Source organism: Phoca vitulina, unplaced genomic scaffold (genome assembly GCF_004348235.1).
Source record: "Phoca vitulina isolate PV1807 unplaced genomic scaffold, GSC_HSeal_1.0 scaffold2, whole genome shotgun sequence".
NCBI classification, from domain to species: domain Eukaryota; kingdom Metazoa; phylum Chordata; class Mammalia; order Carnivora; family Phocidae; genus Phoca; species Phoca vitulina.
The window spans coordinates 85,081,822-85,150,179 of record NW_022589705.1 but is presented as its reverse complement, the minus strand read 5'-3'; the positions used below and the strand labels follow the sequence as shown (position 1 = coordinate 85,150,179).

The following is a 68,358-nucleotide window of genomic DNA, read 5'->3' as shown; positions in this document are numbered from 1 at the left end:
CGGACCGCAGGCGCCGCAAGCCCGAGCCCGAGCCGGCAGCGCAGCCAACTGGGCCTTTGTCTGGGTCCCCCCAACCCCCTCGGCGCGGGCCGCGGCCCAGCCCGGCTCCCCGCCAAACCCGGCCTGGAGTGTGGGATGGGACGGGACCGGGGCCCTGCGCGCGGGCCCCCGCCGCCCCTCCCGGCACACGCGACCCCCGCACAAGCCCCTCCCCGTCCAAGCGACCCGCGCACGGACCCACACTTGCTCACACCCCCTTTCTCACTTGGGCCGCGAGAGCTCCCCACGCTCTCACACACAAGGCCTGCACACGCGCACCTGGGACGCTCACACACACACACGCGCGCCACGCTGGTCTCCCCACGACCTTTCACACTTGCGCCCTCACCCCCAACCAGCGCACACCAACAGACTTCACCCACTCAGGCACACACTTGATCAGTCTTCCAAAGTGTCACCCTGCAGGTGACACAGCCGGCACGACTTTCACACACTCAGCGGCTCATGTTCCTATTCGCATTTTTACACAGACTCACAAGTATGAAGCCCCAGACCCGAAGCGTCAGGACGTGTTTTCACACACAAATTCCGCACAGGCGCTTCCCGTTCACACACAGGGGGACATAATTCGCTCCCCCACATGCTGGCCTGTCTTTTTTACATTTTCTCCCGCACTAACCACAGCGCCTTACAGTGGGCACTCCAGAGTGAACTGAACTGGCCCTCACACGCACCATTTTCCCTGTAAACCACCACAAACCAACTTGGATGGACATAAATCACAGCCCGGGTGCCAGAGACACACAGCTCGCACACGCAGGCCCAGACACAGACCCCACGAAAGCCCCGGTCACAGATGCTTGGGTGGGAAATCCCAGTCCCTGATGATCCACCTCGACACAGACCCACAGACCGCACACTTGGCCATGCCACTGGGCCTCTCCGCCTGCGCTCAGGTCTCCATTCTGCCTGAAAATTTCCAGGGCAACCCAGGCTGATGGGTGGAGAGAAAACTGGCGTGTGTGTGCGGGTGTGCATGTAGCTTAGAGGAAAACCTTTTGAGTAATGATAGAGGGAGGAGAAAAAAACCTGAAGTTTCCATTGTTTCTTGTGAGAGTTGCTAGGTTCCAGAGACTCAGGGCTGGGTTTGAGGCCAGGAGTGAGGTGAGCTGTGGACAGAAGGAAATGCCCAGCTAACTGGGCGGCACCAGGCCGGGCTCCGGAAGGCATGTTCCCTGTGATAGGGGCCTGCAGGCTCCTGGGCACTCTGTGGCCTCCCAGGCACAGGGGGGAATTGAGAGACTGCTGGCATCCTGACCCCCATCCCAGATAGATGCTCCATCCCCAAAAGATTGGGTTCTTCACCCCATGGGGCATATTTCTGGGGGACCAGCTCAGAGCTCTAATGGGTAACTCCCTGTCCCCAACCCAGATGCCAGGCATAACACCGAGTAAGGGCTGTTACTGCTCCAAACAGGGAGATATTGGTAGACAGAAGAGGGATGTCTGATCTTGGCCCTGAGTGAACCCCTAATCTGGTGGGAGGCAAGGGGCAGGATATAGTCCCTATCCTCACGTTGTTCTCAGTCTGATGGAGAATCCTGCCTCTACCACCTCGCTGTGCAACCTTGAACAAATTAGTCAACCTTTTGATGCCTCAGTCTCATCATCTAGAAAATAGGAAAAGGAGAATAATACTAAGACCTCTCTCACAGTGTTGTTGAGGACTAAAATGAATTAATATGTTTATTTTTTTTTTTAAAGAACAGTTTCAGGCACATAGGAAGCACTCGATAAAGGGTACCATTTCTCCTACTGCTGTCTCTGGGTGAGTTCCCAATCTGAAGAGGGGGACACTTGTGTCCTCAGGGGGCTCTAGTCTGTTGGAGGAGCAGTTTCTGCACCTAATGTGTTGCTCCTAATCTGAAGGCAAGATGCAGCCTTCACCCCACGGACCTCCAGTCTGGTGGGTGAGTGCAGCCTGGCGCTGGGGAAACTCCCTCTCTGATGAAGAAGGCTACAAAACTCCACTGACTTCAGAGTTGGCAGGTGGCTAGCCTCGGTGGCAGGATTTTTCCAAGGCCTTGCCTGTCTGTGGAGGGTCAGCATCCGTGACAAATCACATTTTGTGAGCTGCCTCAGTGTCTTTTCCCCACCTCGGGCCCTTTAAGTCCCAGAGCTTTGGCTTCTTGGCCGATTTGCTCATGAGCAAAGGGAAAAGGGGAACAAGCAGCCCTTTGTAGATGTCTGGTCAAGACTAAACCCGAGCTATAAGTCTTGCTTACTAAAAGAGGTTGGGGAGAGAGATGGTAAAGCTGAGTGGAAGGAGCTGGGCTGACACAGAGGGCAGAAAAATATGGCCTGTCTAGAAAGTCTTCCAGAGTAACTCCACCCACCCTGAGGATTTGGCCAGCTCTGTTTTCTTTTGCAGTCCTTGATATCTTTAGTAAATGTTCTCAAGTTGCTTTGTCTAGGGCCTGGCTATCTCCTCATATGGCTTCGAAGAGAAGCAGAGGCAGGGCTTTTGGGCTTTGCTGAGTCTTGGAGGCGCCTGTAATCACGCTGTACGTACTCATAGCTCAGGGTGCTCGTCATCCTCTTGGAGAGAAACAATTCAAGTCTTGCACAAGTTGCCTTAGATAAGGAGAGACAACAAGAGTTTGGATAGGTAAGAGCAGCCAAACAATCTGGCTTCTACGAAACAGGAGTTGGGTGCCTTCTGGAATCAGTGGCCAGAGTTTGTGGGTCATCTTGTTTGCCACTCCAAAATTGACAGGACTCAGCTTTTCCTGGCTTCCACTTCCACTCCAAATCTTTTCTCTGCCTCAGAGCTTCTCACTTGTTTCACATTCCTTCCTTCCTTCCTTCTTTCCTTCCTTCCTTCCTTCCTTCCTTCCTTCCTTCCTTCCTTCCTTCCTTCCTTCCTTCCAAGCTGCAGTGAATGGTTGGGTAGGTTGTTCACTGAACAAAAGTATGCAGACAAGTGGGCCCGGCTTTGGGACTATATCTGCCCCGAGGGGGGACCTTTTGCTCCTTTGAGCAAAGGCACCGTATGGGCTCACTGTGGACTTTCACTCAATTATGAAATTAATTAATTTCATTATGAAATTATGAAATTAATTAATTTCATTATGAAATTATGAAATTAATTAATTTCATTCAATTATGAAATAAACACCTACTTTGTACAAAGGTTCCAATGCCTGTGTGGGCAAACAGATGCTGGCAGGGTAAGGATATGTCCTTGGGTGAGAATGTGGAACAGGAAAATTGGTACTGAAAGGGGGTGGAGATGGAAGAGAGGAAACTTGGAGGTGATGTGAAGAAGAGGAGGACACAGGCCTAAGCAAGCAGTAAAAGTTCCTATGGAGAGGGAGAGGACCCTCCAGGCCTGGCAAGATATAGTCCTGCCCATTTCTCGAGCCACATCCCTCCCCCAACCTGGTCTCTACGCATCCTTTTCCTTCTCCTCGAGTGCTTTACCCACCCAATACCCAGCCTCCTTCATCCTGCTATCTTCTAGCATTTAGCTAGATCATGCTACCATAGGAGACTTCCCTGCCCTCCCAGGCTCGGTCATGTCCCCTGCTGTACTTTCCCACAACCTGCCTCCCCCAAACTTCTCTCTCAACGTTTTTATAATTGCAATAATTTGGAAGATCATTTAATATTATGAGGCCTACGGGGCGCCTGGGTGGCTCAGTCGGTGAAGCGTCTGCCTTTGGCTCAGGTCATGATCCCAGGGTCCTGGGATCAAGTCCCATATCGGGCTCCTTGCTCCACCCGGAGACTGCTTTCCCTCTCCCTCAGCCCCTCCCCTCGCGCTCACTCTCTCTCTCAGATAAGTAAACAAAATCTTTTTTTTTAAATATTTTATTATTTATTTGAGAGAGAGAATGAGAGAGAGAGAGAGCACATGGGGGGAGGCGGTCAGATGGAGAAGCAGACTCCCTGCTGAGCAGGGAGCCCGCTGCAGGGCTCGATCCTGGGACTCCAGGATCATGACCTGAGCCGAAGGCAGTCGCTTAACCAACTGAGCCACCCAGGCGCCCCTAAACCAAATCTTTTAAAAAATATATTAGGAGGCATAATAAAGGCAGGGAGCGTGATGATCTGGCTTCTGTCTTGTTCCCAATTACATCCTCTGTGAAGGGCACAGTGACTGGCAGGGTGCTGACATTTGAATAATTTCACTTGAATGAAAGACCAAGATGGTTGAAGCATGGCGTAAAATGTAAATGTCCCCTTTCTGGTTTGTACTCGGGCAGATAAATTCCCCTTGCTGTTGGATGAACACTGAATCTCCTTTGATTATACCACAGTTCTGGGGAGTTGGCAAGTGAGAGTATTTTGTTACTGCCCTTTTCAAGACAAGAAAATTGAGGCCCCAGAGCGTGACGTGGCTGGCCTTAGATCACACGCAGGCAGTAGGAGGTAGAGCCACGATTCATATCCATGTCTGTCTGACTCTAGAACCCACGTTCTCGACCACATCCACATCCACACTTGGTCGAGAGTGGGTTCTCCACTCTGCCCAAGCAGAAGTGTGACTTATCTGAAAATAGCCTTGGATTTGGTCCCTCTGCCCCCTCCAGATATCTCCCCACCACCCCCGGTCATTATCAATCACTTTCTTGCTGAGCTCCCACCCTGGGGCCCAGGCCCGGCGCAGGGTTCCCACCGTGTGCCTCATGGACCACCTGCCCTCTGAGATGCTCCTTCAAAAAGGGGTTCCCTGCTCAAGGAGTTTGGGAACTCTGTGCTCTTTCTTACACTTTGGCCATCTCAAGGGACACCAACACAGGGAAGTTCCTGAGAGTTCCTCCAGTAAAGTCACCCGCCCAACTCTATTTCATCCAGCATTCCTCAAGATACTTGAGAAAGGAGCCCATTTGTTTTTACAAAAAAAATCTTTTAACATCTCATAAGACTGGTGTTTCTCATAACACACTTCGCAAATACTGCCGCCCGAGCTCGCTCCTGAGCTGACCATAAATGGTCTCTATAATTTGAATTTGTCACTCATGCTCCCCTCCTCCAGCCAGGCTGGAATTCTTATGGCCTCCATACACCCCCCTCACATTCCTGCCCACGCACTCTTGTTTTCAGCTATAGAAAGAAGACTTCTGTGCAGGGCCCACAGCTGGTGCTCCATAAATGTTCATTTCCCTTCCTTTGTTACTGTACACACGTGCATTTTACCTTGTGGGATCACTGTCATGGGCACCAGTTCATGGCTTGCTTCTCCTGCCTAACATTCTTTCCAGAAACACGGTTCTATGTGTCAGGAAAGACCAGGCTACTTACAAATGTCTCTGTGGCTCCGGGCCAGTGCCCAAACTGTTTATTAGCAGTCCCAGATGCGATAAGAAACTTGCGTAGGGTGTAAATCAACTGTATGGGTAAGCACTCCGTTTCACTCAGCTGACAACTTTTTTCTTGCCATACGGGCTCCGTATTAGAAGCAGCGCACAGACTTACTGGCTACACACTCTCGTTGCAGATGGGAACTGTTAGCAACTTGTGGGCCAGCTCCCTTGCACTCATATTGACTTTGCTCACCATAGTTCTAATAATTATTTTGTATTGTGGCTCCTCAACACACCAGCGTTCATCAACCCTATCCTGTTGTTGGGTATTTGGGCTCTTTCCAGGTCGTGGTGACGAATAAAGCATTGCTGTGAACGGATATGTATGCATCCATGTGTTTTCTTCTGTGGTTCCCTCAGTTCCTAAGGACCACAGATCTGAGGCCAGAAAGGTGGAGGGTCATGAGTGGCACAGAGGAGGGCCTCCCACCCTGGCCTCCTGACCCGCGGCCGCTTGTTCCTTCCTCCAGCCCAAAGGGCCCTTCCTCCTGGGCAGGTTTTCCATCCCTTTCATGCTTTTCTTTGCTAGGTTATGAGGTTTCTGCAGTGTTCCCACATGTTGTCTTTGGGAGCTTGAGAGAAATCCTTTTGGAATGTCCTGTGCCTTCTCCCTCGAGTTCCCGGCTTTGTTCAATTGTTCACCATAAATTCCTGCCCTGTTGGGAGGGGCCCAGGAGGCTGTTAAGTTTGCCAAAAATGGTGGTACCAACTCAGGCTCGGCACACGTCTGAGGCTCTTTGCTTCTACTGAGATTTCACCTTAAAAAAGGGCAATGTGGATGCAGTTTCGGGAGGGAGAGGGGATCCCCCCCTTCTAGTTTTCTGCTTCCCATGTAGAGTCAGCGGAACCAGTCAGGGGCAGACAGAAAAGACAGTGAGGGGTAAGGTGGGCCTGGGGAATGAGCAGCGGGTGGGGAGGGTTAGGGGGTGGAGGGCAAGGTTCTTAAGTCTCAGAGATGGGGAAAGGTAGGTGCGGGAGTGAGGGTTGAGAGGAGGACGGTGTGTTGCTCCAACATGCACCTTGGCAATACGCTTGTATTTTCTGGAATCATAGAATGGTGGTATCAGATTATCTGTTTGAAAAGGGTTACGTCAGATTTTTTTTAACCATACAAAAATAATTCTAATATCACACACCTATCCCCAAAGTAACCCAACGATGCAGGGACCAGTGGATTGGGCAATGGAGACCACAGGTGACCTTTGAGGAAATTTCTCCCTTTGTTTCTGATTTCCCAGAGAGCATATTCCAGGTTAACACTACCCTGTTCAGAACACTGGTGTTGAGGGGCAGCCCAAACCCCTGGAGTTAAACACCACCCTTGCTTTGTCTAATTTACTGTGTACTTTGGATACCAAGATTTACCCCTCTTTCTCTTGGAGTCCATTCAATAAATACTAAGAGAAAAAGCAATCTGGATGGAAAAAGCATTGGCTGAGGGTCAGAGCCCTGGGTTAGAATCCCAGCTCTGCTACGTGCCCACTGGAGGAGCTTGGGCATGTCACTTTTTCTTTCTGAGCCTCAGTTTCCCCCTCTGCAAAATGGGGTACTAAAACTTAGCCTTGCAGGGAGCAGAGAGGGCTGAGAGCGTATATTTCAGGCCTTGGTGGCCTGCCTGGAACATAGCGTGGGAGCTCAAGAAATGATGAGGTACTCGTGCAGGCGTGAAGGACTTTCCCCGGCCACCCTCAGCTGTGGGGACACCTAGCTTCTTCTGTATACAAGCTGGACAGCACACTAGGGCCGTGGCATTGTTCTGTCACCAGCATGCTGCTTCCTGTTTACACAGACCTTGTAGATGCATGGCTTGAACAGTGGACATGGAGGACTTCCTGTGGCCTCTGCGTGGCCACGTGGAACAGAGAGCCTTCTCCAGCTAAGAGCCTTACTTTCTCGGGACTTGGGCTGAGTGATTGCTGAAAGGGATTTGTGAGTCGTGAGTATCCAAGTAAATAAATACTGAGCAAAAAAGCAATTTTGGGGGCCAAACACAGAGCTCCTGTCCCTTGCACATACAATCTAACCCCCCACCGATGGTCAAACTTCATTTGAGCACCAACTGTGTATTGGGCTCTGTAATGATATTTACCATCCACTGTGTATATTCGCAGAGCACCTGCTACTTACAAGATGCTATAATCATGACGTTAATTATTGAGCACCTACTGTGCACGTAATACTCTAGAATGACCCTGCCATCCAGTTTTAGAAGAGCCACTGTGTTGGATGCACTGTAATCATCTTTATCCTCAACATTTATGCCTGACCTCTTTGTGCCTCAGCTTTCTCATCCATACAATAGGGACAATAATATCTTCCTTGAAGGATTAATGTGGGGATTAATTGAGTTAATATGTAGAAAGCACTTAAAACAATGCCTGGTGTATAGTTAAGAGCTTAATAAATGTTGGCCACCACCATGAATTGTTATTAAACATCCATCGTGTGCAAGACACTTTAACTATCCTCTAGACAATAGTAGTTACCATTGCTGAGCACCTATTGGGCACACGGCCCTATAATCAATATTAGTAACTGAGCCCCTATTGTGAGCCAGAATTGGACCAGACACTGGAGACCTTAAGAGCAGTGTCCTAGACAAGGATCTTACACTCCAGTTACAGGAAATTAAACTCTTTTGGAGGTGGGCATCTCCAGGAGAGTCAGGGACAAATCTTACGTAAATATGGACCTAGAGCAGGAAGGGGATGGCTTTGAGTGGCCAGACAGAGGATTTGAGAATCAGGACACCCTCTCTTGAGTGGGGCCAAAGTGGATTCTGATAAGCTGTATTCCTACAAATGTTCATGTGGGGAATGGGTCACTGGAGAACTGAGGACCCACTAGACAAAGGCCAAAGTCTTCTCCCTCGGGAGGGAAGGGATGCAAGAGACAAGGAAAGGAATGTGCTACATGCTGAGCTTTGGACCCAGGGAGGATATCTCTTGTTCTCCAGAGATGAAATAAAAGTGGGGGTGAATTCAGCAAACTAAGGGTCCCATGCCCCCTTCCTTCCTCCTCTCCTGAGACCGCCATGGTGACCTCATGGTAGGGATATTCAGGCTTGCCACTTTCTCTGTTTGGCCACAGAGCTGGGCCAGAGCAGGCCACTCCCTCCAAGAGTCATGGAATCTTGTGGAACTGCAGGTTCTGCATTATTTCAAGGTGAGCCCCATTCCACACTCTGACCTGCCATTGGCCCTCATATTTCCAAGGAGACAGGAAAGCTCCGGCAAGAAGGGCCTGGGCCTGAAGTTCAGAGCCACACAGAAATGGCCCTGATGCCTGAAATGTGAAGCTGCCTCAGGACTCAGAAGGCCTGAGTTCTGGAGAGTCAAGGGGTTGGTGGGGGCACTCTTGATTCTCAGCCCAGGCCTGGCTTGGGTCTAGGAGGACAGACTCAGAACTATCAGCGTCTGGGCCCCTTAAACCCATCAAAACTACCCTACTCATTTACCGAAGGGGAAACAGGCCTGGGGAGAGAAAGTGATGTACCCAAGGTCCCACGATAGGCTAGTGGTAGAACCAGCTGGAATCCCAGTCTCCATGGTCCCTCACGCAGCAGGATGGTGGAGAGCTGGACGCCTTGTAGAGTCTGACTTCTCAGCACAAATCAGTTCAGTCTCTGAAGGTTTGGAGCCCCCCTTTGTGGCCCAGGGAACATTTTCTCAGACATTTGCAGTGAGAAACTCAGGACCTCCTCGTTCTGACCCTCCAGGCCTCCTCTGGCCTGGACAGAACCACTCTTCAGAGATTTCCCAGGAAGGGCAGGCCCTTCAGTGGCAACCATCCCTGGTTGCCTCTCCTACTTGCCATCCTAGAGTTTTTCCTCTACATCCATCCTAAGCCTTGGTCACTAAAACCACATCCTTCAAAGAATATATATAAAGTACTTAGAACAGTGCCTGCCACATAGTCAGTGCTCTAGGAATTTCTGCTATTACTATCATCATCATCGTCATCATCATTATTTCTGCTCACATTGGGCAGTACTGAAATCTACATCAATGACAATCCTGAAACCACAAGAGGAGGAATAGGGATTGGGAATGGATAGCTAGTCTATTTCTTCCCATGGGGAAACTCCCCAGTGACCCATTCAATATATAAACCAGGGATTCTAAACTGAGGCCTGTGGGCCTCACATTCCACCTGCAAGTATTTTTCTTCGGCCCACAGAGCACTATGACATTTTTGAATTTGTTGTTCGCATATAAAAATGAGATTCCTGGCTTCTCTTGAAAAAGCAACAACCCGTTGGAGAGCTGGGTTTAGACCAAGTATTTCCTCTCCACCTAGCCCAGTTCACCCGTTAACTTCCACCCTCCCGGCCCTATAGGTCATTGAGTTTATAACCCCCAATCTAAATGGCTGTCCCCCCCCCACCCCCCTCAACAGAGCCTTGGAAGGAGCATTTTGCCACAGACAATTTATTTTCTACAACTGCAGCCTGATGGACACGTACCCATTTCCTGGTCGATGTCACCACCAGCTACAGGGTTTGGAGATGGGCTCGGGGGCTCTGCAGCCCGAGCAGATTGCCTCCCAGAGCTTGGGCAGATGGCCTGAGGAAAAGATCCCGTTGCCGAACAAGGGGAGCTCAGGCAGCTTCATCCCTGGCCTCTGCGGCAGCTCAGGCGTGAGTCTCCGGCTTTGAAGCCGGCGTGAGTAACTGGCGTTGGCAGACTCATCCACACATTGCAGGGTGCTGACACCCCTGGTGGACGGCACCATGCACGTGTTGGCGGAGTTGTCAAAGGCAGCCATGCTGGCGCTGGGGTTGGAGTAACTGCGGGGGAACGAGTGGTCTGGGTGGTCCGGGTGGATGGAGTTGGCAGCGCTTCCCAGGTAGTTGGCGGCAAGCCTCGGCAGCCTCAGGGATGATTTGGGGCAGTTGGTATAGAAGGCAGTGGTGGATCTGTCAAGGTAGTTGATGCCTTTGATGAGTTGGTCCAGGAAGGTGGGGCTACAGAGGCCCGAGGGACGATCCGTACAGAGCAGGCGGTGGGGGCTGCCGCGGCAAGTGGGCCTCCTGGACACCTTGGGGTGGTTTGCGAGGTGGCTGGTCTCTACACACTTGGAGTTGTAGGGGCGGCCCATGCAGATTTTCCTCACTGGAAGTCTGGGGGAGCTGGGGCTGTCGGACTGCTCGGAGGGGCTGCTGCAGGTACTGAACTCTGCCGAGCCACTCGGGGTGTGGGGGCGCTTGAGACTTTTGGCCCGGGTCACGCTGGGGCCATGGGGCCAGCCTGGAGTCTGGGCTAAGGACACATTGTTGGCATGGTTCAAGTGGCTAGAAGTGTTGGACCGGCTCACCAGACGTCCAGACATCATCCCTGCTGGGCAGATGAGCTTCGTGGCACTGACCTACTGTGAGCTCACCTGGAGGCTGGCTACCTGGGCCTGGTGAAGACAGCTGAGTCAGGTCTACTTGGCTCCATGCCCCCCTCCCTGCACGTTTCTCCGCATGTGTTCCCTCTGCCTCCCCAACATCACCCTTCTCCCACTCCTCATCCTCCTCCTGGGCCCAGGGATTTTCAAACTGGAAAACAGACATCTTATTCTTCGGAAAGCAAGAGATGGGGAGGAAGGCAAGACCTCAGGAACAACCGAGGTCAGAGGACCCTTAGGGAAATGTGGGGCAGTCTCCTTGTTCCTTTAGCTCTTGCCCATATTCTGAAATTCCCATTTGCCTTTTAAGCAAGGACTCCGGAAGACCACAAAAGCCAAGGACTGAATCTCTAATGGGGAAATTCCAAGCACTGAGAGAGAGACCTTCTTTCCAGGTAATATTAAATAGCTAATCATCAACAACACAATGCACCTGATACTAAAAGAAAATGTATCTGGGAAGTGATGTAATACTATATGTACTCTCTCCTCGCCTGGCCCTTTGGTTGTGTCTTGCATATACTTGTTGCTACGAATCAAGGAGGTGGGCATTATTCTATTCCTGGTTGACAGATGGGGAAACTCAGTCTCAGAGAGATTACGTGACTTGCCTCAGATTCCAAGCTTGTAAGTGGTGGGGCCAAGGTACAATCTTGGGTGTGTCTGATGACCCCTGAAAGACAATGCTATGTCGGGGTGACTTTGGCCCCCTTCACAGTCTCTTAAGGAAGAGTTCTCCCCACACCTGCTCTGCCTGCTGGATGGGGGTCCTAATGGGGAGAACCAGATGGACAGGGGTGTTTGCTAAACCTCATAGTTAAGTTGATCCTGACTTTAGGAATCCCAAATGAGAGGGGCAGAGGTAGTACGACAAGTCTACCAACGGGGCTGCCCTTGTAAGGTCACAGCCTTCCAGGATATCTGGTCTTGATATCTGGGGTCTCTTCATCCACTCCACAAGAGGAGGGGGCATTGGGATTCCTACTCCTTGTGGTCTGAATGTGGGTGCTTCACTGAGACTAAGGCCTGCCCAGGCCAAGAAGATGCTCAGTCCATTTAACCCCATCTCCTCCTTGTGGAGGAGGGCAGTGGAGTCCCCTCCTTGTCCCCATTGTCCCCTGGTTCCCCAATACTCCCCTACCCCCAACCAGAGGGAAGGCCCGATTTCTCTCCCCCAGTACTGCCAGCTTGAGCTCATTTTCCAATTCTGCCTAGTGAGAACAGAGCAGTATTTGAGCCTGTCCCACCCAGAAAACAGCTGTCTGCTCCTCTTCCAGCCCACGGCCCTCAGCTGCCCTTGTCCTTTGGGTCTGAACCGAGTGGAATGTACAAACCCTTGACTCTTTCCTTCCAGGTCCAACCCCACCCTGTCTCCTCCTCCGGAAATGCAGGAGGTGACTGAGGGCTGACCCCCACAGTGCCCCACCCTTCCCTTCCTGGCTGGCTGGGCCCCATATGCCATCAGGGCCCTCTCCCATGCTCACGCTGTCTTTAGGAGGTAGATGACTTAGCCCTCCTGTTGCTCTCCGCGGGGGATACCTTCATGCTGCCACTCCAGACTGCTGGCCATGTCATAGAATCATGGAATCCTAGAGCTGGGAGGGGCCTCCAGAGGTCATCCTGGCCAGGCCCCTGCCTCCAGGCCCGCGCCACACTAAGCCCTCCAGGACAGATGGGCCCTATTTTTACAACGAGACTGGGGTGGATGTTTTCCAGTGTTCCTTGTTGTTTTTCTGGTGTTTAATTATGCAGAGAGTCAGGAAGTTCTATACTGGTCCTGATATAGCTCCCATCGGCCGTGGTCAGCATCAGTCACTTCTCTTTTCTCACTGGCTCAGCAAACACATATTGAGTCTCCCCAGAGTGCTGTCGCTTCAAGTAACCCATTCTTGAGCATAACTGCATGGTCTCTCCTTCCTCACCGAGGTCAGCGACCTGGCGTAGAGTATCTCCTACACGCGGGGCTCTGGCCAGAGCCTGAGGACTCTTCAGCCAGCAAATCTCAGAAGCTCCATGCCCTCTACCCAGCCCTGGTCCCTAGGGGGCACTCAGGACATATTTGCCAAGAAAAGCCTCCCTCCGTCATGTCCTTCTCTCAAATATTAAAAATACAGTTTTACTTTTTATTTTGAAAAATTTTCAAACTTCCTGAAAACTTATGACAATGAACTCTCACGTAGTGCTCATCCAAATCCACGAATTATTAATGCTCTTGCCACATTTATCACTACACACGCACACACACATACACACACACATTATTATTATTTTGAGAGGAAGTTACAGACAACAGCATCTTTTAGCCCTGAACACTTGGGGGTGTATCTCCTACATGCCGAACGAACAGAGACATTTTCTTTTTTCTTTTTTTTTTTCAAGTTTTAGATATTTATTAATCCGTGTAAACCCCAACACGATGCACCAACATGATTTCATGCATTTAGAGGGGAAATATTTCCTGGATGAGCGGAAAGTTGTGCGGATGGTTTCTGGAAGACCTTCATTCTAAGCAGCTTTTTAGTAAAACATTTCATTTAGAAGTCTGGACCTTCTTCCGTTTGCTGTAATCTACATTCACTGAGTAGAACTTGTACTGATCACGGGAACCCCGTTCGTTCCAGGGTTCTGGGTTATGCTTCCTACCCCAACTGACATCTGGATCGAATAATACCAAGCACAAGACATACAGCTCTGCTCCCGTACCCCCTTCTCCAATAAAGACGAAGAGGAGGATGGAGCTCGGATGCTTCGTGGCCTGACCCAGGATCTGGCAGAACACGATTGGGTCCGGGAGAAGAACAGATCACATCTGTGAGGCCCAGCATGAAATAGTCCCCACACCAAGGACGAAGGGACATCCCGGACATCTCACACCTCCACACTACAATGACCAAATACAGGACGTTGGGCTGTGGGAGAGTATGATCATCTACTATACGGTCCACATCCACATTTTGCTGATTGCCCTTCTGACGTTCTTCATGGCAACTCTTCTTCCCATGCAAGATCCAAGCCAGGAGCACGCGTGGCCTTCGTTCTCAGGTGTCTTTGGTTTCCTTCAACCTGGAGCTGTTCTTCAGCCGTTTTTTGTCTTCCGTGACCTGGACGTGTTTGAAGAGCATGGGCACATCGTTCTGGAGAGGGTTCTCCAGTCTGGGTTTAATCCAATGTTTCTGAATGACCAGACCCAGGATCATCAAGTGCTGTAACATGGAAACCTCTGCGTGGGCCCTCCCCAGCCCACAGCCAGTGAGCCTTTTGGTCCTGGGGTGGGGTGGTTATCGTTGCTGAAATGGGGAGCCAAGAGGAGAGATCAGAGGGCCCCCAAGAAGGAGGAAGAAAGGTGTGGGGGAACTCAGTGGACCAGGGAAGTGGTGTTAAGAGTTCCCTTGTGGGGCCTCAGCCTGGCCTGGATCTGCTCTGGGCTGGGGGCCAGGCAGGCAGCCAGCGAGAGGGCAGGGCCTCTGTCCCATTTGTCCTGAAGGTACCCAGGCATCGGGATCACTAGCCATTTCTGGCCTGGGCGCTAAGAGCCTCTGGAAATAACTCCAGGACAATTATTTTAGGAGGAATGTGCTGTTCCTCCATCTTCCCAGAAAGCCAGGCTGCGTCCCAGAAGATCAAGAATGTCCCTCTCTGGCCTCCCTAACTCCAGGGGATCTCTAAGTACTCTGGGGGCTGCAGAGGTCTTTAGGGCCAGAAGTGGGGTCAAGGAGACTGAAAGCCCTTTCCCCGGGTGGGGAGGGGAGGTTCTGTCCTTAGATCCTGGGCTTTCAGGGTCCAGTCTTGAGTCAGGCCGGCTGGTTAGGGTCCAGCTGACTCCAAGCATGAGGACACATGAGGAGGAGGGTATGGGGAAGCTGCCTGCCCCTACCTCTTGCCCAGCCCCAGCCCCAAGAGACTGACATGGGTGGAGCACCCGCTAGGCACCAGGACCTTCCACCCTCTCATTTAATCCTCACAGCACCCCTGAGAGGTAGGTATTTGGTTTTCCCGATGAGGTAATTGAAACACAGAAAGGGCAAGAGACTTACCCAAGCTCACCCGCAATCAGAATTAGAATCTGGTGTTCTGGCTCTATCCAGAGGGGGCCACTCCTCTCACTCGGTGAGGACACAGTAAGTGACCCTGGGAACTGGGCGGAGCTGGGAGGGGTCCAACCTGGAGACGCAGGCTGGTGGGCAGCTGAAGCCCTGTCCCCCACCAAACCCCATCCCCCACCACTCAGCAAGCCTGGCGGCCTCTTCCCTCCCTAGCACTGCAGGGATGAATGTCAGGGTCTCAGAATGTCCTGGGTGGGTGCCCCGTACAGTCCCCAGCCACAGCAGCCCCCACCCTTGCCCCACCGGGTCCAGCTCCAACCTTGGCTCCTTAGCTCCATTACCAAACCAGCTGGGCTTTCCATCATCCCTTGCCCCTCCCCCCCATCCCCCTATCTCCCACCCCAGCAGTTCTACCTATCCCCTCTTGTGTCCCACCACATCCATCAGGGGCCCTTTCTCTACCCCAGGCATGAGGAGTTTGAGGGCATCTCATTCCTCTGGGCTACCCCAGAATGGAGGGAACATCCTCCTTCTCCAGAGACCTGAGGACGCTGCCCCATTAGCACATATGCTGCTTATTAACCACCCCCCGCACCTGCCACTCAGCAGTTACCCTTCTCCCCTGGGGCCTGAGGTGGTGGGACAGGTGTTCCCATGTCCTTTCAGTTGCCTGGCTCCTGGAAGCATCAAAGATAAGGAGCAAGCGGAGCTTGGCAACCCCGAGTGTGAGCTCAGCAGCTGCTGGCTTGAGACACCCACGTTAGTCCAGGGGACAGCGAGAGCCAAGAGCCATGAAACTTTCTTGGCTGTCCCACCCTGACTGGAGGACATCTGTGCCCAGCCTCAGGCCACTGTTAGCAGTGTGACTCACCTGAGCCCTTACCTGGCATGGGGCCAGCTTGCTTGTGGGGCTGAAAAGTCTCTCCTGGGCCGGGTCCTGGCCCTCCCATTAGCTACAGCCTTTCACCCACCCAAGCACAGTGAGTCACACACCCCCATCCCCCAGCAAACTCAAGCATAAAGGCCCTCTGCTCACCAGCTGCCAAAACAGCCTTCCCCAAGCCCACATGTGGCAGGTACAAGCCGGGACGGATTTGAGCTCAGAAGCATCGGGGCAGGTGTGGCTTGGCAGGAACCCCAGCCAACAAGAACTTCCCTCCTGCCAAGCCACGTTAGGGATTTGGGGGTAGAGCAGCCAAGGTGGGAGAGGACAGGGCTCCTGTCTTCATGGGGCCTGGGAAATTCCCTCTAAGGGAGGTGGGGACCATGGTCATATGTAGGTTTATCGACCACCTTGCAGGGAGAAGACGTAGGAAGGTAGGACGGCAAGTAACTGGCTCATGCTGTGACCTTGGGTAAGTGCTTGAACTTCTCCAAACCTCCATCTGCTGTTCTGTAAAAGGGGCAGGGGGGGTTCTCAGGGGACCTTGTAGACTCACTGGCTTGTAGGACGAGCTAATGTTTGTGAAATGCTCTCATGCGCTGCAGGCTGGGGGGGAGCAGCAGGGGCGTGCTGGGGTCAGCTCAGACTGGCTCACAGAGCCGATTTGTTAAATATTCCAGAATTTGGGGAACGGGTTGTTAAACTGTTGGTAGCTTGAAATCAGCCATGGTGGGAATACTTACATCACGGGAATTGGCAAAGCAACACATCAGGTGTGTTTCTTTGTGTGTGTGTCTTCTGAGCCCTAGCTCAGCAGCCTACCAGCGCAGCTGTGTGAAACCCCTGCTTCCTTATCCATAAAACCATAATAATAATAATGGCCTGTATGTATCTAGTGCGTCCTGTGTCCCAGCTCTGTGTGTAACTTTCTGTGTCACCTTGGCTGGGTCACCTGGATGGGTGTGCCTACATGGCTGGTTAAACCTTATTGCTGGGTGTGTCTGTGAAGGTGTTTCTGGAAGGCAGACCCCAGTGTAGGGCAGCATTATCCAATTTGTTGAAGGCCAAAATAGAACAGAAAAGGTTGAATTTGTTCTCTGCCTGCCCGAGTTGGGCTAGCGATCCATCAGTCTTGGTTCTTAGACCTTCAGACCTGGCTTGGCATCTACACGATTGGTTGTCTGGTTCTCAGTCCTTTGAACCACACCACCTGCTTTCCTGGGTCTTAACCTCCGTAATTGCATGAGCCAATACTAATAATAAATCTCTTCACATGTATATTTATATACCTATAGACTAAAAGTTTGTGTCCCTCCAGAATTTGTATGTTGAAATCTAAGCCCCCATGGGGTGGTGTTTGGAGGTGGGGTCTTTGGGAGGTGAGTAGATCATGAGAGTGGAGCCCTCATGGAGCTAGGGCCCCAGAGAGCATCCTCACCCCTTCCGTCACGTGAGGACACAGCAAGAAAGGGCTTCTGTGCCCAGGAAGCAAGCTCTTACCAGACACAAGGCTGCCAACACCTTGATCTCAGACTCCCAGCCTTCAGCACTGTGAGAAATAAATGGTTGTTACTTTAAGCCTCCCAGTCGGTGGAATTTTGGTATTATAACTCGGACATAGGCTAAGACATCTCTGTATTTCTTCTTACTGGTTCTGTTTCTCTGGGGAAGCTGGCCACGCTACTGTGCTAAGTGCTTTATACGCATTCACTCATTTATCACTCATTCCGACCTGATGAGGTAGATAGGACTAGCACCCCCATTTTTCAGATGAGAAGCTGAAGGGCAGAGGTGAAGTAACTCACCCGAAGGAACACGGGCAAGGTTCTGAACCCAAGCAATCTGGCTCCCATCTGCCTGTCAACCGCGGTACCTCCTGCCACTGGGGCCACCATCGCTTTGTCCTTGATAAAGCATTCGCTGAGTGGAGACACCGTGCTGAGCATTCTCCACAGGTAACAGGTACACCCCCAAGCCCTCCAGCCTTCTGGGGTACCTTTTCCTGTAATAATCAAATAAGACAGCTCAAACCTCCAATCCGTGTGCCGTGGGAAGTTTGGAGCCTTTCCCACTTTTTCTGAGGGAACCCGGGAGGCTGTTGCGGTCTCTTGTCACCACTCACTCTGGGTCCAATTCTCAGACCCCCCCTTGCTCCCCCACCTTCTCTGGCTGTCACTTTTTCTCAGGGGCACCCCCCCCCCCCCCCCCCCGCCCCCCCCCCCCCCCCCCCCCTCTCGCCCTCTCATTTTCCCTGGGGCCCCCCCCCCCCCGCCCCGCCTGGCCACCATGACCCCTATTCCCTCCTTATCCGTGTCCCCAACCACCACAGACATGCAGCGACTGTGTGTGACAGACTTTCCTAAAGGCACAGGGTGACAGAAGGGTGACAACCCAGCATGGGACGAAAGGCAGCCCACCTGGAATAAATGGTGATGACTCAGTTCACGTCTCTTGGCCTCCTCTCTGCTCAGGCTCAGGGCTCCCGCCATGAAGCTGGTGGGAGACCCTGCTCCGGCTCACCTCCTCCCCTCCCCCCATTCTGGGGCACCCCCCCCCCCGCCCCCCCCCCTCAGACTGCTCCTCCCCCCCTCAGGCTGCTGATGACAGGGTTGACATTTCCGGCTCTTGGCTGTACCCCACAAAGCTGCTCCCTTGATTCTCAGCTGGGGTGGGGGGAGGCCACTGTCCATATGAAGGGGTTTTCCTCCTCCTGCCCCCACTGGGATGTGGAAGCAGCTGCTGACAATTTCTTGCTTCCTGTAACTCTGCTTTAGATGACTTAGATCCTTTCAATTCCAGAGCAAGACAAAAACCTTGTGTTCCCAGACAGCAGCAATTTCCCAGTGACCTCCTGCCCGGTGCTGGTTCTAGCAGCTGTAAGACCTCGGGCAGCTTCCTTCCCTTAACTGAGCCTCAGATTCCTCATCTCTAAAGGGGGCATCCTAAGAACACCTGCCCCCCAAGGTTGATCCCTTGGCATGTCGGCGACTCTCAATAAATACCGGCTGTTCATTATTTGACAGACGAGGAAATTGGGTTCTAGGCCCAGCTGTGTTATTAACTTGCTGCATGGCCTGGGCCTCAGTTTGTCCAATTGGAGAAGGAGAAGGGGCTGCTGAACGGTCTCTACCGGCCATCCCAGACCTGCCGTTCTCATGAATGGCATCTGCGAGTCTTTACATTGTGCACCCCGTGTATGTCTTCACCTGGCTGTTCATCTGAATCTTTATATAATAAACTGGTAAACATGAGTAGTGTTTGGGACGCCTGGGTGGCTCAATCCATTGGGTGTCTGTCTATGGCTCAGGTCATGATGCCGGGGTCCTGGGATCCAGTCCCGCATTGGGCTCCCTGCTCAGCGGGGAGCCTGCTTCTCCCTCTGCCACTCCCCCTGCTTGTGTTCCCCCTCTCTCTCTGACAAATAAATAAATAAAATCTTTAAACAAACAAACAAACAAAAAAACACATGAGTAGTGTATCTCCAAGTGCTGCAAGACATTCTAGCAAATTATCAAACCAGAGGAAGGGGGTGGTAGGATTGTGTCTGAAGTGGGCACAGTCATATGGAACAGAGCCCTTTAACTGGTGGGATATGACACCAGTACCAGATAGAAAGTGCCAGAAATGAATCGAATTGTTGGATACTCGGCGGGTATCAGAGAATTGGCTGGTGTCAGAAAACACCTCACAGCCTCTGTTTAAAGAAGCTCGTACATGGGGTCTGCAAAAGAAACATGTCCCAGGAAGCAAGGAGAGCATTTGATTCAGGCTGGGAAGGGAGGCACCTGCGGTCACGGGAAGATGCGAAAAAGCTTGATGGTGGGTTCCTAAGAGGCATGGTACTATTCTTCCTTCCTTCCTTCCTTTCTTTCTTTCTTCCTTCCTTCCTTTCTTCTTTCTTTCTCTTTCTTTCTTTCTGTCCTTTTTTTAAAGACTTTATTTTTAAGTACTCTCCATGCCCAACATGGGGCTTAAACTCACAACCCTGAGATAAAGAGTCACATACTCCACCGACTGAGCCAGACAGGTGCCCTGGCATGATACCATTCTTGAAACTTTTTGTATACTTGAAATATTTCACAATCATCAACTTGAAAAACAAACACACAGCAGAGGTGGGATGCAGTAGAAGGAGCTTCAACCGTGTCTGGAGTCCTGCGCCCCAGTGTCAGTTACGCCATGGGACCACTGTGTGACCTGAGCCGGTCACTGCCCTTCTCTGGGCCACATGGGCCAGTCTCATTCACTTGGATCCAAACATGTATTGAATGTCTATCAGGTGCTTATCTGTTTATACATCTGACCTCCCAAGCAGACCCTGAGCCCCTGGAAATGAGGGCCTGTCTCGCATCCCTGTCTTCCAGTGACCCGCACAGGCCCTAGTACTTTGCAGGTTTTTGGAAGGCAGGAAGGGGGGGGGGATGGGAGGGAGGAAAGGAGGAAAGGAGAGAGGGAGGGAGGGAGGGAGGGGGAGAGGGAGGAAAGGGGGGAAGGAATGAGTGCCAGGCCCTGTTTTGGAATAGTTGGAACGTCTCTGCCCCTGGAGGGTTTGGAGTCTGTGGATGAGGTCCTGGTTGGGCATCCTGGAGTGTCCTCAGGACTAGAGGCCCCTTGGTGGTGATCTTCCTGCCTGTGCCCCTGGGTTGCTTTTGCTGGGAAATGGGGGAGGCTGTGGGAGCAGAAGAGCCAGTTCAGAGACTAGGAGGCCTCTACCTCCCACTACAGAGACCCTACCCACGGCTGGCTTTAGCCCTGATCTGACCCAACCAGGAGAGCACCAGGAAGGATGGAAAGGTGGGAAACCTCCTCTCGGTTGGCCTGGGCTCAAACCCCTGCCAGGCACGGGCCAAGCCCTGAGCCCAGTGGGCCAGAGCCCATCCTCCTTGTCCAGCCCAGCAGAGTTGAGCTGCTCTGCCCCAGCTCCGTGGCACTTTTTTTTTTTTTTTTATCCTTGAGATCACTGCCAGCAGTTCAGTAAAAACCCAAGCAGCCTGCTTGACAGAGAGGGCAGCTGGGATCCGGAGATCTGGGTTCAATTCCCACCTTTGCTTCCAGGAGGCTGGGTAAGCATGGACACTTTACCTTGCCTCCCTGAGCCTCTTCCTCATATTTCATGCTCAGGGTTGTTGTGAAGATAGAAACAGAGAAGGTCTCATACCGTATTCAAGGAATTAAAAAATAAACTTACAGATACAGTTGAAGCCACGTGAAGACCTTGCCAACACCGCTCCCTCCCTTCTGGGAGGGTGCCACCATCCTGATCTCTCATGATCATTGCTATTCCTGTTTGTTCTGTTCCCACACGTTGCCATATGGCATATCATCGATTTGCATGTTTTCAAATGCTATATATATATATATTACAAGATACTGAATGCATTATTCTGTAATTTGTTTTTTGTTCAATGAAACGCTTCTGAGATCTATCCGTGTGGATACATGTAGCTCTAGTTCAATCATTTTCACTCTTTAGTATCGCACTCTACAAATATGCCGCAATTCATCACTCTCCTGTCAATATACATTTAGGTTGTTTCCAGTTATGTTTTATTTCGAGCGACACTGTAACAGATAATCTTGTACATGGGAAAAAATGAACTAAGCACAGATGAGCGTTTCAGGGAGCTCACATGCATTAACCAGTGGTGCTCACTATTCATTTTGATGACAATATTTTCTGAACCCAAGTCAAGGCAAACAACTTGACAACAAGGCAGATCATTTGAGGTTGGGACTCTCTGGAATGCAAGAGTAATAATTGCCACCTTTTGTTCAATGCTCCCTATACGCCAAGCCCAGTGCTAAGTGTTTTTTAGCTCAACTGCTCACTAAAACCCTGTGAGGGAGCGACTGGTGTTACCCTGGCTGAGGAAATCGAGGTGCAGAGAGGTTAGGTCTCTTGGCTAAGGTCACACAGCAATGGTTGAGCTTGAATTCAAACCCAACCTGGGTCTGTCTGACTTCACCACCCATGTTTTAATGGACCAGAGAGGTCCCAAGTAGCATCTCCCAGAGCTGTGGGAGCATAAAGGCAAGAGGGACAGATACCCACTGAGGGCTCAGGGAGACCTTCCTGAAGAAAGTGCCAACCCCAGCTGGCCTGGAAAGATGGGGAGCATTGTGGCGGGCAGCATGGGGGGCCTCTGGGAGAAGAGACATTTCAGGCCAAAGCACCGAGGAAGGCACTGCGCCCCTTCACTCACCACCCTTGACTCCCCTGCCTACCTTCTTAGCATTTCTCTTTCCCCTGAGCCCATCATCATCTGTCTGCTTTTCACCCTTCTTCCTGATTCTCCTCCCTTTGCCTTTTTCTCCTGAGTCATCCTCTTTCTCTCTATTCTCCCAGTTTTCCATCCATTTACTCAGCTATTCGTCTAACATGAAATAAGCACCAACATCGCGCCCAGGCATTGGAGCCTGGGTGGGGCAATCCCTAGCACTGGAGGTGAGTGCATCCATCACACTCAGCTCAGCTCCCATGAGGAACTCCTGAGACCTCTCTTCTCCCTCAAACACACCCAGAGACAACACAGCCTTACACAAGAAACCTACCAGAAAAAACACACACACACACACACAAAAAAAACCCTTGAAGCACGATCGTGGCTCTTGGGTACCCCCTGCTGGTAACTTGAGAGATTACATCCTGGGCTGGAGAACCTCAGCTTGCCGCCTGGGAGGGGCTGCCATGGCTTCCCTCACTTCCCTCCAGCCATTCTACCTTAGGTGGGGTTCCAAAGGGTGGGCTTTTTATCAGAAATGCTTAATGCTCTAGCCTTTGCCCAGCCCAAGCCAAAGACCAGAGTAAGAAGCCGTGAGAGATTATTACAAACTGAACGTTTGTGTCTCCCCCAAATTCTTATGTGGAAATCCTACCCTCCAGTGTGATGTTATTAGAAGGTGGAGTCTTTGAGAGGTCACGAGGTCATGAGGGTAGAGCCCTCTTGAATGGGACTGGTGCTTTTATAAGAAGGTCCACGGCAGCTTTCTGCCACGTGAGGATACAAAAAGATAGCCGTCCGAAACCACGACACCGGATCTGCTGACACCTTGATCTTGGACTTCCCAGCCTCCAGAACTCTGAGAAATAAGTATTTGTTGTTGAGGCCACTGACTCTATGGTATTTTGTTACAGCATCCCAATAGATTAAGGCCCAGATGTTTGTTTTAACAGGGAGGAGGTGTATATTCTCTAGCATGCATGTGAATCACATACGTGTGTGCTCTGGTGTGTGCAGGGTGTGTGTGTGTGTGTACATACTCTGAGCAAGGCATGCTGGAGCTGTGCATATGAGTAATCGAAACCTATGCACACATCCCCTCTCTGGGGATACAAGTAGGAAGACCCACGCACAGGCTCCTCACATGTAGATGGGACGGCTCTGAAGCATTGGCTCCCAGAGTTCCCCATGGGATCGGGCCTCTATTGTCCACTACCACACCTTGTCTGGGCCTCCTTCCCTTCCCTGTCTCCCTTCCCTGCTCCCTACACATGCTTCTCAGGGTCCCCTCCTAAATCAAGTACCTGCACCCAAATCCTTGTCTCAGGGTCTGCTCCTGGGACAATGAAGGAGGCAACCCCAGAGGAGAGGCCAATGGGCTTAGGCTGTCAGAGTGCAAGATCCTAAGAGCCTGGGTCCTCTGTGTCATCACTGTGCCGATGGTGAGTGTCCCATCCCCACCACCCCATCTGGTTAGGTGAGAAAAGCCCTACATTTAAGTCGCTTTTATTTGATTGATTGATTGATTGATTGGGGGGGAGGGGCAGGGGGAGAAGAGGAGAGAGAATCTTAAGCAGGCTCCACACCCAGCACAGAGCCTAATGCGGGGCTCGATCTCGCGCCCCTGAGACCCTGACCTGAGCTGAAACCAAGAGTCGGAAGCTTCACCGACCGAGCCACCCAGGCGCCCGTTAAGTCGTTTTGAATGGAGTCATCGGTTACTTGTGGCTGAAAGCCTTCTAGGAATATGTAGTCTTCAGGGGTGTATTCCACGTGAAGGGCTGGCTGGCAACCAGGCGAGGACAAGCCACCGCGGGTGCGGCCCTGCTAAGTGTGTGTGTGTGTGTGTGTGTGTGCGCGTGTGTGTGTGCGCGTGCACGCACGTGGCGGCGGCATCTGCTCACCAGAGGCCCTGAGCGAGTGCCTGCCCTGGGCAAGCCCCGTGCAGCGGCTGTGTATCTGGGACACCGAATTGGGTCGCCTGGCATATTTGTGCGTGTCCTGCGTGGTTCTCCCATGAGACCCAGGCTCCGTCTTCCTTGCGCACTTCCTCGTCCTTGGCCATCTGCCTATCCGTGGCCCCCATCCTGGTTACCCGGACAACCTCTGTAGAATCCCAGCTAGTCTCTCAGAAGGTATTCTTGCTCTTTAGTCTATTTTCCGCTCAGCAGTCAGAAAGACCTAGAATTTGACAGCATGCATTGGATCCTGTTGCTCTCTTATTGAAAACCCTTCAAAGGCCCCTGTTGCTCTGAGGCGCCTCCCTACAGAGACCTCCAGTTCATCCTTCTTCTCCCCTTCCGCGGAAGCTCCAGCCTTGGGTTTATTTCTCATTGTCGAGGTTGAGCAGGGGGGATGGGGAGATGGATTCCTAGAAGCTGGATTTCCCCAGTACCTGTGACCGCTGGTTTCCAGCTGGGTTCAGCCAATGGGAGGCACTGGTGGGAGACAGGAGGGCTGGGGGAAGAGAGAAATCAGGGTAGTCTCTCCCTATACCTCCTCCATGGCTCCCGATGGACAAGCCTGGGCTGGGTCCAGCTTCGGCTGGGCGGCCCTGGCTCCTGAGCTCCAGCTAACAGCATCCCCTTCCTCTGTCCCTCCATCCTGGGAGTAGCTTGGCTAATCTCTGGGTTCCTCCACCTTCCCTGTTGGCTTCTCGACACTTCCTGCACCTGGGTAACCGATTCCCTGAATGAAACTGAGATTTCTGTTTTCTGGCTTGACATTGACAGACACTGACAGCCTTCTGACTTGCGGCCTGAGGAGGAAGCCAGCAGCCCGTGTAGGGCGGAGCCACCAGAACGAACCCCAGCCTTGGTGTTCCTCCCGTGCTTCCCCTGCCTCTGGACTCGAAGTCAAGTCCTGTGAGAGAATACATGTCCTAATTGTTTACCTTAGACAGAGCTTCTTGCTGCTCACATCTGAAAACGTTTGTGGCATTTGGTGCCAGAGACCTGTAGCTGCCCCCACTACCCATTCTTCCTTTCTTTTTAATGATAACAGATGTTTTCCTTGTGCACAGGGCATTTCCAGGCTCCTGGGCAGCCAGGGGAGGCCAAGTGCTGATTTCTGACGTTGGTCAGAAGAGATGTATGCAAATTTCAGGTTGGGTGCTTAAAGATAAAGCACCCGCTTGCCCTTCCCTCTCTCTGTCGGGAACGTGGGTGTGGTAGACGAGCCATCGTACGTGCGTGTGAGTCTCCTGGGGTCGCTCACCCGGGCTGCTTAAGCGATAGAAATGTATCCTCATAGTTCTAGATGCTGGAAGTCTGAAATCAAAATGTCAGCAGGGTTGGTTCCTTCTGAGGTCGTGTTGGAAGGAGCTGTTACAGACCCCTCTCCTTGGCTTGGAGATGGCTGTCTCCCCTCTGTGTCTGTCTGTCTCTGTGTCCAAATTTCCCTTTTATAAGGACAAGTCATGTTGGAGTAGGGCCCACCCAAATGACCTCATTTTAGCTAATTGCATTGGCAATGACCTTATGTCCAAATAAGGTCACATTCTGAGGTACTAGGAGTTAGGACTTCGACATCGGAATCTGGGGGGACACAACTAAACCCCTTACAAATGCCTTGTGGATGAGGACACACTGTAGGAACCTCAAGATGGAAAGAGCAGATGACTTCACAGAGCAAAGCTGCAAGGAGAGCTTGGACTTTGTGGTTAGAGGGGAATACATTTCTAGCTTAATTTTATGCACTGCTATTTGGGGTCTCTGTTGCATTCAATGAAACCGAGATCTGGGAAGGGAACAGAGGTCAAGCCCAAGGGGTAATAGAGGAATATTTAATCGAAGTGCAGGCAAGATTGGAGAAACTAATAAGAGATGGTGAGGCACCCCAAGGCTGGCAACAATGGGGAGCTGATACCACGCCTAGGCCGAAGGGCCAGAGGGAGGAGGGGGTTCTTGGAGCCCAGAGGAAGTAGCCCTGGGAAAATGAGGCCTCCTGCTGGGAGCCAGGGCCTTTGGTGGAGGAATGCGGCCAATGCAAACCTGCAGAAAGGGGGCTAGCAAACACACCCGAACACACACATAGACACCCTAACTGCTCTCTCTTCCTGTCCTTCAGTCTCTGCTGTTAGCGTCCCCTGACTGATCCAAACCCAGAGGACAAATGAGCCTGCTGATGCCATCATCCATCAGGCCAGCCAATGGGGCAGGGTGGGGCCAGGCGGAGAGCAGACGGAGAGTACCCAGCAGACCGACACTGAATTCCCGCTGCCATGCTACCCTGCCGGCGATGAGTTGTCATCCTGGCAGAAGGATTGCTGGGGACCGGGACAGTGCCTGGAATCCAGTAGGTGCTCCACAAATACTTGTTGCATGTGTATGTGCCAGGAGGGCAGGGGAGGGAGGGAGCTTCACCCCTCCAGTCTCCCCTTCACACCCCCCACAGGGGCCAGGGGGTTCTCCCACCCCACCCCGGCTCTGCCCGAGGAAGGCATGGCCCTGGCTGTGGGAAGAAGGCTGTCCCTGTCCCCACCACTCGCCAGTGCAATTGCCCAGCAGTCTTCTCGCGTCCCAGCTGATTCAGTGGCTTCCTTGGGGCGAGAGACACCTACATGCCATTCCTGCCCTGGGTCCCCTCAGTAGTGGCTTCTTGGCGCCATTGTCATGGGGCACCTGCCTGATCCTGGGCCTCCCTGAGGTTGTGCTGTCCCATCTTATGGGGGGGGCTGGTCGTTGCAGAACTACAAGGTGATGAGGCACCAGAGTCTGGACTTAAGATTATTATGTGGGATTAACAGTTAACACTGGCACCTTAAAGGCTCTGAAAAGTCCTGCAGGAAAGAACTGTTTGAACTTTGTTTGATCTCATGTTTCCAGATCCCATCTGATCTTTGTTTCTTTGTGTTCCCGCTGGGTTCTGTTCTGAGAGCCGAGCCCACAGCAGTGAACAAAGCAGACGAAAACCCTTGCCTCATGGGGCTCCATTCCCGTGGGTCCATTTGTCATGGAATATCTACTAATATCCTCTAGAAGGCTGGTCATCAGAACCACCATCCAAACCCCACTGCCGAGCATCTCTGGGACACACAGAGGCGATGGCCTCCAGATGTGCCCTTCATGAATGTCAGGGTCAACTCCACTTTCAGGGTAGGAAGAGTCAGGCATTTGACGAGTCCTTTAGCTTCATTCATTCATTCATTCTTTCTTTCTTTACCTCTTTTAATGTGTACCTACTATGTGCCAGGCCCCCTCTGGGACTTCAAAGATGAATAAGAGAAAGTTTTACCTTCATGGAACTCCCCATCAGGTGGGAACCAGAAATAATGGAAACATCTTCTTCCTAAGAAAAAGTCTCCCCAGCTGCACCCCCCGCCCCCGACCTCCTTCTCAATTCCCCATATTTTCCTGCACACGCAGAGGTCCACCTCCCATTCAGGACATGGCTTGCAAAGGCCTAATGGATGGAGATTTGGCCTTCCCAGGGGTTAGGAGGAGGGTCCTCTTTTGGGATTTTGCTCCAGCTGCTCCTAGACCAGAAGCCCCCAGAGGTTCAACAGCAGCATAGCTGACAGTGTCCACAGGGCCTGGAAGGCGAGATGCCCCGGCAGGGATTGTGTGGGGAGATGGCCCATCTCCCTCGGGGCCAAGCCGAGGGCCAGGGTGGTTGCCTGTCTGTCTGCAGGGCCGACAGAGGGGTGCGAGCTGCTCAAAGCCAGCAGGATAGAGGCTGGGCGGTTTATCGGGCGAAGCTCGGTGGGGGAGGGGGGCCTTCCCCAGACCATTGGTGACCCTCTGCCAGGCCAAGCAGTGACCAACCAGGGGCCTTGAGCCAGGCCTCACTGCTCTCTGGGTCTCAAGTCTCCATCTGCCAGAAAGAAGAGAAGAAGAGAAGGGTCAGATCATCTTGCAGGCTCAGTTTCAGACATTCTGTGACTGAATCTGGACGTCTCGGACCTGCCCCTTGCACTCCCCTGCCGCCTCCCTGACTTTCCGTCTTTCTTCCTCAGCTCAGGGTCTGGGGAATGGCTCTGAGCTCCAAAGCTGAGCAAACAAACATGTCCAGGCCCATAGGGAACCGGGGGTAAGGGAGGCCATGGCTATTTTTAGCCCAGTTTGAAGGATTTTCACAGCTGCTCCTGTTGTTCCCACGCTCTTTCCAGGGGCCAGGCTACCGGAGCAGCGGACGGGATCGTGGCTGTGATGGCAGGGGGAACACTCCTGAAAGAAAACCTGCCCGCCTCATGCTTGACATCCGCCCTTAGGAATCCATAACGCTACTGAGCACTGCCCTCCTCCCCTGCTTCCAAAATGTAGGAGCCCCAAAGGAGGGCTCTACACTGAGTCAGTAATGCTAGCAGGAGGGAGTCTGGCAATTCTTAGATCACGGGGCCCTGGGGGACGTCAGGGATTACTCAGGAAAGTCTGCGGAGCCTGTTTGCCCTAATCAGCAAACACTTACTGAGCACCTATTAAGTGCTAGTTCTGGGCGGGGAGGCTATTTCCAACAGCCAGTAAGGATGTGCTAAGTCTTTTCTGCAATTTTTTTTAAAGATTTTATTTATCTATGAGAGAGGCAGAGAGAGAGAGTGCACGCGTGAGTCAGAGAGTGAGAAAGAACATGAGCAAGGGGGAGGGGCAGAGGGAGAAGCAGACTCCCGCTGAGCAGGGAGCCCGGCCACAGGACCATGAACTGAGCTTGAAGGCAGACACTTAACTGACGGAGCCACTCAGGTGCCCTACAATTTTTTTTTTTTGAGAGAGAGAGAGCAGGCGGGGAGGGGGGAGGGGTAGAGAGAGGGAGAGAGAGAATCTCAAGCAGGCTCCACGCGCTCAGCACGGAGCCCGATGCAGGGCTCCATCTCACCACTCTGAGATCATGACCTGAGCCACAACCAAGAGTCCGATGCTTAACCGACTGAGCCACCCAGGCGCCCCTTTTCTGCAAATTAATGTGAATTAAGTTCACTGATTTAGTGCCAGGCACTGTGCTTCATTCTTCACGGAGGTGATCTCAGAGATTGCTCTATTTCCAAAATATACCCTGATCCCAACCATGTCTCTCCATTTCCATCTCCACCACCCCAGGCCCCACCCACTTTTTTCCATGACGAAAATAGCTCCAGTTGGCTCCCCTCACTCTTACCCCATAATCCTCCACTGTCAGCAGCGCCCAGAAAGACATTTGTTTGAAAGTGTAAATGAGATCCTAGGTCCTTGCCCTACTCAGTTGCCTCCCCTTGCCCCGTGGCTTTTTCCTTATACTTAGAATAAAGATCCAAGTCTTTATTATCAGACCTGCTAAGAGATCTTACAGGGTCTGGCTCTCACTCACCCCTTTCTCTCTTTTTGTCTTATTCTCTCTTTCTCTGTCAATTTGGATTTCAAGTAACAGAATTGGATTAATAATAATCCTCAGTCTATGACATACTCTCATCATAGTTTCAGGTATCATTAGGCTACTCGTGGGCTACTTTTATTTAGTTAGACATACAGTTATTTTAAATAATACGTTAGTGCGTCTAACATACTGACACAGATGAAACTTGAAAGCTTTATGCTAAATGAAAGACATACGCATCGTGTGCTTCGGTTTGTATGTAGATTCTGGAAAAGGTGAGACTAAAGAGACAGAAGGCAGACCACTGGTTGCCAGGGGCCAGGGTGGGGGTGGGATAGAGAGCAACTGGGCGGGAGGGAAATTTTTTGGGTCATGAAAATGTTCTATATGCTAGTTGTGGTAGTGGTTTCATAGCTGCATATGTTTGCTAAAACTCACTAGTTTTACACTTGAAACTGGTGAACTTTATTGTATGAAAATTAACCTTCAAGAAAGCCAAAACAAAACAAAAATGACCAAAGCAAAGCTAGAACTCCTAGCAACATCTAACCTATCCTCCTCCTGCCCACCACAGGCTTGAGTCAACCATTATCTAGAACCCTAGGCTCCTCATGCCATTGCTTGCCTTTTTTCTATAGTTCTTTTCACCCAATATTTGCATTCTTTAAAATGTATATTTTTAATTTTAGTTGTTTTAAACTCTGTAATAGGGGTATTAAACAGCATTTAACTTTCTGGGACTTTTTTTTTTTTCGTCTTAATCGATATTCCTAGAAATTGTCTGCCCTGTGGCATGTCACTGTGTTTCATTCTTTTTGACTCCTGATTAATATTCCATCCTGCGACTGTCCTACATATATTCATCCATTCGCTGTGATGGACATTTGAGTTGTTTCTAGGATTTTCCTATTGAGGGCTGAAGACAGGGCTGGTAACCCTCTTGTGCAAGCTTCCTGGGGCACATGTGCAGGATTTGCTCTGGGGTCCATACCCGGGAGTGGAAGTTCTGGGTCACCTGTGAATTCAGCTTTAGGAGTTGTTTCTTCTTTGACCTCATCCCTTACCACTGCACTTTCTCGGCTCTGCTCCAGCCATATTGACTTCCCTCTCCTTGAACAAGCCAAAACATTCTAGCTTCCAGACCTTTGCACTTCTGTCCTCCCTACCTGGAGTGCTTTTCCTTCAGGGCTTCCCATGGCTGGCTTTTACTTACCCTTTAAGACTGGATCAGACAGTACCCTTTCAGCCAGAACTTCCCTCTCCCGGTCCCCACCTTCATGTGTTACTCCCATTCTCGCCCCAGCCCCCCACATTTCATTCTCCTCAGAACACCTACCACCACAGACATGGCCTTTATTTATTTTTGCTGATTTGTCATTGTCTCCCTACTAGACTCGAACTCTAGGGGAACTGGGACCATGTCTCGTTCATGGCTCCATCCCTCAGAACATCCTGATGTGGAGAAAGCACTCAACAATTTTTTTTTTTGAGGTGGATACTAATATAGCTCCTGACTTAGAGATGAAAAACCTGAGGTCCAGAGAGGTTAGGCCATGTGCCCAAGGATGAAGAGCCCAGAGGTGGCAGAGCTAGGATTTGAACCCACGTCTGACCAGTTCCAGAGCCCATGATCTCTCCTGGAAGAGGTTGGCTTGTTCTGATGAGAACTTTCCTTCTGCCTCCCCTGTTATCAGCTGGCCATTCAGTGCCACCTGTGTAGCCACAGGTTGGAGGGAACCTCGGGTCTTGCTGTTGGCTGTCACTCCCCCATGGGCAGCAGGTGGGGGCCATGGCCTTGGACCATGAGAGAGCTGGCGTTCCACCACCTGTTCTGGGAATGGGGCCCAATCTGCCCCCCATCTGCTTTCTGCCCTATATTAGAGCCGCAGGCTATGTGTGTCTTTCCTATCATCTCAAGGCTCATGATGTTCTGACTGCTGCCAATAAAAATGTTGAGCTTTAGAATGGAATCAAACTTAAGTTGTTATCAAATTAAAATAGACTGTTATAGATACAAGCTATTACATGTAAGCCTCATGGTAACCACAAAATAAAGACCTATATAGTACATACACAAGAGAAAGAAAGGAATATAAGCATATTACTAAAAAAAGTAATCAAACAACAAAGGAAGAGAGCAAGAGAGGAAAGGAACAAGAGGAACTATAAAATCAGCTACAAAACAATTAACAAATGGCAATAAGTACATACCTATCAATAATTACTTTAAATGTAAATAGACTAAATTCTCCAGTCAGAAGACATAGAGTGCATGAATGGATTAAAAAAAAAAACAAAAAAAAACCAGACCCATCTATATGCTGCTTACAAGAGACACACTTTAGATGTAAGGACACACATGGACCGAAAGTGAAGGGATGGAAAAAGATAATTCCATGCTAATGGAAACTGAAAGAAAGCTGGAGTAGCTATATTTACATCAGACAAAATAGACTTTAAAACAAAGAGTGTAAGAACAGGGGCACTTGGGTAGCTCAGTCGGTTAAGTGTCTGCCTTCGGCTCAGGTCATGGTCCCACGGTCCTGGGATCAAGCCCTGCATCAGGCTCCCTGCTCAGTGGGAGTCTGCTTCTCCCCCTCCTTTCTGCTCGTGTGCTCTCTCTCACTATCTCTGTCTCTCTCAAATAAATAAATAAAATATTGAAAAATATATTTTAAGGCAAAGAGAGTAAGAACAAAGAAGGGCATTGCATAATGATAGAGGGGCCAACCCCAAAAGAGGATATAACATTTGTAAACATGTATGCATCCAACATAGGAACACCTAAGAATATAAAACAAATATAACATACATAAAGGGAGAAATAGATGGCAATACAATAATAATAGGGGACTTCAGTACCCCACTTAGGTTATGGATATACAGCACATCCAGACAGGATGTTTCCTTCAATAAGGAAACATCAGCCTTAAATGACATGTTAGACCAGATAGTCCTAACCAATATTTACAGAACATTCCATCCAAAATCAACAGAATATGCATTCTTCTCAAATGCACATGGAACATAGATCATATGTTAGGTCACAAGAAAGTTTTAATAAATTTAAGGGGATTGAAATTACATCAAATGTCTTTTCTGACCACAATGGTATGAAACGAGAAATCAATTACAAGAATAAAACTGTTAAATTCACAAATATGTGAAGATTAAACAACATGCTACTGAACAATCAATGGATTCCTTCAAAGAAGAAATCAAAAGAGAAATCAAAAAATACTTTGAGACAGAGGAAAATGGAAATGGAACATACCAAAATTTGTGGGATGCAGCAAAAGCAGCTCTAAGAGGGAAGTTCGTAGTGATAAATGCCTACTTCAGGAAACAAGAAAAGTCTCAAACAACCTAGGTTTACACCTCAAGGGACTAGAAAAAAGCAGAACAAATGAAGTCCAAAGCTAATAGAAAGAAGGAGATAACAAAGATGAGAGCAGAAGTAGAAATGTAAAGAGATAGAGATTTAGAAGACAAAAGAAAAGATCAATGAAACTGAATCAGTTCTTTGAAAAGATAAACACAGTTGACAAACCTTTAGCTAGACTCACCAAGAGAAAAAGAGAAAGGACTCAAATAAGTAAAATCAGAGATAAAAGAGGAGATGTTACAATTGATACTACAGAAATACAGGATCATTAGAGACTACCATAAACAATTATATGCCAACAAACTGGACAACCTAGAAGAAATGGATAAAGTCATAAAAACAGGCATACAACCTACCAAGACCAAATCACGATGAAATAGAAAATCTGAACAAATCAATTACTACCAAGGAGATTGAGCCAGTCATCAGAAACCTCCCAACAAACAAAAGTCCAGGACCAAATGATATCATTGGTGAATTCTGCTAAACATTCAAAGAAGAATCAATACGAATCCTTCTCAAGCTCTTCCAAAAAACAGAAGAGGGAGGAACTCTTCCAAACACATTTTACAAGGCTAGCATAACCTGATACCAAAACCAGACAGGGATGCCACAAAAAAAGAAGATTACAGGTCAATGTCCCTGATTAACATAGATGCAAAAATCCTCAACAAAATATTAGCAAGTTGAACTTAACAATACATTAAAAGGATCATACACCATGACCAAGTTGGATTTATTCCAGGGATACAAGAATGGTTCAACATCCACAAATCAGTCAGTGCGACACACCACATTAATAAAATGAAGGGTAAAAATTTATCCTTCTGAAGATATTGATCATCTCAATAGATGCAGAAAAGCAGTTGACAAAATTCAATATCCATTTATGATAAAAACTCTCAACAAAGCTGGTATAGAGGGAACTTATCTCAACATCATAAAGGTCATATATGACAAGCCCACAGCTAACTCAGTGGTTATCATACTCAATGGTAAAAAGCTGAAAGCTTTTCCTCTAAGATCAGGAACAAGACAAGGAGGTCCACTCCTACCACTTTTATTCAACATTGTATTGGAAGTCCTCGCTAGAGAAATCAGCCAAGAAATAAAAGCCATCCAAATTGGAAAGGAAGAAGTAAAAATATGCAGATAACATATTATATATAGAAAACCTTAAAGACTCTCAAAAAAACAAACTGAATGAAGTCGCAGGGTACAAAATTTGTACACAAAAATCTGTTGCATTTCTTTACACTTATAAAAAACTATCAGCAAGTAAAGTTAAGAAAACAACTTCATTTAAAATTGCATCAAAAAGAATGAAATACCTAAGAATAAATTTAACCAAGGAGGTAAAAGACCTGTATATTGAAAACTGTAAGATATTAATGAAAGAAATTGAAGACACAAATAAATGTTCTGTGCTCATAGAGTGGAAGAATTAATACTGTTAAAATGTCCATACTACCCGAAGCAAGGTACAGATTGAATGCAATCCCTATCAAAATGCCAATGCGGGGGCTCCTGGGTGGCTCAGTTGTTAAGCGTCTGCCTTCGGCTCAGGTCATGATCCCAGGGTCCTGGGATCGAGTCCCACATCGGGCTCCCTGCTCGGCAGGGAGCCTGCTTCTCCCTCTCCCACTCCCCCTGCTTGTGTTCCCTCTCTCACTGTGTCTCTCTCTGTCAAATAAATAAATAAAATCTTTAAAAAAAAATGCCAATGGTATTTTTTACAGAAACAGAATAAATAATCCTAAAATTTGTGTGGAACCACAAGACTCAAATACCCGAAGAAATCTTGAGAAAGAAGAACAAGGAGACATCACGCTCCCTGATTTCAAACTCTTACAGAGCTGTAGTGATCAAAACAGTATGGACTTGGCATAAAAGCAGACACATAGATCAATGGAACAGAATAGAGAGTCCAGGAATAAATCCATGCATATACAGTCAATTAATTTATGACACAGGAGCCAAGAATATACAATGGGGAAAGGACAACCTCTTCAATAAATGGTGCTGAGAAAATTGGACAGCCACCTGCAAAAGAATGAAACTGGACCAATATCTTATACTGTTCACAAAAACTAACTCAAAATGGATTAAAGACTTGAATGTAAGACCTGAAACCATAAACATTCTAGAAGAAAACATAAACGGTAAGCATCTTGACATACTTCTTGGTGATGATTGGTTGAATCTGACACCAAAAACAAAAGCAAAAAGCAAAAATAAACCAGTGAGACTACATCAGCCTCTGAAGCCCTCCTGTGAGCTCCTCTAATCTTAGCTTGAGCTCTGTCTCAGTCTGTTAATTCAGCAAATACATAATGTGTACCCAATGTGTCATGCCCTGTTCTAAGTATTACACAGTGGTGCAGCATCCAGTCTGTGTCCCCACGCAAACTGTGGGTCCCATCAAGAGGGAATCTCTATGTTCTTGGCCTCCAACCTAGGGCCTGCCCACAGTGGATCCTCAAGGAAAAGGCAACCTACCAAATGGGAGAAAATAATTGCAAACCACATCTCTGATAAGGGCCCCAAATCCAAAATACATAAGGAATTCATACAATTCAATAGCAACAAAGGTCCGATTAAAAAATGGGCAGAAGACTCTCTATCTCATTCTCTCTCTCAAATAAATAAATAAAATCTTTAAAAAAAAAAAAGGGGGGCGCCTGGGTGGCTCAGTTGGTTAAGCGACTGCCTTCGGCTCAGGTCATGATCCTGGAGTCCCGGGATCGAGTCCCGCATCGGGCTCCCTGCTCGGCAGGGAGTCTGCTTCTCCCTCTGACCCTCCCCCTCTCATGCTCTCTCTATCTCATTCTCTCTCTCAAATAAATAAATAAAATCTTTAAAAAAAAAAATGGGCAGAAGATATGAATAGACATTTTTCCAAAGAAGACTTACAAAAGATCAACAGGTACTTGGAAAGAAGCTCTATATCATTAATTGCCAGAATTAATTAATCATTAATCACCCCTAATCACCATAAATGCAAACCCAAACCACAGTGAAATATCACCTCACACCTGTTAGAATGGCGATTTTTTTTAAAGTAGGCCCCACGCCCAATGTGAAGCCCAACGTGGGGCTTGAACTCACAGTCCTGAGATCAAGACCTGAGCCAAGATCAAGAGTTGGATGCTTAACCAACTGAATCACCCAGGTGTGCCTAGAATGGCTATTATCAAGAAGATAGAAACAACAGGAGTTGGGGCATCTGGGTGGCTCAGTCATTAAGCATCTGCCTTCGGCTCAGGTCATGATCCCAGGGTCCTGGGATTGAGCCCCACATCGGGCTCCTTGCTCTGTGGGAAGCCTGCTTCTCCCTCTCCCTCTCCCACTCCCCCTACTGTGTTCCCTCTCTCACTGTGTCTCTCTCTGTTAAATAAATAAATAAAATCTTTTAAAAAAAAGAAAGAAATAGGTGTTGGCTAGGATGCGGAGAAAAGGAACCGTTGTACACTATTAGTGGGAATGGAAACTGGTACAGCCACTAAGGAAAGCAGGATGGAAGTGCCTCAAAAAATTAAAAATAGAACTACCATATGACCCTGCAATTCCATTTCTAGGTATTTATCCAAAGAGAATGAAAAAACTAACTCAAAAAGATATATGCACCCCATGTTACAATAGCCAAGATGTGGGAACAACCTAAGTATCTACCTATGAATGGATAAACAGATAAAGATGTGAAATATGTACAATGGAATATAATCCAGCCATAAAAAAAGGATGAAATCTTGCCATTTGGGACATGAATGGACTCTGAGGGCATTATGCTAAGTGAAATAAGTCATACAGAGAAAGACAAATACCATATGGTCTATTTTACATACAGAATCTAAACAAAGAAAACCCAGGCTCATAGATGCAGAGGACAGATTTGTGGTTGCAAGAGGTGGGGGGTGGGGGTGGAGGTAGGAGAAATGAGTGAATAGTTTTTTAAAAATTTTTAAATAAATCAAACAAAATTTTTTTAAAAAAGGATGGCAAAAAGACATAAATAAGCATTTCATGGATGATGAAATATGGATGTCCAATGAACATTTTAAAAGATCTCAATCTTGGGTGCCTGGGTGGCTCAGTTGGTTAAACATCTGCCTTCGGCTCAGGTCATGATCCCAGGGTCCTGGGATTGAGCCCTGCATCAGGCTCCCCACTCTGAGGGGAGCTTGCTTTTCCCTCTCCCTCTGCCTGCCACTCCCCCCTGCTTGTGCTCGCTCTCTCTGTCTGTCAAATAAATAAATAAAATCTTAAAAAAAAACACAAAATAAAAGATGCTCAATCTCATTTGTGATAAATTAAATGCAAATGAAGATCACAATGAAACCCCATTTCACACCTCACAGTTGTGCAAACAATTAAGAATGGCAATAAGAAAGCTGGCTCAGATGCGGAATGACAGGAACCATTATTCCCTCTAAATGAGACTATCAACTCTTTGTCATTACACCGTGCAGCTGGACCATTGCATACCCTATGTTTCATTAATTCTTATCCATGGCATGGAGTAGATATATGTGAACCAGTTCCATAAAAGCAAAAAATGGGTAACAAAAAAAAAAAAAAAAAAAGAATGAGTAACACTCAAATATCTATTAACAATAGATTGGATAGATTTTGGAATATTTGAAGTATGGACTACTAAACAGTAAAAATAAATCAATTACATGCATCAACATGGATGGATTTCAGAAATCAATATTGAACACAAAATAAAAGTGACATCACAAATGAATAATCACTATGTGATTCTACTCACATAGAGGGCCAAAAAGGAAAGCCAAAATAGTAGGAATACATATGTATGTATCAGGAATACATATGTATGTGAAAATCTAATGAAAGCAAGGGAATGTCATAGGGTTGAGATACACAGAGGAATTATAATGTTTTATTTCTGAAGCTGGGTGGTGAGAATAAAGGTATTTATTTCACTATTATTTTTTAAACTACACACACACGAAGTAGTCTTTATTTCTTTTTATTGATTTGTCATTGTCTCCCCACTAGACTCAAGCTCTAGGGGAACTGGGACCATGTCTTGTTCATGGCTCCATCCCTCAGAACATCCTGATGTGGAGAAAGCACTCAACAATTTTTTTTTTTTGAGGTGGATACTAATATAGCTCCTGACTTAGAGATGAGAAACCTGAGGTCCATAGAAGTTAGGCCATGTGCCCAAGGATGAAGAGCCCGGAGGTGGCAGAGCTAGGATTTGAACCCACGTCTGACCAGTTCCAGAGCCCATGTTCTCCCCTGGAAGAGGTTGGCTTGTTCTGATGAGAACTTTCCTTCTGCCTCCCCTGTTATCAGCTGGCCATTCAGTGCCACCTGTGTAGCCACAGGTTGGAGGGAACCTCGGGTCTTGCTGTTGGCTGTCACTCCCCCATGGGCAGCAGGTGGGGGCCATGGCCTTGGACCATGAGAGAGCTGGCGTTCCACCACCTGTTCTGGGAATGGGGCCTAATCTGCCCCCCCATCTGCTTTCTGCCCTATATTAGAGCCGCAGGCTATGTGTGTCTTTCCTATCGTCTCAAGGCTCATGATGCTCCAGCTGCTCAGTTCACTCCTATTTGTGGCCCTTGGTAAGACCCCAGCCTGTGCTGCACTGGATCAGGGACCCTTGAAATCTACCACCCACCCTGAGTCTCATGAACCCAACACCTGGCTCCACAGGAGGAGATCTCAGCTTGTACCTGGGCATGATTGTGGGGGTTCAGCTTGGTGCTGGGGCAGGACAATGGAGGAGGAGCCATGAATGGAACAGCTCAGGAGAAAGACCGGAGTACCCAAAGCACTGTGGTGGGACTTCTCATTGGGGGGCAGTAAAGAAAATCTAGTTGTGAAGAGTTTGGGCTCTGTGGTTAGAGTGCTTGTGTTGGAATTTCTGTTCCTCTGCTTAACCCTCCAATGCTCCTCTTCCTCCCCCTACCCCACTCCATATCCTGTGGAAAAGGCTAGCCTCCATAGCCTTTTCCTAGTCTCTCTGCCATATTATAATCCAGCTCAGGGCTACCTCCTCCAAGCAGCCTCCCTTGACTGATAGTAATAGTAACAGATAATGTTCATTGAGTGCTTATTATACGCCAGGGAATGCTAAGGATTTTTTCTCATATTATCTCTTGTAATCCTTTTCTTATATTATCTCTTGTAATGTAAGAGTGCGTACTATATGCCACGGAATGCTAAGGATTTTTTCTTAAATTATTTCTTGTAACAGACCCATGTGATCAGTATTATTAGTATCCCCATTTTACAGATGGAGAAACTGACCCTCAGAGAGGTAAAGTAGCCCACGCTAGAAGTAGGGGCAGAGCTGTATTTTGAACACAGGCAGTCTTATTCCAAAGCCACCACTTTTCATGACAATTAGCTATCACTTCTCAAGGGCTCGCTGGGCACCAGGCACTGTGAGCAGCTCCTTCAGTCCTGCTGCAGAAGGAGGTCACATCTCCATTCCTTGCCTCCTGGGACTCTGGAAACCCCTGGTCTAGTCCAAATGCTCACTGCTCATATGTGGCTACAAAGGTCCAGAGAGGGGAAAGAGCTTACGCTGGGTCATGCCAGCATGTGGTGCATCTAGAACGGAGACCCAGGCCTCTTCTTTGTTTTGGGGGGACTCTCTGGCTGATTGATGTCTCTGCTCTCCCTTCCAGCCTCGGGCTGTGGCCAACCTTCCCACCAGCCCTCCGCCCGCGTTGTCAATGGTGAGGACGCAGTCCCCCACAGCTGGCCTTGGCAGGTAAGAGCAATACGAGCGGCACTATTTCTCACCATGGGCTCTGCACCCTCTTCTGACTGCAAGGCATTCAGTCTTGACTCCACTGCTTTGCTTCCAGTATCCTCTTCAGCTTCCAAAGACCAGGAGACTCTTGGACAGTCAACTTCACATGGAAGTCTTGTCCACCCAATCCATAACCCTCCCTGGGCTGTTGGCAAATCAGAAGTGGAATCTGGGGAGAAGGCAATGTTTATTTGGTGCACGAATAGTGGAATTTCAGGCACTGTTTTAGGGAGGGAGATTTGGGGGTAGACATTTCTAGACTCTTCGAGTTATACAACAAGGCCACAAGGTCTGAGAGCACTAAAGGAATGAAGGCTTTTATAGAGGTCGGTGGGGCACAGGGGGCTAGACCCACACAGTAGTCACCAGCCACATGTGTTTGTTTAACTCCAAATTAATTAAAATAAAATAATGTTAAACTTCAGTTGCTCAATGCTAGCCACATTTCAAATTCTCAATAGCCACATACGGCTAGCGGCTACCATATTGGACAGCCAAGATATAGAGCCTTTCCATCATCACAGAAAGTTCTGTTGGGGGGTGCCTGGGGGGCTCAGTCAGTTAAGTGGCTGCCTTCAGTTCAGTTCATGATCCTAAGGTCCTAGGATCAAGTCCCGCATCAGGCTACCTGCTCAGCGGGGAGTCTGCTTCTCCCTCTGCCCCCCCCCCCCCGCTTATGCTCTCTCTGTCTCTCTCGCAAAAATAAATGAATAAATTCTTGAAAAAAAAAAAAAAGACAGTTCTATTGGATGGCGTTGGTCTACAGCAGGGGTCAGCTAACTTGTTCTGTAAAGGACCAGAGACTAAATATTTTAGCTTTTGTCAACCATATGGTTTCTATTGTATGACTTAACTCTGCATGGTAGTGTGACAGCGGCCATAGATGATGTAGTCCTGTAGGTGGAACACTGCACATTTCTGGAGGATGCCATTCTGCGTGAATGATGCCCTCTAGAGTTGTATAGTGCACAACCTATACAGCCATGAATATCAGCCCTTACTGGGGGCCCAGACCACTTAGGCTCCTCCCTCCCTTGCCACCAGGTCTCCCTGCAGTACAAGAAAGATGGAGCCTTCCACCACACCTGTGGCGGCAGCCTTATCGCCCCCGACTGGGTCATGACTGCAGGCCACTGCATCTCGTAAGTTCTTTTGCTTGCCCCTGTCTCCGCATGAGAACCAGGAGGGCTGGGTCAGTGGGTGGCTGTGGGAGGGGAGGGAGGCTAGCCAGTCAGGCCCAGACTGACCTAACTTCCACCCGCAGGAACTCCTTGACCTACCAGGTGGTGCTGGGCGAGTATAACCGGGCTGAGGAGGAGGGCCCCGAACAGGTGATCCCCATCAATGCTGGGGACCTCTTCGCGCATCCACTCTGGAACCCCAACTGCGTAGCCTGTGGGTGAGTGAATGCTTAGGTCTAGGACCCAGAGGTTACTGGTCCCCTCGTGACCTAAAGATGATTCTGAGGAAACTCCCAGGAACAGTAGGGCTGGGTCCAGCATCTTGGGCCCTGGTCCTACACACTGAGGGTCAGAGCCAGGAAAGCCTTTAAGGACCATCTACACCAAACCTCTCTCCTTGTGGAAGGACATCAGGGCCCCGGGAGGGCCAGGAACTCCCCCAAGTCCACTTGGCTAGTTGACTTGAACCTGGGACATCTCTGGCATCCCCTTTCCCAAATCCAAGGGTTCTTCCATTCAATCAAACTTTATCCAGTGCATCCTGGGTTCCCAGCACTGTGGGCGAAGGGAGGAGCACCATACTGAAAGTCGGGCTCCAGCAGTAAGTTGCTGTGTGGCTTGGGCAAGTCACTGCCCTTCTGGGGCCTCAATTATGCCATGTGTCATGGTGACCTTCTGGGTTTCCTGGGTGGTTTGAAGGTCAGGGAGGTGGTCACTGGGTAAGAACACTAAAGCGGGGCTTCCTAAGGCCCTGAAGCATGTGTAAAATTATGTGTCTGGGCGGCTCAGCATTTTTTCTGGTGAAGGTCAAAGAAGGGTGCAGAACCCCTGAAAGTGCAGGGCAGGAGAGAGGGGCCATGATGATCATGACCTTGACCCATCCTCATGGGACTCCTGGGGTACTTGGAAAGGAAAGGGGACCTAGGTGCAATGACTTGAGTGACAAGCAAGCAGATGAAGACTGACAGCAGGGGTTCTCGAAGTGTGGTCCTTAGGCCAGCAGCATCAGCATCACCTGGGACCCTGTTAGAAATGTGACTCCTCACGCCCCCTGAGCCCTGGGGTGGGACACAGCAACCTATGTTTTAACGAGACCTCCACGATCCTGACACAGTTGAAGTGTGCAAACCTTGGTGTAAGAGCTGAGGACAGCTAGGAAGGCCAAGGGTCAGCATGGGTGCTAGGCGGGTGGGGGAGGTTCTCAGCCCTAAAAACACATGCGATTCAGAAGGAAAGGAGCAGGGAGGACATCCCAGAGGTGAACTCTCTGCAGCTAAGGCTGGAAGGTGGGGCTTGGTCTGGCTGGAGAACCAGGCTTCCCTGACTCTTCCTGACTCCTTCCTCCTCCCCAGCAATGACATCGCCCTCATCAAGCTCTCACGCAGCGCCCAGCTGGGAGATGCCGTCCAGCTTGCCTGCCTCCCGCCTGCCGGGGACATCCTGCCCAACGGGGCAGCCTGCTACATCAGCGGCTGGGGCCGCCTCTACAGTGCGTGCTCACCCTTCCTGCCGGCCCCAGGGACTGTGGGCAGGAAGACAGGGCCTGGGGGTGGGGGCGGGGGTTGAACAACCAGGATGGGTCCTTGCACTGGCCTCCCATTCCTCCTCCAGGAGCACCTTCTCCCCCCATCCACCCAAACACCAGTGTGTTCAGTTGAGCATTTTGTAGCGTCTCTTGCGTGCCAGGTGCTGGGGACGTTATGGTGGACAGAGCAGGCAGACCCTCTGGTGGGAGGAGAGTCCCCATCAGCCTAGAAGAGTTGCCTTCCCCAACCCCCGACCCCACTCTGAGGCTCCCAGCCCTACTCGCAGGCCCCAGCCCAAGGCTGCACCCCCATGCCACCCCACTGAGCACCGTGTCTCCCACAGCTGGTGGGCCCCTCCCAGACAAGCTGCAGCAGGCCCTGCTGCCCGTGGTAGACTATGAGCACTGCTCCAAGCTGGACTGGTGGGGCAGCGCCGTGAGGAAGAGCATGGTGTGCGCCGGCGGGGATCTTGTCTCTGGGTGCAACGTGAGTCAGCTCGGAGTGCGGGGCCCCGGGGGACCTCGCCATCTGCCTATAGGAGGTGGAAGAGAAATCCTACCTGCTTGCCCCATTCAGTCTCCAGACCAGGCAGGACTTGGAGGGAGTCAGTGTGGTCTAGACACACCACCCTGGCCTCTGGCTTCTGGTCCCAGCTCACACTGACCTGACCTGGAGCAAATCACTTGACCAGGTCCTCAGGCTTCCCCTGAAGCCCAGCAAGGGATATTGACACCATGATCTCTCAAGTCACCTTCAACTCTGTGGTCCTGAAGTTATGATAGAACAGTACTATCATTGCATTAGAAATGAGGAGGATTAATAATAGGATAACTGGCTGTAGTAATAATAACGGGAACTACCATTTATCGATTGTTTCCTCTCTGCTAGGTGCTGGGCTAAGAGCATATATTTATTATCTCACTTCATTCTCAGAAGATCCTGTAGGATAGATCTTAGTCCCCATCCCAAACAAGCCAACTGGGGCCTTAGAGAGGTCAAGTCACCCAGGGGGTTCTCAAAACCCCCACGGTGAGAACCAATTCCTTCTGTCTCAGACGTGGCTCAGCTCCCCACCACTATCTGACCATTCTAGGGTGACTCTGGAGGACCCCTCAACTGCCCCACAGAAGATGGCTCCTGGCAGGTCCACGGTGTGACCAGCTTTGTATCTGCCTTCGGCTGCAACACCGTCAAGAAGCCCACAGTGTTCACACGAGTCTCGGCCTTCAATGACTGGATCGAGGAGGTGAGCGCGAGAGGGCGAGCAGGAGGCCCCCATGCTGGGCTGGGTGAGAACAGCAGATCCTGAGGAGGGGCTGAAAGGATCTCAAAAGGTCAGGAGCAGAGGGGCCCTCAGAGGGCTTTGGGGGTGTTTTCTGCTGTGGTGTGTCCCCAACAATTTCAATGGCTTCTGGATGGAGCTTTGAACCATGGCTGAATTGCCTCATTTCAGCAAGTGTTTAGGAAATGTCTTCTTTGGTCCGGGTCTTTTCCTGTCCTGAAAGATAGAGCGATGTGTTAAAGGGCAGCCTTGTGGGGAAGAGATGATTAAACGAGCAATAATCATGAAATGTGGGGAGAGCTATGACTGGGACGCTCAGGCCCCAGTGAAAGAGTTAACCTTATCTGGGAATGAGTGGTCAGGGAGGGTTAATATTGTGCATGATAACAGTAATAGCCACCATTTATAAACTAGTTAAACATCTTAGTTAATAGTTTCATCAACTGCCCGCATAAGATGAGTACTATGATTACATCCCATTACACAGACGAGGAAACTGAGGCTCAGAGAGGTCAAGTCACCTCTCAGGGTCACACAGCTGATGAGTGGCATGGCTGGAAATCGAACTCAGTTCCATATAGCTTCAGAATCTGCTCCTAACCAGACTATTCTGGGTCTCTCCACTTTTTCTAGGTCATGTCAAGCCACTAGAACCAAGGCCTCAGTGGCAGAGCTGATCCACATTCTTTGTAAAAAATAAAGATCTCTCAGAAAACCCCACCATGAGTCTCTCTTTCTTTGACTCACCTGTTCCCTTCCAGGCTGTTCCTAAAATTGGAGATCTGATATGTAAGAGGCGAGACCAGATTCAACCCTCTCTCATGAGAATGAGAAAAACATGAGGCCCTGAGAGAAGAGAGGAGTTGCTATCAAGTCACCAACAGTCCCCTGGGACGTGCCTGGGACTGGGGGGAGTGCCCAGGACACAGAACTTGCAGTGGTGAAAGTAGGAGAGTCCCAAGAAGTTGGTCATCCTATAGCCACACACAACCTTTGGCTTTTCAGTGCAGGCATGAAAGCATGGTAGAGTCTGCAGACACACGGACCTTGCCAGCCCCTCGGGAGGCTCATGGTGGAGTGGCAAGGGCCACGTGTTTTCTGCTTCCATTGATGGGCTAGGGAAGGAAGGCTGTGGTCATTCGTTCATTCATTCATTCAACAAGCATCCGTTCCTTGTTCCTGAGGCGGGCTCGGGGGGGGGGGGGCAACATGGTTCCTGCCCTGAAACAGCTCATTATTCAGATAGAAATGAGCATATCATTCATTAAACATTTATGAGGTACCTTCTTTGTGGCAAGTTCAGAGCTGGGAGTACAGATGTGAGGAGAACAACGCTGGGAGCCCCTGCTGCGGCCAGGAGCAGACACACACTCAGAAGCACACACAATGTCACAAACAGGGTCGGAGCCCACTGAGTTGTTGTTGAGGTCCAAAAGATTGCTGCCCTCCAGCCAAGAGCAACATAAAAACAACTGAATTCCTTTACTTGGGTTCCTCCTGGGTACCATGAAAGCAAACAGGAACCCAGCAAGGATATACGTTTATAATTTTTTTAAAGATTTTATTTATTTATTTGACAGAAACAGAGACAGAGAGAGAGAGCACAAGCAGGGGGAGTGGCAGGCAGAGGGAGAAGCGGGTTCCCTGCTCAGCAGGGAGCCCGATGCAGGACTCGATCCCAGGACCCCGGGATCATGACCTGAGCGGAAGGCAGACGCTCAACTGACTGAGCCACCCAGGTGCCCCATGTTTATCATTTTTAATATTACTCTTGTCCCATTGCCCCTCCTCTTAAAAATTGTACTTTTAGTTTAAAAACGTTTAAAAGATACAGCATGGGGAATAACATAGGAGACACCCATGTAGCCTCCCTCCAGCATTAACAAAGTCCACATTTTTTAAATTTTATTTAATTTATTTATTTGAGAGAGAGAGAGAGAGCACATGAGGGGGGGAGGGTCAGAGGGAAAAGCAGACTCCCTGCTGGGCAGGGAGCCCGATGCGGGACTCGATCCTGGGACTCCAGGATCATGACCTGAGCCGAAGGCAGTCGCCCAACCAACTGAGCCACCCAGGCGCCCCCAAAGTCCACCTTTTTACTTCATATTTTCTAAAAGAGTAACTATATTACTAAGGTGGAGGCTCCTTTGTACTCAGAGGACATCATCTTGGCTGTGGGGTTGTTCACCCAGTAATACTCGTTTTCCTTTGGGGCACATAGCAGGATCATTTTTGCCTGCCCCGGTGAAGGGTTTGGCCATGTGGCTCTCTCTGGCCAAGGTGAAGATTTGAGAGGTGGGACCGTTTGCAGAGCTCTCTTTCCCTGTGCCATGGCAACGGGTGGCTACAGGTCAGCCCGGTCCCAGAGGGAGGAGATGTGGAGCAGAGCCTCTGGTGCCCCCTGATGGACATGTAGCCCAAGAAAGAAATGAACTCTGTTGTTACAGGCCACTAAGATTTGGGGTGTTTGTTACAGTAGCATTGACCTAACTTATCCTTACTAATTAAATGAATTGGGCATTTATCCTTCCACTCCATGCTGTTATATATTTTTTTAATCACATATATAATATCCATAAACAATGTATTACATTGTTTTGGTTTTTAAAAGTACACGCACGGTGGGGTGCCTGGGTGACCCAGTGGGTTAAGCATCTGCTTTCGGCTCAGGTCATGATCTCAAGGTCCTGGGATCGAGCCCCACGTTGGGCTCCCTGCTCAGCAGGGTGTCTGCTTCTCCCTCTCCCTCTGCTTTTCCCCCTGCTCGTGCTCTCTCTCAAATAAATAAATAAAATCTTAAAAAAAAAAAGTACACTCATGGCTTCATGTTGTACGTATTATTCCGCAACCTGGTTCTTTCACCCAACATTGTCTCTTGAGGTCTCTCCATGCTGCTTTATGTATCTCTAGCTCATTGCTGCTAGTTTTGAAGAGTATCCTATTGCACAACACTATTTACTTATCCTTTCCCCCCTCTGGATGGACATTCACAGCAGGGCCAATTTTTTATGATTACAAATAGCGCTTCAGCGAATGTCCTTGGACATATCTCCAGGTACAAATGTGTGAGAGTTTCTCTAGGATATATTCCAAGAAATGGAATTATCAGGTGGGAGGGTGTGCTCATTTTCAACCTCACCAATTGCCAAGTTGCTCTCCAAAGTGATTATAGCAACAATACTTAGTAAAATATTCCTTCTTCTTTTTTTCTTTTCCCAACTACCGTCCCCACGCATTACAACTGCCTCCCCACTTTTCTCCATAACCACTCCTGGACTCTCAACCCTCCACCACGGAAACTCTCCTCCAGCCCATACCCCCTACTCCAGCTCCTACAAAAGCCCAAGAACTGGTCTGGCAAGGCCTGAGTGAGGACAAGGGAGGAACTGAGTCAAGCAGAGCAGACACCTCTGCATCACAAGGGTGTGGGGGGAGGATGAGAGAACTTCTGGAAACAGCATATGATCATCATTCGTGTTGAGTCAGACAGATAGTGCCAGGTGACATGTAACAGGTGTTCTCAGACCACAGCAGGCCACTACTTCTTCCCAATGGGTCAGGGAAGGACCCTTGGACAGTTTCCTGAAATAGTGTTAGGATAAAGGGCAGTCAGACCTGTAAAATTCAACCTTGTGGCTGGGTGGTAGACCCTCAGGGGCCCTCCACCCAGCCTCAGAGGGAGGCTAACTGCGGACACCCTCCTCACAGGTGGGCGACAGGGAGTTAGGAAATCTTGCTTAAAAGTGTCAACAATTTGATCAGTAATTCAGTGTTCTTTTTTTAATCTCCAAGTCTTGACGATTCAAATCTTTTAAAAACCATATAGTCAATAATTTAATTTTTTTAAAAGATTTTATTTATTTGAGAGAGAGAGAGAGAGAGCACAAGCAGGGGGAGGGGCAGAGGGACAGGGAGAAGCAGACTCCCTACTACGCACATGGGGCTCGATCCCAGGACACTGGGACCATGACCTGAGCCGAAGGCAGACGCTTAACCCACTAAGCCACCCAGGCACCCCAATAATTTAATTTTTTGAGTAATCATTAGAGTGTGAATGCCAACAACTTTTTTTGTTTTCTAAATCATGAAGAAAATCTACCTTTTGAAAAAGCACAATGTCAACACTTTATTTTTTTAATAATTTTTTAAAGATTTTATTTATTTATTTATTTGAGAGAGGGAAAGTGAGAGAAAGCATGAGTGGGGAGAGAGGCAGACTCCCCGCTGAGCAGGGAGCCCCATGTGGAGTCGATTCCAGGCCCCTGGGATCATGACCTGAGCTAAAGGCAGACGCTTAACTGACTGAACCACCCAGGAGCCCCATCAACACTTTAATTCCCTTCGCAATATAAAGGATCAGTGCTGTGTTGCCTTCTCCTTAATCACAAGGTGTCAATAATTTTGTTCTCATTTAAAACTCATTAACATGTCAATAATTCTTTTTTTTTTTATCATAAAAAGAGTCAACAATTCCATTCTCCATTCCTTTTTCATAACATTCATACTGGCTGCATTTTACGAACTTCCCCTTTGGGAGATTTTAAACAACCACCCACATCATTCCCTCGTCTCTTACACAGCTATTGATATCTTCTTGGTATGCCTCCTTCCACTTCCTTTTCTTTACATTCAGAAAACCCATCAACAGTTAGATCGATGGACATAAAGAGCAGCTATGGGTATTCTGTGGCAGGCATGGGCAGAGGAAAATGACCCCAACTTGCGCCAGGCCCTTGATGAGCCCAGAGTCTGGCTGGGAATCTGATAGGTACACCCAAGCAGGGATGGAGGCTTGACTCGGTGTTCTAATAAGGCCCAGAGTGATGTGGGGCCTAAGGAGCTGGAGTCACTTTGGGATGGGAAGATTTGAGCTCTAGATGGCCCTTACATCCAGATGATTGAGGCATCAAGCGATTCCTATCAAAGGTGACTCTGTCACACCTTCTTTTGTCAATGAACACCAAAGACATAGTTCTGAGAAACTGTTTGAGGTCATGTCAGCGAGATGAAAAATTCCACTCTTGTCCAGTGGGTCAGAGCCAGATTTGGATTACCAAGCCAGATGCAGAGCTTCCAATAAAAGGTTTCTGGACATGACAGTCCACATTTATCTTAACTTTGTGGTATCCAAGGATACAGGACTATGAGCCTACTTCTAATCTCAAGCTAGATGCTAACCCCTTTCTACAGGGCCAGGTTTGCCTTGAGCCTATCAACACTGCTTCATTTCAATTTCACCTAAATTCCAGTCTTCCCTCAAATCCTACAGTAACCCTGTTTCTTCCTTTGTTTCATGAGACACCCATGCTTTCTCTGGATGCTTGCTGCATCAAGTTAATAATCCTAACTTTGTTAAACTACACCCGTGTCCCTCATGGTCTTTACCAGGTTGGTATTATCATAAAATTCAAGCCTTCTCTGTTCATTCATTCACTCATTGATTCATTCGATAAATGTTTATCCAGCCTATGCTCAGTTTTAGTTGCCAGAGACATGGTGATGGGATAGTCAAGGTCTTTGGCCCTGTGGCCACTGCTTTGAGTGAGTGAGATAGAAAATAAACAGATAATAATACAGAGTAACAGGCTACAAAGGGACTGCGTGGATGCCTTTAGAAGGGGGTGGGGGACAAGAGTAAAGGCTGCTCGAGAGAGGCTACATCTGAACTGGAACCTGGATGAACACATGTCAGGAAAGGGCACCACAAGCAGAGATAACCAAAGAGGTGAAGAAGAGCTTCTTGGGTTTGCAAAATAACTAGAAGGCCAGTGTGCCTGGAGCAGAGTGAGTGAATAGGAGGGTGGGGAAAGATGAGGAATGTGGGGCAAAGCACAAAGCTTACATTTTTATCCTGAATGATATGGTAACCTTAGAGCCACAACATAAATACTTTTCATATAAATTTATAAACCTTTAAATTTGGAGCTGCTCTGGGACCTAAAGCACTGCCCCGTCTCCCAACCCCATCCCACCCCAGCAGTTTTCTGAAGCATTCCTAAGGAACCTAAGAATTGGATGGGGGTGGGAGGAAGGCAACTAGAAGTCCTTAATGTAGTCCAACCCTCTCACTTTACAGATGGGGAAACCAAGGCTGAGAGGAGGTGAAAGGTGGAAACTGCCCTGCAGGAGTGAGCGCGAGAAGGACCACAGTCCCTAGGGGAGGTAGGACTAAGGGCACCGCAAGGAGCTCTGGTTATCCAACCATCAGGTGGAGTATCTGCCAATCCAGAGGTTTACTGACCTGCAGTGGCAGTGTAGACAAAAGGCTCATCTTCTCTTCCCCAGGGACATTGGCTGGGGGTGAGGTGGGGTGGAATGGGGGGTGTGGGAGGTTAGGGTGGAGGGTAGGGAGGTTGGGACAACCCAGCAGGGGTCTTTGGAAGTGCCCCTCTTAATTCCTTAGCCTGTCCCATTTGGATAGGGCAAATGGGTGGAGAGATAGCTGGGCCACCTGAGCGCCTTTCCCTAGGCCAAGTCCCTTCCCCTGCAGGGTTATGAGCAAGGACATGGAAGGGCTGCCTCGGTTAGCATCTTTGCACTTCCTCTCACAGACTGTGCTATTTTAACATGTGTGCTCCCGACTCAAATCCAGGCTAAACCCAGCCTCAAACGAGCAAAGCGTGACTTCAAATCTTCAGTTCTTAACCATCAGCAATCGGAAAGTCTTGGGGAAAAGCACACAGGGCTAAGATTGAGTCTTCCATACACAGGACAGACAGACAAGCAAACCCACGCGGACACATGCCCACTTCCGTCTGGCTACACCGAGGAAGGGGTACTTTAAATAGACCGTGCCCACTGCCTCCCGTGGAGTGATTCCACGGGGCGCCACACAGGACCACTGTTTCCTAACAGCAGCCACCCAGCCCTCTATTCTGGTTTCTCTCCTCTGGGTGGTGCAAAGGCTCAAGGGTGTAACCTCAGGGTGGGGCGCTGAGTCAGCTGCGGGCGGACTCCCGGAGTGTCTCAATTCCCGCTTCGACCTCTTTCCACTTCGCAGCTGGGCAAACTGCGGCTTAAAAAATCAGCGAACTTCCCCGAAGCGGAGAAGCTACCTAGGCGGTACCAAGAGCTCCGCACTGTAGAAAGAACGGAGGGCTGAGGAAGGCCCAAAGCCCACCACGGGTTAAAACCACGGAGCTGCGGAGAACCGCCGAGGCCTAGAGCGGCCCCGCCCCTCTACCCTGTTCCCCTTCACTTCCAACTTCCGGGCGGGCGCGCCACTTCCGGTTCCGGCGGCGGGCTACAAAGCTCTGCGCCGGGTAGTTGGTTTCCTTTTGTCGGACTCAGTTTGAGGCTTCGAGTCGGCTCGCGAGGCGCCCCCGCCCCGTTCCCTCCACCCTCCGAGGTGGCACCTGCGCAGGTGAACACCCCTTCCCTCCTTCCCTCCATCCCTTCCAACCGCTTCTCTTTTCCCGGCGCACGGTCTGTAGGGAGCGGGGGGCCGCGGTGGCGGTGGCGGGCGCCCTCGTAGTGGAGAAGCCCTGCTTGGGGACTCTGCGGGCCGCTCGGGCTGGCGTGGCCTTGGATCTCGCTTCACCCCGGGAGGAGGAGGTCCTGGCCTGGAGCCTCAGAAGCCTTTTTCCGGTCCGACTTAGGCCCTCCGAGCCGCGCCCATGTGGTGGGAGGAGCCCGGCTCAGCTCCCCGCCTAGACGCCGGGAATTTTCTACTCAGCTGGGTGCTCCCACCACCTCCTGGTGTTGTGACCTTGGGCAAATCCCCTTTCGTCAAGCCTCAGTTTGTTTGTGAATGGAAATGACAGTAACTGTCCTACTGGGTTATCGGGAGGATTGGGTGAGGGAAAGCTTCCGCGGAGTGTCTGGCGTGTACAACTCAACAAATAGCATTGGCTGTTGCTGTTGTTAATAGACAGCTGGGGCAGTAGAGAGTCGTATTGAGAGTTTAACTAGAGTGGGCTGAGAGGATCACATAGAAGAGTCTAAAACGCGCAGCACAATGTCAGCTAGGAAGTAAGTGCTCAGTAAGTCGGCATTATTAACGGATGAGGGTAAGCATTGTGTCTGGTCACTGGTCTTCTAAAACTGTTAGGATTTATAAACTGGGCAAATCGTGGAGTTGGTCCATCTTTCAGATCCAGCCTTGAGAACTGGCCTCTTGACAGTTGAGACTATTAGAAGTCGGGGTTGTAAAGACCACTGGGGCTGGGAGCTAGAAGAATTAATAAAAGGGTGTTTTCCTAAGTGTGTTAGGGGTTTTTCACTCAGAAAGGTTTTGGGCAGGAGGAGAATGTTTGCTTCCTCTTGAATTAGGAAAGTAATACATAGTTGTAGTTAAAAAGAAAGCAAGGGCGCCTGGGTGGCTCAGTTGTTAAGCGTCTGCCTTCGGCTCAGGTCATGATCCCAGGGTCCTGGGATCGAGCCCCGCATCGGGCTCCCTGCTCAGCGGGAAGCCTGCTTCTCTCTCTCCCACTCCCCCTGCTTGTGTTCCCTCTCTCACTTGTCTCTCTCTGTCAAATAAATAAATAAAATCTTAAAAAAAAAAAAGCAATATAGAAAGATGGAATGAAAAATGTTTCTTCTGTCCCTGCCCCTCAAAAGTAAATACAGTTGAAGGTAGTGTTTGTGGATAGATCTGGTCATATATGCTTGTGTATGTATTTTAATTTCCCCAGGTGGGATCATACTATACATAGTGATCTGCCCCTTAGTCAGGTGGTGATGTATTATGGACGTCTGTCTGTATCAGCACTCACAGGCTGAGTTCATGCTTCATAAGGCTGCACTTATTCCGCTGAATGGCTGACAATACTTTAATTACTTCCCTGTTGATGGTCACTTAGGTTGTTCCCAGGATTTTGCTTTCTCAATGTTTCATCCAGCCTTTCCTTGACTAAATTTTTTTTTTTTTTCTCCAAGGCACCCCTGAGTTAGGGGATATTTTGCTTTGGGCTTCATCACTCTAGGTTAGTGACAGCTTACTTTTGGGGAAGAGTACATGCTGTTGATGGAGCAAAAACCCAGATAATATGAGAAGAATAAGTGTATTCCAAGAATATCCAAATTGCAGGGTCTGGAATCAATTCAAGATTCCTAGAAAATGGGTCATGAAACATTGAAGAAGAGGTGACTAGGAGCTGAGAACTAGTTAATTCAAGGTAGCTGGTCAGTGTTGGTGATTGTTGGCCTCTGTCAGTTGTTACCCAGGAAACAGATTTGAGACAATCTCTGCGGTGGGAGGGATTTTAAATGTCAACACTCCTGCTTTATGGACTAGGGAGGAATTTAGTTCTTGGGGGAGGGGGTTTGTTGATGAAAAAAAGAGATGGTCTTTGAAAACTGACCACATCATAGGGGTTGTACTCTTTTTTTTTTTTTTTTTTAAGATTTTATTTATTTATTTGAGAGAGAGCATGAGAGGGAAGAGGATCAGAGGGAGAAGCAGACCCCCCGCTGAGCAGGGAGCCCGATTGGGGACTCGATCCTGGGACTCCAGGATCATGACCTGAGCCGAAGGCAGTCGCTTAACCAACTGAGCCACCCAGGCGCCGCGGGGTTGTACTCTTTGATTGGACATACCCTGATGTGGAAATTAATTTAGTCATTTCTATACTGTCACTTGAAGTCTCTCTGTCTCTTTTTTAATAACATAGATTGTAGTTTTCCTATACGTAACCTTTCTCTTGGACTGGGGCCCTAACCCAAATGAAGCAAAGCCTTTTTTTCCTGGCATTTTGCAGGTATTTAGTGTGCCCCTCCTCCCCTCCCTCACTACAGCTGGTTTGCTAATCCTAGAGCTGACAAGCATCCAGAGTTGGACGTGTATGCTACTAGGATTCTGACTAGTTCAGTTTTCCATATACTGATTAGAGGAACTTAGAGATTTTATTTATTTGGGAGAGGGAGAGAGAGCACGCGCGCTAGCACATATCTGTGAGCAAGGGGAGGGGTGCTCCAGCAGACTCCCTGCTGAGCATGGAGCTCATGACCTGCAGCTGAAATCAAGAGTCAGACCTCAACCAACTGAGCCACCCAGGCGGCCCTGATTAGACTGATTAGAGGAACTTAGGATCTTGATCTTAACAGAGGCTTTTCTATTCTTTTCTTTCTTTTTTGTGAAGAGGGGGTTTAGGTTTAACCCTGATGGGAGCTCCTAAAGTACTTTTTATTTTAATTATTTTTAAAGATTTTATTTATTTGAGTGAGCAAGGCAGCAGGAGCACGAGGGGGGGGAGGGGAAGAGGGAGAAGCAGGCTCCCCACTGAGCAGGGAGCCTGACATGGGGCTCGATCCCAGGACCCTGAGATCATGACCTGAGCCCAAGGCAGATGCTTAACTGACTGAGCCACCCAGGGGTGCCCCCTAAAGTACTTTATAACACTTGTTATTCTTTCATCATGAAAGAGATGGGGTTAGAAAAGACAGAGTAGATTTCAATGAACAGACCTTTATCTCTTACATTTTAGTACTTCCTCATAACTTGCTTTTGGACATACACAACTCCATAAAAGACATTGGAGGAAGCAAACACCTGTGATTTTAAAAGATTTCCCATCATGTGCATACAGTTTTTTGTTTTAACATAACGTAAAATACTTTGTAATGCAGCGAAGATGGATGAAAGATTCTCTAGAAGATTATCTGGTTAGCGAGGCCAGCGTTCTTCATTCTTTCTACTTTGAGAATCTACATTCTTCATTTTGGTAAACCGCTGACCCATTTTTCTCAATTGTGTCAATTGATCCAGAGGAAACAAAAATAGAATTTCTAGTAGCTTTATTAAGAAACCCTGTTAAGATTGGAAAGTTGATGGAACTTGGGTCTGGATCAGAGCCATGAGATCAAGGTGGTTTTAACAGTCTCTGGTCTGTTTTTGCTGAGCCTGTCTTTTCTCTGTGTTTAGGAGTCTGCGACCTCCTTTTCCAGAGTTCCAGAATGGAGACTGAAGGGTACCTAGAAACACAAAGAAATAGAGAAGTCCAGAATGATAAAATGAGGTCACCGTCAAATGAGATGATGGCTGAGGAGCCAGAAGTTGTCCTAATATCGGCTCCCCAGGTCCAGGTTCCACGAGAGCCTTCTGGGCTTCCACCAGAGAGCCTCGATGAAGACTCTCTTGAAGACCTTGAGACCATGCCACGAAGGAATCCTCCTAACGCAGCAGCCTCCAGGCAGAGGTTCCGGAAATTCCGCTATGAGGATGCAGCTGGTCCCAGGGATGTCCTCAGACATCTCCAGGAGCTTGCTGGACAGTGGCTGAGACCCGATATTCACACAAAGGAGCAGATTGTGGAGATGCTGGTGCAGGAGCAGTTCCAGGCCGTCCTGCCAGAGGAGCTCAGAGCTCGGGCCCAGAGATGTCAGCCTGGGGTCAGAATCACTGGCTAAGTCCTGCCACAGGGTTCTTGCTCAGCCTACATGTGAGAAGTAACCAAACGTTCTCTTTGTTGCAAGAGCCAACAACAGTCATGGGGAAATGTGAACCTCGGGTTTTTTTTAGCTTGCCTTTGACTAGTTGTAATAAGAATCCATCAGAACCCATGTTTGGACCTCTCTCTGGCTGAGGCAGCTTTAATTCCTGGGACTGAGCTCCAGAAAGAGCTTCTGTTAGGACCTTCCTGTTAGGACAATCAGCCTGTTGCTTGTTTTTGCTCTGCTGAATGCCTCCTTTTTTGCACTTTCTGACATGCTTTAATATATTGTTATGTATCCAAAGAGGTAGTTGCTTCAACTTTCAGAATTCTTGATTCTTGCTGTGGTGGCATGAATGGAAGCTTCTGTAACCCCACCAGTAACTCATCTTAGATGTCCTTGAAATATTAAAGTTTGGTCCTTAATCACAATGTCCTGTGGTGATTTACCTTTTTAGCTTTTACTCAGCATTTGAGAAAGTTGAGATAATTATCAGGAGTAGATGCGAGCTAGAGATAAGATAGGAACAGGCCGGGCCTTTGTGTGCAGTCAGAATTTAAATTCAAACTTGAGAAGGGGATAAAACAGGGTCCTCAGAGGTAAGTAACTCTTAGACAAATCTGTTTGATTTTTCTCTTTCCCCGTTTCCATGGCCTGTGTTCCACAGTGTGTTCTCTTGTCTCCCCCGCAAGAGAACTCACTCTAAAGCCATTTGACCATTCTCTGCTGCTCTTCCTGAGACAGGTCACTCTGGCTTTGTGTGTGTGGAGCCCTGTGCTTTGGTTGACCGCTGAGACGGAGCAGTCCGTGGCTGTGGTGGTGCCCGGCAAAGAGTAAACAGCAGCTGCTTTTCCTCAGCGGGACCCAGTCTCGAACCGTTCTGCCTCTGTGGCCTGGCTCTTGGATTTGTACATCTGCTTCTGTAACCATATGGTGCCAATTCAGAAACTAATCTTTGGGAGGGGGATTGGTTAGCTCCAAGCTGGAACTCCTGTGTATTCTGCTGGTGTGTTAATACTTCCTGTGCCTTCGGGACTGGTCTAGATGGTAGGATACAAATACAAAACCCAGTATAAAGGAGGAGTGTATAGTTTTTGAAGAGAGGAAGACGTTGAGCTCTATGGGTACCATAATAGTAAAACTAGTCTTCCTTTTGGTATCTGATTTTGAGATAGCACTAAGAAAACACATATTTTTTAAGATTTTATTTATTTGAGAGAAAGCATGAGCAGGGGTAGGGGCAGTGGGAGAGGGAGAGGGACAAGCAGACCTCCCCACAGCTGAGCACAGAGCCTGATGTGGGGCTCAATCCCAGGACCCTGAGATCATGACCTGAGCTAATGTCAGATGTTTAACAGAGCCACCCAGGCGCCCCAAAAACACATTTCCTGTTAAAAAAAAAAATACATTAAAATCAGAGGAGAGAGGAAATAGCCAAGTTAGGGAAGTGAGATTTTAATTGAACTTGAGTGGGAGATCACTGGACAGAATCCCACCTTGAGTGATAGTGGGAATGCTTGGGGAATAGCAAACATATGGGAGGGTGAACTGTGCGCCTTTTATTGACTACGTTAAGCTTTTAAAAACCATTTTATTTTATTTTTTAAAGATTTTATTTGACAGCACAAGCAGGGAGAGCAGCAGGCAGAGGGAGAGGGAGAAGCAGGCTCCCCGTTGGGCAAAGACCCTGATGTGGACTGGATCCCAGGGCCTTGGGATCATGACCTGAGTTGAAGGCAGACGCTTAAGCGTCTGAGCCACCCAGGGGCCCCTAAAACCATTTTATTTTAAAGATTTTTTTTTATTGGGGCGCCTGGGTGGCTCAGTTGGTTAGGCGACTGCCTTCAGCTCAGGTCATGATCCTGGAGTCCCTGGATCGAGTCCCGCATTGGGCTCCCTGCTCAGCAGGGAGCCTGCTTCTCCCTCTGACCCTCCCCCCTCTCATGTACTCTCTCTCTCTCTCTCATTCTCGCTCTCTCGAATAAATCTTTAAAGATTTTTTTTATTAAGTCATCCCTATAGACCCCATGGGGGGCTCAACCTCACAACCCTGAGATCAAGAGTCAGTCCGACTGAGCCATCCAGGCGCCCCATAGGTGAAACTTTTCTATTCCTAATTCTGAGAGTAAAATTTAACACTGGCAAAGGAGTTAGCAACCATGGGAGGGTCAGAGTATCTCTAATACTTCTGTTTGTTCAGAGCATTATGAAGGTATTTCCTTTAGTCTGCAAAGATCAGGAACTCCTGGTGTTAAGAATTTCCTGATCTGTACCAGTTTCTTAGCTTCGATGCTGCTTCGATGATCTGGAATATAGTGTGCAAGTAAAGGAGCCGACTTTCCAGGTGGACCCAAAAGTTACCACCTTAGGGATTTTATGGCTTGACAACAGAGGTGTCCTGAGTTGAGTGAACTTAGCACAGATTTTCTCAACATGGGCAATTTGGAGCCAGAGAATTCTCTTTCATGGAGACTTGTCTTGTGCATTATAGGATGTTTAGCAGCATCCCTAGTCTCTCCTCACCAGATGCCAGTAGCATCCCACTGATGAGACAACCAAAAATGTCTCCAGACATTGCCAAATGTTCCTTGGGGGCAAATTGGCCTTATAGTTGAGAACTACTGATTTAACAGCAGAGTTCATCTGAAATATGCCACAGATTACCTTTGGATCCCTGGTCTCTTAAGCTTAATGTTGAATTCAGAAAGCTATAGGAAAAGTGGTATAAGTTGGGTTTCATATTGGAGTGTCTGGCTGGATCAGTTGGTAGAGCATGTGACTTAATCTCAGGGTCATGACTTCAAGCCACATTTTGGGCATGGAGCCTACTTAAAATTTTAAAATATTGGGTTTCATATTCCCTGTATGTGTTTAGGTAATGTCACCTACTCTGGCAAATCTTAAGTTCTTTGATACAAAGATTGAAATTACCCCTCCAACTCCAGCCGTTCTACTGAGATGGTTTACTGTGTGCTAGGATAGATGCATTCATGATTCATTTAATCCTTATTGTCATCTGGCTTTACCTATTCATATAAATACACCTGCTTTACAGATAAGAAAACAGGTTCACCAGTTACACAAGATGGCCAAGAAAATGGTGGAGCTGGGATCTAAGCCTGGGATTTCTTTCCCCCTAGTCTTGGGCTTTTTCTATCATGTCTGGAAGTAGGAATTTAACAAGCATCTCTTGAGAATCTCCTGCATGCAAGATGTTTCTTCTTTTGCTTTTCTTTTTTTCTTCATCTTACAATTTTTTTTAAAGATTTTATTTGAGAGAGAGCTCGAGAGAGAGCACAAGCAGGGGGAGGGGCAGAGGGAGAAGCAGACTCCCAGCTGAGCAGGGACCCTGATGTGGGGCCCCATCCTAGGACCCTGGGATCATGACCTGAGCCTTATCTTACAATTTAGAATAACATTTCTTAGCTTTATTTGATAGAGAAAAAGTATGAAAACAAAAATGGCCCATAATTTCACTTCTAGGAAACTCCCATTGACATTTTTTGAAGCAAAAGATATATTTGCATGTGGATAGAAAAATCCAACAGTATAGAAGGGAATACAAGGAAAATTTTTTTTAAAAAAGATTTTATTTATTCGACAGAGAGAGTACAAGCAGGGGGAGCGGGAGAGGGAGAAGCAGGCTTCCCACTGAGCAGGGAGCCTGACGTGGGGCTCTATCCCAGGACCCTGAGATCAGGACCTGAGCCAAAGGCAGACGCCCCGGAATAAAAGGAAAATTTAAAGACTCTTCCCATTAACAGTCTGTTACATATCCTTCCAGAAAACACGAATTACACAGATGTAAGCACATACATGTGTGTGCACACACATTTATCCCTTTTTTATTCACACAAAATACATGTATGTTTAGGTTATATATTTTTCTTGCCCAGTAAGTCTTGGGGTCTGTTGCTGTCAACATACAGAGATTTGCTTTATTTAAAAAAAAATTTTTTAAGCTGCAGAGTAGTTCCTTACATGGCTAATACCTAGCCTTATATTTTCAATAACAAACGCAAGGGAGAGTATTTAGGTATGGGGTCAAACCTCCAAAGCATAAGAGGTTTAGAGAGGTAAGTGACAGAGCCACGACTCAACCCCTCAACCTCCACATCCTGAAACCAGAACTGGTACAATTCACAGCTGCCCAGCACTGTCTCCTGGCAACCCTTTGGTCCCAGATCTTTCCCATGGAAGTGAATTTACAGATGAGGTTCCTTGCCCCAAACAAACCCGGTAAGAGGCGAGGCTGGAGTCCATCTCCATTTCATCTGGCTCCAGCCCCATGCCCTTGCCCTGAGGTCACACCACCTGGGTATCAAAGAGCAGACCAAGTCCAGAGTTTCAAGGGCTCCGGGAATTTGAGAGGACAGTAATTCCCTATCTCTGTTGACACCTCCCGAGAGGACTCCTGTGCTTTCTCTTTGCAGTCGGCACGACCCAGCTACCACGAATGTCTGTCATTGTCATTTCTTGAGTCCATCTAGAGCCTAGTTCTAAAGAACCCTAAACGCTTTTAATTCTGTGAGACGGAGGAGGAGGAAAATGCAGAACAGCCCGAGGGAAGTCCTTCTCAACTGTCCCGTGTCGGATTTTCCCTTTGTGATTATTTTGACCCCCAAGTTCTGCAAAAGAATAATTTCATCTAGTTATTGAAAAATGCGCCTGCCAGATGGCTACTGGTGAAAACCAGTGTTGGGACACAAGGTAATACGAGATTCCTAGCAACTGGCTGGTGCCATGGAAAAATCTGTCATCTATTGGGCAGCTACTCCCTGAGCAGTGAGTGGGTGCCAGGCCCTGGCTGCCGGGGAGGAGGCCAGCTCTGCGGGGTGTGGGGGCCATGAGGAGTCCACTGTGACGGCGGTGGTGGTGGGAGCACTCAAATGTAACTGGCCCTTCCAGGAGCATCGTGTGTGGTCACTTTTCACAGGCGGCTCGGTGCAATGCTCTTGACAATGGTTTGACTATTTTGCTAAGTATTTTCCACCCACTGTCAGGCATTTATTGGACTTCTTCCCTTGGCCTGGAATGCCTCTCCCCCATGCCTCCCCCAGTCTTTGCCAGCCTACTCCTCCTCATTCTTTATGACGCAGATAGGCATGGTCACCTTCATGAAGCTGCCTTTGATTTGTGCCTCGAATTGGCATCAGAAGCCCCCCTGTGAGCTCCTCTAACACCTTAGCTTTCGGTACAGTCCCTGTTCATTCAGCAAATGTATGTGGTGTCCCCGATATGCCACGCCCTGTTCTGGGGGTCACTGTGGCACAGCGTCCAGGCTGTGTCCCCAGGCAGATTGTGGGCTCCGTCAAGAGGGAACCTCTATGTGCTCGGCCTCCAACGCAGGGCCTGCCCGTGGTGGATCCTCAAGGAACAGTTTGATTTTTGTAGGAGACACCTGATCGCTGCCTGGTTGAAGGCTCTTCCTTCTAGCAAACACAAACAACTAGAATTCATGGGAGACAATGGGAGGGGGCATGTGGGAGGGCTGGGGATGGAGGTAAACAAAACAAAACAAAAGGAAAGGCTTCACTCAGGTGGCTGGCTTCCCTCTCTGTTCTGCACCTGACCTTGCAATGAGGTGAAGTTAACTGCCCTTGGCTGGCTCTGCTTGAAAACTCAAGGGGCCCCCGGGTGCCTAGCAACAACCTGACTGCCCAGAATGGTGATTTAGAAGCTGGGTGTGTCTCCTGGGCAGGAAGCCACCCACACCACCAAAGCGGCCAGGGCCTCCCCTTCACTTCCTCTGAGCCCAAACTCCGCCTCCAAGTGGGGCCTGTCTTGGCACAAATTGGAGGTTCTGCCGAAGATAACTCCAGCGGTTATGAAGTGTGTGATCTCAGACCAAGTCGTGTCACCTCCCTGAGCTTCAGCTCCCACACCTGTCTTGTTCCTGTCTTATTCCCAGCGAGGGTCACCCTCCCGCAGCACCGGAAGCACAGAAACATCCAGTAGATGCTAATGTAGCTGAATCTGCCCAGTTAGGGGAAGATTCAGTTAGTGATTCTTTCTCAGGTGACCCTTTGATCTTGTTCTTTTCTTCTGAGCCCCTCTCTTGAACTCTCCATCTTCCCATTTCTAATTTCTACACATTAAATCCTGTTCTTAGCTTCTCATTTCTTCCATCCCATTTCTCTGCTTTTTTCTTTTTAAGATCTTATTTTTTTTTCCACACCCAACGTGGGGCTCGAACTCACAACCCCGAGATCAAGAGTGGCACGTTCCACCGACTGAGCCAGCCAACTGCCCCTCTTTGCTTTTCTTATCCTCAGCCATTAAAGCTCACCATCAAGACTCACAAATACTCTATACCTCTTTAAAAATCACAAGTGTTGGGCGCCTGGGTGGCTCAGTTGGTTGAGCAACTGCCTTCGGCTCAGGTCATGATCCTGGAGTCCCTGGATCGAGTCCCGCATCGGGCTCCCTGCACGGCAGGGAGCCCGCTTCTCCCTCTGACCCTCCCCCCTCTCATGTGCTCTCTCTCTCTCTCATTCTCTCTGTCTCAAATAAATAAATAAAATCTTTAAAAAAAAAATAAAATAAAAAATAAAAATCACAAGTGTTTTGGTTTTTAGGCCAATACTATTGCTAAGGTGACCTTTAATTTTTTTTAAGTTTAAGTATAACATGCATCTTGGAAATTGTATGAGTGGATGAATTTGTACAAAGTGAGCATATCCCCATAACCACGGTCCAGATGAAGGTGCAGAGTGTAGCCAGCAGCCCAGGAGTCTCCCTCAGGCCCTTTCCTAGTCTTCAATCTCCTGAAAGGTAAGCTATTGTGATTTCTACTACCATAGAGTAGTGTTGCCTGTTTCCGAACCAAATGGGATCACACAGTGTATACCCTCTCGTGTTTGTTTTCTTGTGTTCAACATTATGTCGATGAGATTCATCTACCTCTTGAGCCTCCTGCTTTTCCATGCCTGCGTACCTGGACATGCCTGTTCTTTCTGCCAGTGGTCAGCACGCCCCACCCTGGCCTGGCCAGCCTGTGCTGGTTCTCTAGATTTAGATCAGACCTCACTCCTTTGGGAAACCGTTCCTTATCGGCTCTGGGTTTGAATTTCAGCTCTTCCACCTGCCAGCTATATGACTTTAGGCAAGTGGTACTAACCTCTTCATGCCTCATTTTTGTTGAAGGTAATAATTTCTATGTTCCAGAATTCTTGTGAATTTCAAGTGAGATGATACATATTAAATACTTAGAACAATGCCTGGAGCATAAGAAGCACTTAGTAAACATTAACTCTTTTTTTTTTTTTTTAAGATTTTATTTATTTATTTGACAGGTAGAGACATAGTGAGAGAGGGAACACAAGTAGGGGGAGTGGGAGAGGGAGAAGCAGCCTTCCCGCCAAGCAGGGAGCCCGATGTGGGGCTCGATCCCCGAACTCTGGGACCATGACCTGAGCCAAAGGCAGATGCTTAATGACTGAGCCACCCAGGCGTCCCAAACATTAAGTATAACTCTTATGAATAGTCTGCTTTTCTTTGATTCTCCTAGATACTTGTACAAACCCTTGTCCTAGCACTTGTTTTGATTATTGTTTGTCTCACCATGAGACCTTAGCTCCTTGAGTAGAGATTATGTCTTCATTCACTGTATTTCTTCAACAGGTAATTATTAAGTATATACTACATTCTAGCACTGAGGGTACAGTGGTGAAAGAAGCCCTTGAATTTACTGAGTCTGGAGAGACAGTAAGAATACTAAAGGGTGAGATCATTTTGGAGAATGATAAGGCTATGAAAGAAAGAAAACAGCGTGGTATGGTAGTGGGTTGGAACTGCTACTCTAAGCTGGGTGGGGAGGAGGTCTTCTTAAAGAGTTGCTATTTGAGCAAAGATGTGCAGGATGAAAAGGAGCAGGCTCACGCAGAGCAGGAGTGCTCAGGGCAGCAAGTGCAAAGGCCCTGAGGCAGGCATAGTAAGCTCAGTTCTGTCTGAGGAATGACAAAGAAGGCAGCATGACTGGAGTCCAGTGAGTGAGTGCATAGTTCTGAGGACGTTGGAGAGGTGGACAAGAGCCAGGAGAAGCCATTGAAGAGGTTAATCAGGAGGATATCAGTATCTTCGCATCCAAGGTGCCTAGCACGTAATACACTCACTAACTGTTGAATATTGGTCACAACAGGCCCATGACCAATTGGTTCACGTGAACGAGTCTCAGATCATTTTCAAATTAAAAACTTCATCACCATACCATGTGCCTCTGGGTTCTTACCCAAACCTACCAGTGCAGATGGAGTTGCTCAGTCATTTCTAGACTTTCCTCTCCCCTGTCCTATCTCATGCACCCTTCTTCAGTGACCCAGATTGTCTCCACCAGAGATGGTAACAGAGATGAAGGAGGCAAGCCTGGGCCAGTTAGAGAAAAGGCAGGTAGAAAACAGGTTTGGTCAGTTCCTCTCCCTTCTCTGACTCCAAGAAGGGTCCAGGTCCCTGGGCAAGCGTAATGATGTGGCACAAAGTGGAAGAGGGAGGCTGAGCAGCAGGAGGGGCTCAGAGGGTCCCTGAGTTGGAGCTGATGGAGTAGAGCTGTAGCTGCAGCAGTCCTAGCCCCTCACAGCATGACAGGCCAGATTGGGAGCACATCTGGAGTCCTAGCAGCAGACTGGGGCTACTGGGATGGCCTGAGCCATGACCATGACCAGCCAGTCGAGGGGAAGACCTAGCTGGTAAATCAGGAGGGAAGGGTAGGCTTGCCTCTTAGTGATAGGAATTTACACAACAGCAACCCTTTAGTTACAACAGTGAGACTATTTTTGTTTATTTCCAACCTTTATTTCTGTGAAATATTACACATGAGGAAAAGCACATAAAACAAATATATAGTACAACGAATGATTATAAAGCAGACATCCATGTAATCATCACTGAGGTCATGAAAGAGACCACTGCCAACACCTCCCCACCCCCAATCTCTTCCAGATTACAAACTCCTTTAGAAGCTACCAGCAGTCGGATTTTTATAATAATTACCTCCTTGCTTTTTCTTTATAGTTTTATTGCCTATGAATCACATGGAAAGTCTTTTTTTTTTTTCACATGGAAAGTCTTAAATTGGAACTTTCTCATGTAAATCCTATGACTGAAGACCACAAAGGAGAGCCTCTTTAATGTGGATCCTCATCTTCTTGAGTAAATCTTGGCAGGCCCTGGGGAAATGGTGGTGGATTTGCGGTCTTCAGCATTTGGCAGAGAATGCTGTTTTGAGGCTTCTCTCCCTCAAAATGTTTAAGGCACCTGAAGAGCACTGTGAGGGGTGCAAAAATGCACACCAAGCTGAGCCCGCCCCTGGGAGCTTACAGTAGGGCCGAGAAAGCATGGATAAACATGACAGGACAGGGTGAGGGCCTGAAGAAATCCTCAGGTGAGGGCGCCTGGGTGGCTCAGTCGTTGGGCGTCTGCCTTCGGCTCAGGTCATAATCCCGGGGTCCTGGGATCGAGCCCCGCATCGGGCTCCCTGCTCCACAGGAAGCCTGCTTCTCCCTCTCCCACTCCCCCTGCTTGTGTTCCTGCTCTCGCTATCTCTCTCTCTGTCAAATATATAAATAAAATCTTTAAAAAAAAAAAAGAAATCCTCAGGTGGATGCTGTGGGAGTTCCGAAGAAGCAGAGATTACTTTAGCAGCCAGAAGCAGAGCAGGCTTTGTGGAAAAAGTGGCAGTATGCTCATTCATGCATTATTTAGCAAACATTTTTGAGGGCTGGCAATGTGCCAGGAAATTAGGTAAAAGGATACAAAAATGAATATGATAAGATCCCTGCCTGCTCATGGCTTAATGGTTTAGTTAGCACAGATACAAATGATTTTAATATAGTATGCTTTAAATACACAGTGTAATAGGAATGATGGGTTGCCTGGGGTTGTCAGGCAAGGCTTAGGAGCTGAGGTCCTCACTAATCCTTGAAGGAGAGAAGAATAGGACTTTGGCAGATAGGGAAGGGAACTGCTGGATCTGCAGAAGCAGAGGTGGGAAAGGACACAAGGTCAGTGTTGGCAAAAGGTACAGTTTATGGTGAGAAGGAGAGTGGGACTTGATAGGTAGCATGGATGAGCGGGAAAGGTGTTCTAGGCAAGGGGAACAGCATGAGCAGGGACATGGAGGCAAGAAATCATGATACCGGGGCGCCTGGGTGGCTCAGTTGGTTGAGCGACTGCCTTCGGCTCAGGTCATGATCCTGGAGTCCCTGGATCGAGTCCCGCATCGGGCTCCCTGCTCAGCGGGGAGCCTGCTTCTCCCTCTAACCCTACCCCCTCTCATGTACTCTCTCTCTCTCATTCTCGCTCTCTCAGATAAATAAATAAATCTTTAAAAAAAAAAAAAAAGAAATCATGGTACCTACATGCACGATACTAGGTAATTCAGTCTTGCTGCAGCACACACATATAAGATGTGTGATGGAAGGTGTGATGGTTAATTTTAAATGTCAACTTGACTGGGCCACAGGGGCCCAGATACTGGGTTGAACATTATTCTGGGTGTGCCTGTCTGTGAGGGTGTTTTGGGATAAGATTAACATTTGAATTGGTAGACCACATAAAGTAGATTGCACTCCCTAATGTGGTGGGCCTCATCCAAGCAGTAGAAGGCCTGACTAGAACAAAAAAGACTGACGTTCTGTCGAGTAACAGAGATTTTTCCTGGCTTTGGACTCAAACATTGGCTCTTCCAGGGTCTTGAGCCTGCTGACTGTTGGACTGCCACTGAAACATCAGTTCTTGTTCTCAGGCCTGAGGACTTGGACTGGACCCATACCATCAGTTCTCTTGAGTCTCAGCTTGTTGACTCACGATATAGATCTTGGAACCTATCAACCTCTATAATTGTGTGAGTCAATTCCTTTGAATAAATCTTTTTAGATTTAAAAATATATATTTATTTGTCAGAGAGAGAGAGTGCACAAGCAGGGGGAGCAGCAGGAGAGGGAGAAGCAGGCTCCCCGCTTCCTGCTGAGCAAGGAGCCCAATGTGGGACTCGATCCCAGGACCCTGGGATCATGACCCGAGCCAAAGGCAGACACTTAACTGACTGAGCCACCTAGGCATCCCAGAATAAATCTTTTTATTTTTATTTTTATTTATTTATTTTTTTTTTAAGATTTTATTTATTTGACAGAGAGAGACACAGCGAGAGAGGGAACACAAGCAGGGGGAGTGGGAGAGGGAGAAGCAGGCTTCCCGCCGAGCAGGGAGCCCGATGCGGGGCTCGATCCCAGGACCCTGGGATCATGACCTGAGCCGAAGGCAGACGCTTAACGACTGAGCCACCCAGGCGCCCCTAAATCTTTTTAGATAGATAGATACAAACCAATACAGATCAATCTCTCTCTCCCATTCCTCCTCCCCCTCCCCCTGTTCCTCCCGTTGCCTCTATTCCTCTGGACAACCCTGACCAATACAGAAGGGAAAGGGAAATAACTTTGGAAAGGCAAGCTGGTGCCAGATCACAGAGGACACAGAATGCCTGGTTAAAGGACTTTGAATTTTATTTTGAAGGCAAAGGAAAAAACACTGGGGTTCCTGAGCGGGAAGCTGACTTAATAGGAGCTGAGATCTAGGAAGGCAAAGGTTGTGCTGTATAAAATGAATTAAAACAGAGATTATCAAAGGAAGCCTCTAGAAATGGGACATTAACTTTGCAGGTGTGGGACCTCTGATGCAGAAAGGCTGGGAGCCCCTGGATGTACAAGGGTGCAGGGGCCCAAAGCAGATAGAGGCACAGCGGAACCCGAAGCAGGGGGGAACTGCAGACGGCATCAGCGGCGCTGATGGCACTTGTGAGTAACTGGAAGTTTGGAAATTTGGCGGTGGGATTAGGGGCTGGAGGAAGTAGAGATTTGGGTACCATCTAGAAGGTGGTGTCAAGTACCACACTGGGGCGCACATGGAGGGGTGGGGTGGCTGAATCTTGCAGTTGCAAGTGACAGGAACCCACTCAACCTGGCTCAGGAAGGAGAGGGAATTTATCAGCTAATGTGACTGAAAACTGAAGTAAGACTAGATCCAAGGGCTCGAACAATGCCGGTGGGCCTTGGTTTGACTGTTTCTTTCTCTCTGCTCCCTTTTTGCCCTCTGGTGTGGTCTTCTCAGGCAGTTTCTCTCCTTGCAGTGGGAAGATGGCCGCCAGCAGGGCCATGGTGACATCCAGCCCTCCGCAGAGAGATTCATCAACTGGACAGTTCTGATCAAAGTTCCAGAATTGAATCTCACTGGTTCTCATCGGGTCATATGCCCATCGCTGAAATGCTGCTAGAATTCTCTGATTGGCTAAGCCTGGGTCACGTGTCTATCCCTGCACCTAGGGGTGGAGCCATTTCCTCTAGAGCCACAGGAATTGAGAATTGGGGGCAGGGGCTGCTGCAGGAATGGAAGTGGTGATACCAGAAGGAGGAATGGACGCCGGGCTGGTAACCACAGGAGAAGGGGAGCTGGAGACCCATGGGCTGTTCCTGCCGTTAGTATGAGGCAGCCGCCAACGGAGGGGCAGTGGGGAGGAGGCCCTAGGGAGTCTGGGGTCTAGGCTGGCCGCAAGGGAAGGGGTAGACTGGGATCTAGTAGTAACGCTCCTGTCTTTTGGGGCTGTGAAAAGGTTGGGGAGGACCATTTTGACAAAAACCTGACAAGAGAAAAGACAAATTGCTAAGTGAGTCCTTGTTCTCAGAATAAAGGCAGGAAAAGCCAAGCGGTTGGGTGACACCCATCAAGATATTGCTGCTCATGGAAAGGGCAGGTATTGTCTGGGGACATTCATGGGATTGTGAGAGGGGATGAAAGAAAGGTCACTGCCAACTGGCCTTGCAGAGGGAGAAAACACAACCATTTTTCCTCAAGTTTAAAAAACCAAGCTGATGCATTTTACAATAGTCAAAAAGTTACAGTAGCCGAAAACAACCTAAATTCCAATAGTAGATTGATTAGATTGTAATGCCCATACAGTAGAATATGACCTTTAAAAACGATGTTTCATTTGAGATGGAAAGATATTTACAATGTAGTTTTGAAAGAGAAAAACAGGACAGTTTTTGTGCAATTAATGTGTATACACCTCCCTCCATCTCTATGTATCTGGAAAGATGTACACCAAAATGTTAATATTTTCTATCAGTAGGGATAGGACCACAGCTGAAACTTATCTTCTGATTTCTCTATAATCACCTTCTGGGTAGTATGATCAATTAGAGCCAGCCCCTTGAGTCCAAGTCCCAACTCTGCCACTGCCTGGTTTGGCAACTTTGGGCAAGTTCCTTAACACTTCTGAGCCTCAGTTCATTCACCAATAAATGGTAATGGTTCTTAACTGATAGAGTAGTTGTGAGCATACATTAGCTACTATTACATGCCAAGCTGTTAGCAACATGCTTATAGTAAACACTCAAACATGTAGTTATTCTTCTTGTGCAATTGAAAAACTCAGAAGAGGGGCGCCTGGGTGGCTCAGTTGGTTAAGCAACTGCCTTCGGCTCAGGTCATGATCCTGGAGTCCCAGGATCGAGTCCCGCATCGGGCTCCCTGCTCGGCAGGGAGTCTGCTTCTCCCTCTGACCCTCCTCCCTCTCATGCTCTCTGTCTCTCATTCTCTCTCTCTCAAATAAATAAATAAAATCTTAAAAAAA

General features: G+C 48.7%; 2 protein-coding genes and 1 long non-coding RNA gene across 4 annotated transcripts; 2 read left to right on the top strand and 1 right to left on the bottom strand.

Annotated features, from left to right (window-relative positions):
* Nucleotides 1–9,787: 9,787 nt before the first annotated feature.
* LOC116640924 lies at nucleotides 9,788–10,700 on the bottom strand. Its single transcript, XM_032418140.1, has one exon. The coding sequence runs from the start codon at nucleotides 10,698–10,700 to the stop codon at nucleotides 9,852–9,854; it is 849 nt and encodes a 282-aa protein (XP_032274031.1). The 3' UTR covers nucleotides 9,788–9,851.
* Nucleotides 10,701–38,103: 27,403 nt separating this feature from the next.
* CELA3B (chymotrypsin like elastase 3B) lies at nucleotides 38,104–44,084 on the top strand. Of its 2 annotated transcripts, XM_032418138.1 has the most exons (8): nucleotides 38,104–38,176; nucleotides 39,248–39,333; nucleotides 40,420–40,517; nucleotides 40,640–40,774; nucleotides 41,909–42,045; nucleotides 42,426–42,568; nucleotides 43,176–43,328; nucleotides 43,998–44,084. In XM_032418138.1, exons 1-8 carry the CDS (start codon nucleotides 38,104–38,106, stop codon nucleotides 44,013–44,015), a joined length of 843 nt encoding a protein of 280 aa, XP_032274029.1. In that variant the 3' UTR covers nucleotides 44,016–44,084. The 2 variants fall into 2 exon arrangements, with proteins under 2 accessions (XP_032274029.1, XP_032274028.1); XM_032418137.1 differs by lacking the exon at nucleotides 43,998–44,084 and having other exon boundaries at nucleotides 43,176–43,424.
* Nucleotides 44,085–50,588: 6,504 nt separating this feature from the next.
* Nucleotides 50,589–55,156, top strand: LOC116640886. Its single transcript, XR_004301107.1, has 2 exons — nucleotides 50,589–50,727; nucleotides 54,226–55,156. It is a non-coding gene; the product is annotated as an uncharacterized LOC116640886 (long non-coding RNA).
* Nucleotides 55,157–68,358: the final 13,202 nt, after the last annotated feature.

What these genes read in the sequence shown, in the direction of transcription:
- LOC116640924 (XM_032418140.1), bottom strand. Translation starts at nt 10,700, where the DNA reads ATGTCTGGACGTCTGGTGAGCCGGTCCAACACTTCTAGCCACTTGAAC.
- CELA3B (XM_032418137.1), top strand. Translation starts at nt 38,104, where the DNA reads ATGTGTGTCTTTCCTATCGTCTCAAGGCTCATGATGCTCCAGCTGCTC. An exon ending in ACTGCAGGCCACTGCATCTC is followed by an intron (nt 40,518 to 40,639) that starts GTAAGTTCTTTT and finishes TTCCACCCGCAG; the next exon opens with GAACTCCTTGACCTACCAGG. An exon ending in CGGCTGGGGCCGCCTCTACA is followed by an intron (nt 42,046 to 42,425) that starts GTGCGTGCTCAC and finishes TGTCTCCCACAG; the next exon opens with CTGGTGGGCCCCTCCCAGAC.